Source organism: Nuphar pumila, chromosome 3 (genome assembly GCF_984573655.1).
Source record: "Nuphar pumila chromosome 3, dmNupPumi1.hap1.1, whole genome shotgun sequence".
Classification (NCBI taxonomy): domain Eukaryota; kingdom Viridiplantae; phylum Streptophyta; class Magnoliopsida; order Nymphaeales; family Nymphaeaceae; genus Nuphar; species Nuphar pumila.
In genome coordinates this window covers 13,718,202-13,790,290 of record NC_143251.1, presented here as the reverse complement: position 1 = coordinate 13,790,290, position 72,089 = coordinate 13,718,202, and the positions used below count along the sequence as shown (strand labels likewise).

General features: G+C 37.6%; 1 protein-coding gene across 1 annotated transcript; it reads left to right on the top strand.

Annotated features, from left to right (window-relative positions):
* The first annotated feature begins 43,042 nt into the window (after positions 1-43,042).
* On the top strand, positions 43,043-71,591 carry LOC149842045 (uncharacterized). The gene is made up of 16 exons (XM_089998858.1): positions 43,043-43,219; positions 44,830-45,296; positions 45,391-45,519; positions 45,631-45,838; positions 53,687-53,833; positions 55,975-56,049; positions 58,026-58,097; positions 62,388-62,459; positions 63,307-63,378; positions 64,488-64,559; positions 65,192-65,263; positions 65,342-65,413; positions 67,876-68,019; positions 69,132-69,203; positions 70,807-70,953; positions 71,132-71,591. Exons 2-16 carry the CDS (start codon positions 45,102-45,104, stop codon positions 71,314-71,316), a joined length of 1,734 nt encoding a protein of 577 aa, XP_089854984.1. The 5' UTR covers positions 43,043-43,219; positions 44,830-45,101; the 3' UTR covers positions 71,317-71,591.
* The last annotated feature ends 498 nt before the right edge of the window (positions 71,592-72,089 follow it).

Sequence of the window (72,089 nt, the reverse complement as noted above, 5' to 3'; positions counted from 1 at the left end):
TTTTTAGGGCTTAAGAGCCTCATGGTGGTCGACCATGGGTTGGTGGTTGTTGTTTTGAGAAAAGAAAAAAATCCAAAAATGGAGTGGAGAAGAAAGGTTTGAAGGTTGAAGATAGTCTCAGTATTTTGGTTATATCTCCCTAGATACTAGTCCAAATTGCATGATCTTTAGCTCGTTGAAAAGCTAAAATCATGTTCTAGAAGTTTGTTTTTTACTACTTAACCTGATTTGGCTTGGTTAAGTTGAAAAAGTCTATGACAAGTTGCCTATTGACGACATCAAGGATTTTTGTGAAGGACTTTGGAAAAGCTTTGATTCGGGGTTGAAACCCTTGTTGGTGTGAATTCGTCTAGTGGCTGGCTGTGGATGCAATCGTTCATGGATGATAGAGTTTAGGAAGGTTTGCAACACCCTGCTACTCAAGTGATTCAGCTGGAGTTTGCTGCTACACCGCAACATCCCAACGTGGCCTACACAAAGATAACAAGTTTTATTTGGTGTTTCATTAGCGTAACTTGTTAGATCGTAATATTTCTGATACTTTTCAAAGATACAACTTGTTCCTGAGTGATTGCATGAATATTTGAAGCATTTTTATGTTCTGAAATTGATTTTCAATCCTCTTGTAGTTCTGCACATTGGGATTTGTCCATTTTATTTTTCTGTGAAAAATCGGATTCTTGGTTCTGATGTTGTCAGAGACAACTCCAAAGAATCATCTGTATCTGCTAAAATACTAGTCGGATACTTGTGTTCTTAGACTTTCTGAAAGGCTAAGACATAGACCTACAACATTGTTGTTAAGGCTGCGGCCTAATTCACCAAGCAAAGTACCAAAAATTTCCTGTCAGTCAGACAAAATCTGCCAGACCCTATCTCGTCCAGAACACTGTGAATAATGTTCTGTATTTTGGGGGTTTCTCACGATTCCTTTCATGAAAATATGATCCGCTTGATTATGTAGAAAGCTAAGACAAAGATTTAAATTTTTCATGTTTTTTATTTTAATCGATTCAGCTGATAAGTAGTCCAAAAAAATCTATCTTTCTGTACTTTTCTTAAGTTTGAATATAATATTCACTGCTAGAACATTCTGTGTATGTCTTCATATTTTTTGAATATATGAATATGTATGGGGTAAAATTGAAATCCGAAAGTTAGTCTGGTTAGCTAACATCCATCCACACCATAATGAAGTTTGGGGTTTCTTCTGAAACCCTCATCTGAGTACTCGAATCTGAAGCGATTTGCATGACCAATCAGAACCTAATTAGCAGGTTAGGCTAGTTAGCAATTAGTTCATTAGAGATTTTAAAATTTAATAGAGGCGTGTGTGATCACTCAAAAATTATGAACCATAGCTTTTTGGAAAGGGCTGAATCAGACCTTCAGTTCATCTGTTGGGAGTTTTCACAAACTTTATCGTCTGAGGCATCAAAACCCTCTTCAAACAGGCTGTCCACCGAACCCAGAGAGCGTGTCTCAGATTTGACTATCAGTTTTGGTTTTGAGTCCGTGGAGCGAACATTCCTGATCCAAATCCAGTAATTTTGGATTTGTTGGAAAGGTGTGCAAGTCAAACACAACTTTCCTTTGGACCGCCTATATCGAAATAGAATGCACAGGTCCCGAAAACCCTATTTCTCAGAATCCTCTTCGAACTCATCTTAGTGAAAAAGCTTCTGCGCGTATTGAGATCCGTTTGGATCTTGGATAGTGGATCAATGCATACCGAGCCCACATCAGATTTGCTCATAGAGATCAGAATCCCTAAGCCACCATTCTTCAAAACAAAATCGTTTGCTCTTAAATTTGCCACCTCAATTGAGGATAATTGCATCATGATTCGAGATGGATTGAATGGTGATGTAGCAGGAAATGTCAAGAATACAATCCAATTGTGAGCATGTAACCAAGTTCTTGTCCAACTTTAGGTGACAGGGGTCCGCAAGTTTATTGGTCTAAGAGAACGACTCACCACCAAGTCAAAAAAAGACAGTTACGATTGATGAAGCGATGGAAGTGTTGGGCATCTCTGATGCAGATCAGCTTGTTCAAATCTGATTGATAGAGAATCCCAATGAAGTCTCTGCCAAAGATGTCTGAAAGCTGCTTAGCCCATCAAGTTTTGACCAAAACTTGGTCTTGAAAAATGAGGTAACAAGACCACACACCACTCCCGTCATGAAGGAACAACCCTCGTAAAGATGTTGGATCTCAAGGGCGACATGAATCAGGAAACAAGCTTCGACTTACTGATGGATTAAAGAAACAAGCACGAAAAAATAAAAGGAGAAAAATCAGTCACACGGAAATAAAGATTTTACATGGTTCAACAAGAACTGCTACCACACTAAGCCTTCTTCTTTGTTTGTTAAGATTCACAATGGAGAAGATGAAGCCTCTTTAAATAGGAGTCTACTAATTTTACATAGAGTCTATTGATATTGTTGGATATACCAAGGAGTTTAAGGTAAAATTACAGAACTACTATAAAAAAAATCATGCAAAAATTAAAAATTTATATTTAAGTACAAAGCAGGCTTCACACTCCAACAAAACCTTTTGACAGAAGCAACAGTGACAGCATATTGATTGCCATACATAATGAGAATGCCTCTTGACTATCTTTTCAAAGGCAAGAATTAATGGCCACTGCAGCCTCACTATTTAGCATAAAAGGTTGAGTTATACAAATTTGGGCCAAATTATTTTATTTCTATTTATTTTAATTTAATGTAAATAAGGGATTGGTTCCAATTCAAAGTGTTCTCAAGGGAAAGAATGTAGTTGTTTATGGCTTTGTTTTTTCATGTGTTTCATAAGGAAACCATCCTTGAGAGGAGAGATTTTATAGGGTAAGTTTGATTTTTTGGGCCACATGTGGCTTTGACTTGGAGTCATATGAATCAAAATAGCAAGAGGTTCCTTGTGAATTTGATTCTCACATAAATGAAAAAGTGATTCTCGTTTACCTGTGCAAATGGGAGTTGGTTTCCAATCAATCATTTTATGTTGTTTGGTTAGCCAATGCCAATGCCATTCATTCTCTCATTTCAAACTCGAGAAACTAGAAACTTCAACTTATGCACAGGAACATGCATACTGTTAAGAAACTCAAACCATACCAAAAAAGCAAATAATTTTCAGAAAGAAAGGAGGATTCTATCCAACCAAATAAGGCAAATGAAATAAAAAGAAACCTCAATATGCATGGTCTTCAACCACCTCAACACATCCAAATGAAACGGAAGGCATGTGATCAACCTTTGGCAATCACGTGTGGATAGTAGTTATCATGCATGTGTGGATAGTGGTTAGTAGTTATCGTGATCCCATATGAGTTGTATCGTTTGAGTCATCGTGATCTCATTTGAGTTGTAAAACTATTTTCTGGTGTGTATGTAAGATGACTACGCAAGTCCTGTAATTGATTTTTCATTATATATTATTCAGTCTCTCGTCTCACTATCAAAAATGAATTCTTAGAGTTATCAAACACTTCAGCCTTTATTTCATGATATCAGAGTTAAGAAGCTCTAACTAGTTCGTCAATGGCTTCCATCGTTCCAGCCACTTAATGGAATGCCATAACAAGCCTAGTCTCAGTCAAGCTGAATTGAGAAAACTATCTTCTCTTGAGATCGCAGCTGCAGTAGGTCATGCTCAACCAGGATCTCCTAAAATTCATTGATAGTTCTTTCCTGCAACCTGTCCGGTTCATCACCGCAGCTGAAGGTGGTAAGCAAGAAGTTAATCCTGAATTTCTAGTATGGCATCACTCTGATCAGCTTGCTCTGAACCCATCTTAGGCCAAATCATGAGAACCAAATTTGCCCAAGAAACATGAAATGCGATAAAAAAGGCCTACGGATCAGGATCTCTATTAACACTCATGATCCTAAAGAAAGATCTCACATTCATCAAAAAAAAGAACATGAACATGTTGGCATACTTGGATCAAACCAAGTTCCTAGTTGATTCTCTTTATAACTACCAATCACCTTGTCACCGATGGAAATCTCGTTCAAATAGCTCTTAACGGTCTTCCTCTCTTGAATATGAGAGTTTTGTTACATCCATTGGATACTCCTGTCACTTCTTTGTATATCTTTATGATCTTCTTAATCAAGAAAAATGGTCTTTATGCTACATCCCAAACCAATAGAAATTCTGAAATCCATGCACATTGCCTTTAATGCTTCAAGAGGTCAAGTCATGGCTGTGATCAAAGTAGAAATTTCTTACCAAATCAAAATCAGTCCAACACTAATCAAGGATCCCAAGAGTCTCAACACCAAAGAGACCCTGTATTGTGGCAAACGTGGGTGCATCACCAAGAACTGTTGGGACATACCCAAGGCTTTCTCTGCCATGTCTCTACAATAAATCACTAATGATTACTGGTATTCTGACACCGGTGCAACCAATCACCTGACTATGGGCGACTAGCAATTCTCCAACAGGTCTCAATATTAAGGAGGTGAGTCAATTATGATTGGCAATTATATGACTCTCGATATCTCATACAAGTGATTTAATATTATCTTCTAATGATTCCAAATTTGTCTTAAAAACTGTCATACATGTTCCTGATATTGCTCAAAATTTATTATTCGTGTGCCAGTTTACTAAAGATACCGATTGTATCTTTTAATTCACCCTATTTGAATTCCTTGTTAAGGATCGACAAACATGCAAGATACGCCTCAAACATTCAAAAACCAATGTGGGTCTCTACCAAATTAAAGCGGGCAACTCTCATATGATGGCAGCATAAGCATAAAGGAAAGCATCTTGCGATCTATGGCATCAATGGCTCATCCACACCAATAAGAAGATTGTCTCTTTTCTAAATTTCAAAAATGTTATTTCATTTAGTAGGAATAATTGAACAAAAGTTTGTGAAAGTTGCATGGTTGAAAAAGCACATAAACTTCCCTTTGTAAACTCTATATGTTGTTCAACTCATCCTCTTTAACTTTTACATGCAGATGTACGGGGCCTTGACCCAGCAGTCTCTCAATAAGGATTTTGATTTTATTTTTTAATAGTAGATAACTTTACTTAATTTTCATGGCTCTTTCCTTTGAAAGTCATTCTCTTGCCTACACATTACTGAGCAAAAGTGGGCTCGTTGAACACAAACGCAGGAACATCGTGGAGACTGGTTTGAGTATAATAATTGGGGCATCTCTACCATACGAGTTTTGAGTTGATATCATTTGAACAACTACCTATGTCATTAACCGATTGCGAACCCTAGTTTTTTGTAGTAAATCTCCCTATGAGCTCCTCTTTAACCAAATATCCTATTATCAGCATGTCCACATATTTGTCTCCACGTGTTACCTTCTTATCACCCCCTTACAACACATCCAAATTTCAACAAAAAAACCAAACCATGTGTATTCCTTGGTTATGCTTCAAGCCACAAAGGATATGTTTGCTTTGATTATCACACTAACCGAACCTACATATCCAGTCATGTCTACTTTGATGAGTCTTCATTTTCTAAAACCAACACCTCAGTCCCTCCCTCCCAAACCGACTTCTCATGGTGGGGTCTTACTTACTCGGCTGTGCTTCTCCCTCATCTTCCTTCCACAGACTCTGCCTCTGTCGAACCTGACCAACCAAGTGTCCTGCACAACCAATCGAGTCTGCACTCTGCCACATATTCGTCAGCAACTTCGTTCAATTTTGACACTGCCGAATCTGATCTTCAAGCTACCAAGTGCTCTCTTGTGCCTAGTCCACATCAGAATGCAAACTGCTCCCCTATGTTACCATTCACGTTTCCATGTTTATGGTTAATTTTCTGTTTCATTTGTTGTATACCAGGAAAGATACATTTCCTGAAGCCTCTTGCATGTTTTTAGGAGCTGTTGTATCTAGAATCAAGAATCTAGCTAATATCGTATATATTTTACTGTAATATTTTCCATTCCATGTTGAATACATCATCTTCTCCATCTGATCTACCTCTCTTTCAATTCATTTGGTGCTCTTATCATGTATCTCTAAGATTGGCTATTAGTGATAGGTTTATCATACAAGACGCTTTCAACATCTTGGTTGGAGTATGACGAGCAGATGTCTTCTTTGTAAGCATGCAACAGAATCTATACATCACCTTTTTATCTATTGTAAAGATGTACAAGCTCTATTATATGGAGGAAGGTAGTTTAGCTTTTTGATAGGAAAAAATTTGCAGACAAGCCTCTTGATGTCTCTTTGGTGGTGGGGTACTACTAGTGCTTTTCGACAGACGCCACTTCGGAGTGCTTGGTTAGTCGCTTTTCAAGTGGTGATTCGGAAAATTTAAGAATTTAGATGTGCATTGCTGTTTGAAAATTCCCACATTTCTGCGAGCCAGATTCACATTATGGTTTTAAACGAGGTGAGTGTTCATGTTCTTACAATTGGTCAAGGCACAAATCATATTGTATTTCGGAACTGGCAAATAAGCACCAAAAGAATGCTGAAGAACATGGTTTGTGAATACTATAACAAATTGAGGGACAAGGTTTAATGTTCTTATATATTAGGTCTCTCTCTCAGTTTATTTCCCCATTCTTCTTTTGTTTTTTAGTATTTTGAGTTGTCCAGGGTCCGTTGTATCTATTGATATTTTAGAGCTTGCATGATGGTACTTTGCCACGGTTCTTAAAATTCAGAGCATGAGCTACTATTGTATTTGAACTCTTTAGCATTGTACCATTCAAGAAAATTAAATGAGCCCATTGGACCCTAGATCTGTCTGACCATAACCCAACATTAAATAAGCTGGAAAACCTAAGTCCATATCTGGTTAAACCAACACTCCAATCCAGACCCACAAGTTCACTCTGATCGAATATCTGATCCGGAAACAACAATTTTGACTTGGGCTTTTCTTTGGTGCCTTGAGGTAGGGCTGCAAATGGATCCAATATTCTATCTGAGTCTGAAATTGTTATTTCTGGATTTAGAACCTTTAAGTAAAATCTGAATGTGAATTTGGGTCGGATTCAGATCTGTTCAATCATATTACTTTGGGATTCCCAATATTTTAATTTGGCCTGAAATTGATCCAATCCAAAATGTGACGTGTTTGCATTTTTTTACATGTACATAGCTTGTTTTTCTTCTCTCTTTATTTTCTAGATCTAGTATTATTGCTTATATTTCATATTCAAATTCAATCTAACCTCATCAGATCTAATTCTTTTATGGCGCAATAGTGTGACGATAAACATTTTTTACCAACGCAGTTTTGTGCTAGTAAAAGTTCTTTCCGTTATTTGAAATGTCTTTACTGGCGCAAAACTGCACCAGTATTATATTTTTGCTACCACAAATTTGCACCAGTGAAAACAACATTTACTGGCGACGTAAAGTTGTGCCAATAAATGCATTAACGGCATTGCTTTTTGCACCAGTAAAGGTTTTCACTGGCGCAATTAGTGCGTTGGGAAAAAAGGTTTTTCTTATTAGTGGTTTTTGAATTTTGGATTCAAATTCAGATTTAGCAGGATCCAGCCTGAATCTGGAGAGGGTGGTGTATGTTCGCCCCCGATGATTCACTGAATCCCACGTCTGTGTTCGGGGCTTTGAATGAGCACCACGTATACAAGCACATGGGGCTCGTATTCCCATGTATGTTGACATAACTTTGCATCGGACTCTGGTGTTGTTGCAAAGACTTAAGTACCCTTTCTTGCTATTCTTCCCATAAAATGATGGTTTGAGAAAATGACAAAAATGCCCTTCATTCAAAAAAGAAAAAACAAACAGTTCAAAAAAAGGACAAACATGTCCTTCATCCAGAAAGTCGAGGATGATGTTGACTCTTCAAAGTCTTCTTCTTTTTCTGTTCAAAAAAAGGACAAACATGTCTTCTTCTTCTTTCTCCGTAAAACACTATAAAACCCTCTCTCTCTCTAGAGAAGAAATCAAGGGAAACAAAGAGTTCTTCCTGAAGAAGGCCATGAACATCAACCCTCTCACTCTCTCTCTCTTCTCTCTCTACTTCTGTGCACATCCAACAGACGATCCTACATTGCTCCATCGTCATCTTCTTCTTCTTCCTTCTTCGTAAAACACTGTAAAACCCTCTTTCTCTCTAGAGAAGAAATCAAGGGAGGTAAAGGGTTCCTCCTGGAGAAGGCCATGAACACCAACCCTCTCACTCTCTCTCTCTTCTCTCTCTACTTATGTGCCTGATTTAGAGTTTTTGCCCTTACAGGAGGGGGGTCCGGGGGTTCATCCCAGCGTGGGTAGCATCATTCAACTAAATGAGTTGTAGATCCTGATTCAGAGTTTTTACCCTTATAGGAGAGGGGTCTGAGGGCTCCTCCCAACGTGGGTAGCATCATTCAACTTGAAGAGTTGTGGAGTCTGATTCAAAGTTTTTACCCTTACAGAAAAGGGGGGTCTGAGGGCTCCTCCCAGTGTGGGTAGCATCATTCAACTTGATGAGTTGTGGAGTCTGATTCAAAGTTTTTACCCATTCATATTTTAAGGTATTAGATCTCATGTTTGAACATCCACGCATGTGCAGTTTGCTTTCATCATGTTCAGTTGCTTTCTAGATTATACTTTGAATTCTGGTGCATTTTAGATCTATCGATTTGTATGTAATCAGAGCTCATTTTAATCTGAATTTTTTACTGCAACTTCATGCATATGTCTTCATGCTCTCCACAAAAAATCAGATCATTCTAAGTTTGTTTGACTCACTTTAAAAATCGAGATTCAAAACCTAATATTTTGCACCGTCAGGATTTTAGCAGAATCAAGACCAACTTGCGAGAGTGATTTCTCCCTAACCAGAGATGATCTTTCCAATCCGTAAAAAAGGTTGTTTTATAAATTGAATCTAGTTTGTTCATACCAAATTTCAGCGATTTCTATGGTGTTTTCATACCAGTTTTGGGTCAAAAACCATAACTCTGTCACCCTGTGTCATTTTAACGGCTCAGATTTTGATCCATTTTGTTTGACTTTTATTTTCCTAATGAGAGATCATTTTTCAATTTTGTAAACTGGGTTCTCTTCATTTATGTGTCTAGTTCATCCTTGTAAATTTTCAGAATTTTTCATGGTCAATTACTATTTTATTTTGATTAAATACCAGAACCTTGTATCCAGATTTTATAAATGTTCTGATTTTGGCCCCCATATCATGATTGTTGTAGCACTTCTTCAACAAATCGTTATTTGATTGGCAATATTCTTCAGCAAATTGTTGTTATGATTTTTTTGAGTCTCTAATGAGTTTCTACTATGATTTGTAGTATTTTTTGGTCTCCAACGAGCCTCACAATGATTTATAGTGTTGTCCGGTCTTTTAACTATGATTTATAGTGCTTTGGGGTCTCCAACGAGCCCCACAACGATTTGTAGTGTTTTTCGATCTTTTAACTATGATTTATAGTGTTTTCGGGTCTCTAATGAGACCCACAGCGATTTATAGTGTTGCTGGACCTCGCTATAGCGATTTTTAGTATTTCTCGCTAAACACTACACCGATTTGTGATACAAATCGCTATCCGAATCAGGACCAACTTGTCAGGGCCATATCTCCCTAACCAGATATCGGATTTCAAATCCGTAAAAAGTGGTATTTTTGTTATGAAATATAGTTTATTCTTGTAAATTTTCAGCAATTTCCATGGTCATTTGATATCCCATTTGGATCTAAAACCAGACCCCTATCAGTCTACCTTATTTGAGTGACATAGGTTTTTATTTCATTTTGTAAGAGTCATATCTCCCTAACGGAAGATCATTTTACAAATCCGTAAAAAGGGTTTTCTTCCTCTATGTGTCTAGTTTATATCTGAAAAGTTTTATAACTTTTTATGCTCATTTAATATTTCAAACCTGTTAAAAACCGAGACATGTTATAAAATGTTATAAAACTTAAAAAGTTTGAAACTTCCTCTATGTGTATTTTTAACAGGTTTGAAATATCAAATGAGCATAAAAAGTTATAAAACTTTCCAGATATAAACTAGACACATAGAGGAAGAAAATCCTTTTTACGGATTTGGAAAATTATCTTTCGTTGGGGAGATATGACTCTTACAAAATGAAATAAAAACCTATGTCACTCAAATAAGGCAGACTGATAGGGGTCTGGTTTTAGATCCAAATAGGGTATCAAATTACTATATAAATCACTGAAAATTTACAGTAATAAACTAGACTTCATAACAAAGACACCACTTTTTACGGATTTGAAATCCAATCTCTGGTTAGGGAGATATGGCCCTGACAAGTTGGTTCTTATTCGGATAGCAATTTGTATCACAAATCGCTGTAGTGTTTAGCGAGAAACACTACAAATCGCTATAGCGAGGTCGAGCAACACTATAAATCGCTGTGGGTCTCGTTAGAGACCCGAAAACACTATAAATCATAGTTAAAAGACTGAAAAATACTACAAATCGTTGTGGGGCTCGTTGGAGACCCCAAAGCACTATAAATCATAGTTAAAAGACCGGACAACACTATAAATCATTGTGAGGCTCGTTGGAGACCAAAAAATACTACAAATCATAGTAGAAACTCATTAGAGACTCCAAAAAATCATAACAACAATTTGCTGAATAATATTGTCAATCAAATAACGATTTGTTGAAAAAGTGCTACAACAGTCATGATATGGGGGCCAAAATCAGAACATTTATAAAATCTGGATACAAGGTTCTGGTTATTAATCAAAATAAAATAGTAATTGACCATGAAAAATTCTGAAAATTTACAGGAATGAACTAGACACATAAACTAAAAGAACCCATTTTACAGAATTGAAAAATGATCTTCCATTAAGAAAATAAAATTCAAACAAAATGGATCAAAATCTGAGCCATTAAAATGACACAGGGTGACAGGGTTATGGTTTTTGACCCAAAACTGGTATGAAAACACCATAGAAATTGCTGAAATTTGGTATGAACAAACTAGATTAAATTTAAAAAACAACTTTTTTTACGGATCGGAAAGATCATCTCTGGTTAGGGAGAATTCACTTCCGCAAGTTGGTCCTGATTCTGCTAAAATCCTGACGGTGCAAAATAACAGGTTTTGAATCTCAATTTTTAAAGTGGGTCAAACAAACTCAGAATGATTTGATTTTTGGTGGAGAGCATGAAGACATATGCATGAAGTTTCAGTAAAAAAATCAGATTAAAATGAGCTCTGGTTATATACAAATCGATAGATCTAAAATGCACCAGAATTCAAAGTATAATCTAGAAAGCAACTGAACATGATGAAAGCAAACTGCACATGCGTGGATGTTCAAAAATGAGATCTAATGCCTTAAAATATGAATGGGTAAAAACTTTGAATCAGACTCCACAACTCTTCAAGTTGAATGATGCTACCCACGCTGGGAGGAACCCCCAAACCCCCCTCCTGTAAGGGCAAAAACTCTAAATCAGGCTCCACAACTCATCAAGTTGAACGATGCTACAGTTATTGTGCAAGTCAGTCGGTGTTTGATGGAGAAATGTTGGATCGTTTGTTGGATGTGCACAGAAGTAGAGAGAGAAGGGAGAGAGAGTGAGATGAGGTTTTACCCCTCTCTTGTAAGGGTAAAAACTCTGAATCAGGATCTACAACTCATTTAGTTGAATGATGATACCCACGCTGGGAGGAGCCCCCAAACCCTCCTCCTGTAAGGGTAAAAACTCTGAATCAGGCTCTACAAGAGTCAATGTACAAATCAGTCGGTGCTTGATGGAGCAATGTATGATCTTCTAATTGATGTGCACAGAAGCAGAAATAGAAGGGAGAGAGAGAGTAAGAGGGTTGATGTTCATCGCCTCCTCCAGGGGAGATTTCTTTCTCGGATAATCTTGCAGTGCAGAGATTGGGTCTTAAATAATCATCTTCGGGGCACTTAAGTCTTTACAACCACTCTTTTTCAAGAACCGACATTTTTTTTTGCACCAATGGAGGAGAGGGTACTTAAGTCTTTGCAATCGCATCAAACTCCAACGCTAATTAATGCCGACAAACATGGGGATACGAGACGCACATGCTTACATACGTGGTGCTCTTTGGGACCCCCGATCATGAGATGTAGCTAACTGCCCTGTTCGGGGGGGGGGGGACATATAACCTGCTTTGCTGAATCTGACATATAATTTGTTTCCCTATCTATGGCCAGCAGCCGCCAAATCTTTAATTATTTTTAAATAACAAATATGTCCTTATTTAGTCTTTGGTTTAAACTAGTAATAGTAGGGCGAGTTTAGTTCCACTCATCCTCTATGTCATCCCCTATCTTCATACTCCTCTTAAATCTTATGATGCAAGTTGTTTTGATCAAATCTGACCCTATAAATGGATTCAACACAGTCAATTTAGTAAGAATCGACCCTTGAATCATTTTTTCAGTAAACAATATGATTTTCTAACTTACCGAAAATTTTTGCACGCAAGTCAGATTTTGGCATCGATATTTACTAAATGTAAGGCATAAATCACATCTATGGAGTCTATTTTTTTTTTTTTTGAAAGGCAACCTGGGGTTAGGCAGACCCCTACCAGTTACACAACTATACTATTGGGGTTTGAACCTGCAACATCCCAACACAAGTTGACATGCACTAGCTGCTCCTACCAAACAAGCCGAGCCCCCGTTGGTCTATGGAGTCTGATTTGATCAAAACAACTTGCATCAATGAAATCACAATGAGGGTACAAAGATAGGGATGACTTTGTGAATGAGTTGAACCGATTTGTTGGAGTTGGGTTCCACTCATCCCTTATGTCATCCCCCATCTTAGTACCAGTCTTAATTAACCTTATAAATGTAAGCTGTTTTGCTCAAATCTGACGCCATAGATGGATTCAACATTTCTGCCTACCAATGCATGATTAAACTTCTGATTTCTTTCTCTTTGGTAGCATTAAATAACTAGAGTACCATTAATATGACCATGAAGGGAGTCATTGACTAGTGAATGTCATCATTGGGACACTGCAAAATGTATGGCCAAGCAATGGCAATATCCTATACTTGAAAATGGGGGAAAGGAATAAAGTAGGCTTATAGTTTTCTTAAAAGGTAGGTAGGTAGGGTCAAGGGGTAGCGTCTTAATCATCCAAGCATCGTAGGCTCTAGGATAGAATTTCTACTCATAAAGCAATCCATTGGGGAATACAAACAGAAAGGGATAGATGCTAATGATATGTCCCAAAGGGGTTTGGCTTAGTGAGATAGGTCCTAGGCCACCCCTTGTGCATGCCAAAGCAGGGCAATTCTTTGGGAGTAAAGGGTAAGCCCACGAAATTTTATGCTGTCAGTACTGTAATAGTAAGTATGGCAGGCAGAGTGAGTGCAGTTAGGTCTCTGATTGTGGAGGTGGTTTTTTTTTTTTGTATAAATATTTAAAAAAAAGATGCTAATGAAACGGGGAGTCATGAACCTGTAGGGTATTGTCTTTAGAAATCAATGTCAATGGTCAAAAACAACTTTTGTTTTTTTCTTATTGGATAAAGGAGCTGAGGATTGCCCTCTGCAGGATTCGACCCAACTCCATCGATCAAGATATACCTTACTAGTCTAAACCATGTCCAGGACACAACCGGTGTTGCCCTATTTAGTATTTTTTAGTCAAAAAAATCACCTTAGAATCATAGACCTGGTTGTGCTGGCTCTGCCTGTCATACTTATGGTCACTGTCCTGGCAGCTGAAACTTCAAGAGCTTACCTCTAGCCTCCGGCCCTATGTAGTTGAAGAACTGCAAAACGTGAGCTCTTGGAGATTTCAGTTTTGCCTAAAATTAGGTGACAGAATTTTTTTTTTTTGCCTCTTTAGATGACCAACTACTACAAAAAAAACCTTCTTAGAAAAAAAAATAGTCAGACTTCTTTTGAGTAGGGATGGCAGTGGACCGAAAAAAATGGAGCCCCGTCCCTCCTCACCCCGTTTGGACCGGGGATGAAAGACATGAAACAGGGATGGAGGTTAAAACCAAAACCCATGCAAGGATGGAGGCAGAGCTGAACTTATGCTTTTCCCCACGTCGCCCCGTTCCCGCCTCGATCCTTGCCTTGCCCCACCTCGCCCCATCTTCAATCCTTCTTTAGGGATGACAATGAACAAAGGGAAAACAGGGTCATGCCCTTCTTCACCCCATTTAGACCGGGGATGGAGGATATAAAACAGGGATGAAGGTTAAAATCAAAACCGGTGAGGATGGAAGGCAGAATTTTGAGATGGGGCGGGGGTGGAGACCTTGTCCCCCGCCTCCACCAGGGTCCACTGCCATCCCTATTTTTGAGTCATCCACATCCACTTGATGAAAAATGTTGGATAGAATTATTAGGCTGGATGATACCATCTCAATCATTTTTTAGTTGATGGGTCTTAAGGAAACGACTGATCAAAATAAGTTGAAAAAATGGACATTATCAGGTCAGTTGGTGGTGCTTAGACCAAAGTAGTTGAAAAAAAAAACTGATTATTTTTCTTCCAGTGGGTGGCCAAAAAAATGATTAGGCAAAGTGAGAGGTCCTTGGGGAGGCAAGGAGGGTAGAGCGTGATGGGGGTGAGAGGCCAGCTGATAAGCCAACTTTTTTAAAGTGAAAAAATTGGGCGAGACATGGTTTTTGATCAATCATATTCTTACTAAAAAATGCTATTAAAAAATCAGGGCCTATGTCACGAGCTTAAGTATTTCTCCAATTAAATGCTTTTGGAAGGTTGCTCAGACTTTAGAGGCAGGAAAATTTTGTTGATGCGTTTAGAAGATCTATCTGAAGAAAAATGGAGATTATTTTATTATTTATTGACCTGATAAAAAATATCTTTTTAATTTGTATATGATATATAGAGTAGGGTGTAAAAGAGTTCAAGTTACATTGGACACGTGTGCGATGCTGATAGTGTGACTGCCGCTAAAGGTCTTTTTTTTTTTTGCCCAAACCTTTTCGTTGAAGTCCATTTTTAATACACTTGGTGCGTGCTTGCTTGTCCGACTTGCAATCAATTTTTTTGGGTCCGACAATATTGCCTCTTGTGTACTATGACTGCCTATTAGTTCGATATCACACATATGACTTGTGGCCAGAACTGTAGGCTCTTTGATGATAGGACCACACCTAGCTCACCAAGTCAGGGAGCACAACTTGATCTCGTTGGATTTTGGATTAGATCAGACACTCATATTGATATGGGCATATCAAGGGACATACATGAGAGATGCTCTTAGGTTTTAAGGGTTACAACCATTCATGATCATTATGGACCCGTTATAGACCTCCACCATATCTCTTTATAAATAGGAAACCCATAGTGGTGTGATAAGTTCTCTTTGGGTTCAAGGGTCTTGCTCACCTCTCGACATTCTGGCCTCGGCTCATTGAGGGCGTCGATTGGCTGAGGAGAACATTGACCACCTACATCCATCAAAGCACAGTTTGGATCGTCCATAGCCACATGTGGCAAGTGGCTCTTCCGCGGTCTATTTTATGCTAACATTGGGTTATGGGCCCACCATGCTTCCACCGGGTATGTTCAGGGTGTAGGTATTGGCGTCCAAGTGATGCTAATAAAAAATTCAATGTAGTTTTATTTTCTTCCTCACTAGAATCCTGTTCGGTTTTCGGGAGGTCGAACAACGACAAGGGAAGCTGCATTGATCAGCGACCGACCGCCTGAGGTTCAGCAGTAGTTGCTGCCCCCCGCAGAGGTTGATAGTGGTTTTCGAGTGAATCAGGTCTGATGCCGACCTGGTTGGACCTGATCTGGGACCCAGACCTGGATCCGTGTCAGAGTTTTGTTAAAATGTAAACTGCAATATATATATATATATATATATATATATATTATTTAATATTATTATATTTTCTTTTATTATTTTCTTTTTCTATTTTTTTATTTTCTTTTTTAGCATCTAGTTCAATAGAAACTAGATATTTTGATCCAGTCAAGTTCCTGTTGGAACTTGACTGTGCAAGTAGCTGTTGGACTGTAGTCCAACAGCTATAATAAATGTTGTTGGACTATAGTCCAACAGCTATAATAATAAATGTTGTTGGACTGTAGTCCAACAGCTATATTAAGAGACGTTGGAATCCAACGTCTCTTTTTGGAGAGCTCAAAATGAGCTCTCCTCTCTCTCCCATTGTTTTGTATATATAGGGGTGAACCCCTTCAATGTAAATAACCATGCTTCTTAAGCATTTTGTTCATGAATAAAGTATTATTTATTTTTCAAGTGTTCTTCCCTTTATACCCTTTCAAGGGTCATGCTTGTAGTGTCTCTAATAGACACTTGTTTGTGAGTTATTTGTGCATTTGTTGAAGACCACCATTTCATTTCATGGTATCAAAGCTACGAAATCCTTAGATCTTGAAGTGCTTCTGCCTCGATTTCCGTGTCACATTTACAAAAGGTGTTTCATCACCTTGTTCTTGGCTCAAGAAGATTTGTTTGAAGAAAGGCGAACTTGTGCTACAAAAAAAAATTGGTTTTGTATCCTCTCTTATTCCTTTGTCTACTCTTTTTCTTTTCTTTTTATTTTTCTCTCTCTCTCTTCCTATTTATTCCTCTCTTACCCTTGTAAAAGATGGATGACAATGATAAGATCACCATCATTCCTATGAAGCTAAATGATACTAACTATGTAATGTGGGCTTCGATTATGAAGCACCACATTTGGGGAAAAGGTTTATGGGGTATAGTGGATGGTTCCGATTTGGAACCTAAACTATCTCTTACCAAGAAAGAGGGTGATAAAGAGGTTCCTCTAACGGAAGAAGAGAAGAGTAAGGCGTTAGCCACTTATGAAAAGAAATGGAAAGAATGGAGGATAGGGCATGCAAAAATTATGTCATGGCTCATCAATAGCATAGACATTAAAAAATGCTCTAGTCTAGCTAAGTTTGAGCATGCCGATAAGGCTTGGGAATACCTCAAAAACATGTATTCCCTTAAAGATATTGCACATGTATGCAATTTACAAGATAAAGTTCGGACAATGACTCAAAAAGATAAAACTATTCGAGAATATTATAATGAGTTGTCCGAACTTTGGAAAGAGTTGGCTCTTCTTGAGCCCAAATGGCATTGTGCCGAAGACATCGAGCTTCGCCAAAAGCAACTCGATATGGAACATTTCTATCAATTTGTGAATGGTCTAAGGCCGGAGTTTGAATCCACCAAATCGGCCCTTTTACATCGTGGAAAAATTCCTTCTATTGTTGATACTATAGAAGAGCTCACTATAGAGGAAAATAGACTTAGAAAAAGTACTCCAAAAGTTGATGATGACTCCGTTTTAGCTGTATCTAGACCGGGGAATCATACTCGTACTTACAAGCCGCCTCATTTTGGAAGGCAAAACGGCGACTTTGATAAAAGAAAGGTTATTTGTCATCATTGTCATGAACCGGGGCACTATAGGCCTCAATGTCCAAAGTTAAAAAGAAGAGAAGAAAAAAGAGTTGCATCTGTTGAATCTGAGTCAAAAGATCAAGATGCACCTGTGTCTATGGCTCAACTGATGGAAATCCTTCAACCTCTTCTCAAAGGGGTATCCTCCTCAACCGAAGCCTCAACTGGAGCGACAGTTGCATCTTTCTCCGGTCCAGGTAACTTTCCTTGGCTTTTAGATTCTGGTGCTTCTTTTCATATGACCCCAAATGTTAATAGTCTATCCGAATGTCTTAAAAATGACTCAAGTGTGTCAGGTTTTTACAACCGATGGCACATCTCTCGAAGTAAAAGGAATAGGATGTTTTGAAAATCTTCAAAAATCTAAAAGATTTTTTATCCCAGAAGTTAGATATATCCCTAAACTTAATTTGAATCTCTTATCTGTCTCGCAAATATCTGATTATGGATGTAATATCTCCTTCTCTTCTCATGGTTGTTGGGTACAGGATCGCCAGTCAGGGAAGCTGATTGGGGAAGGCCATAGAGAAGGAGGACTTTATTACATGGACTTTTTGGAATTACCCAAGAATGCATTTTGTTATAATATTCAGAAATTAGAATTGGATTTATGGCACAAAAGGCTTGGCCATCCTCATATGTCTAAAATTCAATATTTTCCAAGTTTGGAAAAATTTTGTAATTTTGAAAATTTTTCTTGTAAAGACTGCATTCTTGGCAAAATGAAAAGGTTACCATTTCTTAGTAGAACTTTTGTTTCCTCACGACCACTTGAGTTAATACATTCGGATGTTTGGGGCCCCGCACCAGTTATTTCCAAAGGTGGTTATACATATTATGTCATTTTTGTTGATGACTTTTCTAGACATACTTGGATTTATTTTCTTAAACATAAATCTGATGTCTTTGCTAACTTCCAAATATTTCATAAAATGGTTAAAAATAAGTTTCAAAATGATATTTCTGTTTTTTGCACTGATTCAGGGGGAGAATTTATGTCCAACGAATTCAAAGACTATCTCAATTTACATAGTATTACACATTAAAGATCATGTTCACACACTCCACAACAGAATGGCCTAGCCGAACGCAAACATCGGCACATTATGGAAACTACTAGGACATTGCTAATTGCAAATCAAGTTCCAAAAAGTTTTTGGGCTGAAGCGGTCCTAACTGCCACCTACCTCATTAATAGGATGACATCTTCCTCATTAAAGAATACAACTCCAATAGAAAAGCTTGTTAATTTAACTCCAGATTATTCTAGATTAAGAGTCTTTGGATGCAAATGTTTTGTTTTCACCAACAGAAATGATAAACTCTCTTCTCGTGCAATCCCATGTGCCTTTTTAGGATATGCTGATAATAAAAAAGGCTACAGGTGTTTCGATTTTCAAAATGACAAATTATATGTGTCAAGAAATGTATCTTTTTTGGAAAAAGAAAGCTTCTTTGAATTTGAAAAATCCAAGGATGTCACTGAATACTCGTTTTTAATTGATCCAACTTCAAAATCCAATGAATGTGATGTTGGATGTGACCTTGACAATGATCAAAGTCCTATTGTTGTTGAAAATGATGATAATGAAGAGCAAATTCATAGTGATGTTAGTCTACAATATTCAAGACGTAGAGAGCAAAATCTTCCATGTGCATTACAAAAATACTCTGAAGTCCCACCTAGAAGAACGTCTAGAATCTCTAAACCTCCAGAAAAATTTGTGTCTTATGAATCTTTTTCACCCACGTATAGGGCCGCCATTACATTAATACAATTATATGTTGAACCATCATCCTATTCTCAAGCAAAAAATCATATAGAATGGATAGAAGCCATGAAAATAGAATTGGATGCACTAGAAAAGGCCAATACTTGGACGATACAAGATATTCCTCTGGGTAAGAAACCTATAGGTTGTAGGTGGGTATACAAAGTCAAAACCAAAAGTGATGGGACCCTGGAAAGATATAAGGCCCGTTTAGTAGCAAAAGGATATGCCCAAGAGTATGGCATCGATTATGAAGAAACATTTGCTCCTGTGGCCCGTATGACCACTGTTAGAACTTTAATAGCCTTGGCCTCCATTAGAACATGGCCTATCTTTCAATTAGATGTCAAAAATGCTTTCCTGAATGGGAATCTCGTTGAAGAAGTATACATGGAAGCCCCACCTGGTATTAGTATCCCTAAGGGTAAAGCTCTTCGTCTAGAAAAAGCTCTTTATGGTCTTAAACAGGCTCCAAAAGACTGGTATGACCGATTTAGTCATGTTATGCTTGATATTGGTTTTCAACCTTGTTTAACTGACACTGCTTTGTTTGTTAAGAAATCTTATGCAGGCATCATTATTCTTCTTCTCTATGTGGACGATATGATCATCACCGGAGGCGACAAACAGGGAGTTGCAAATATCAAATCTCTTCTTAAAACTCACTTTGAAATGACTGACTTAGGTTTATTAAGATATTTTTTAGGCATTGAAGTTGCTTATTCCCCTCGGGGGTATTTGATATCTCAATCTAAATTTGCTCTTGATATCGTTTCCAGGTCTGGAATTACAGATGATGAGAAAGTAGACACTCCAGAAGTTGTCAATGTTAAAATGAAAATTGATGATGGAGAACTTCTTGATGATCCTACTCCTTATAGACAACTTGTTGGAGCTCTTTCTTATCTTTCCATTACTAGGCCAGATATAACTCATGCGGTTCATACAGTCAGTCAGTTTCAGCATGCTCCCACCTCCGTGCACATGGGAGCGATTTTGCGTATTATTAGATACTTAAAATCCTCTCTTTCACGAGGACTCTTCTTGTCTGCTTCATCTTCATTAAATTTAATTGCATATACTGATGCTGACTGGGGAGGTGATCCCAATAATAGACACTCAACTACTGGTTTTTGTGTGTTCCTAGGTGAAACCTTAATTTCGTGGAGGTGCAAGAAGCAGCAGAAAGTCTCTCTTTCCTCCACTGAAGCTGAATACAGAGCCATGGCAACCACCACTATGGAGGTTGTTTGGCTCAGACGATTGCTAGCAGATATGGGAGCTAAAGCAACGCAAGCTTCAAAGATGTGCTGTGACAACAAAAGTGCGATCTATATTGCAAGCAACCGGACATTCCATGAGCGCACTAAACACATTGAGATGGACTGTCACTATGTCAGAGAGGAATACTTACATGGAACCATTGATCTGCCATATGTTACATCAGAATATCAATTAGCAGACTTTTTCACCAAGCCTCTCGCTGCTCTCAGATTTCACTTCCTCTTAGACAAACTTTCGCTCATTGTACCGTAAGTTTGAAGGGGAGTGTTAAAATGTAAACTGCAATATATATATATATATTATTTAATATTATTATATTTTCTTTTATTATTTTCTTTTTCTATTTTTTTATTTTCTTTTTTAGCATCTAGTTCAATAGAAACTAGATATTTTGATCCAGTCAAGTTCCTGTTGGAACTTGACTGTGTAAGTAGCTGTTGGACTGTAGTCCAACAGCTATAATAAATGCTGTTGGACTATAGTCCAACAGCTATAATAATAAATGTTGTTGGACTGTAGTCCAACAGCTATATTAAGAGACGTTGGAATCCAACGTCTCTTTTTGGAGAGCTCAAAATGAGCTCTCCTCTCTCTCCCATTGTTTTGTATATATAGGGGTGAACCCCTTCAATGTAAATAACCATGCTTCTTAAGCATTTTGTTCATGAATAAAGTATTATTTATTTTTCAAGTGTTCTTCCCTTTATACCCTTTCAAGGGTCATGCTTGTAGTGTCTCTAATAGACACTTGTTTGTGAGTTATTTGTGCATTTGTTGAAGACCACCATTTCATTTCAAGTTTTTGGGGGGAACGAGTTTGAGCCCACCCGGAGGAACCATATATGACTCATATTTGTTGAGGGTTCTAGGTGGACCATATATGGGACCTGATCTCGGGGGACCCAATCCAGACCTAGACCTATTAGGCGTTTCGGGTTTGTGTCTGAACCCGATCTGGAGGGATCTAATCTAGGGTCCAGACCCATCCTAGGGTTTCAGACGTACCAGATCTGTAACTGGTCCATTTGGCCTATTCTAGAACTTGGGACCCGATTGGACCAGGTCTAGATTTGGACCAGTTCTGGATCATGGGATCTTACCCAATATTTATTTTAGAACTAGGTCTCGATCCGAATTGGGTCAAGATTATTGGATCTGACCCATGTATAATTTTGGGTCAGATCAGGTCCAAAATAGGATCCAACACTGTATGACCCCTTTAAGGTGCATAACTGGTTCAGTGACCAATTCAGAGGATTTTGAGACCGATTTAGAGCCGTTTTTGACCAATTTTGAAAGGTTTTTCACTGGTTCCTGCAAGAAGAGACCCAATTTTCTTGTATCTAAGAAAGAATAGGGTTTTCTTATTCAAATTTAAGGGTTTAGAGGCTTTTGTGCATATTTCAGACCGATTTGATAGTTAAGAAACCAATTTAGTATTTCTTAATAGGTTCGAGGCTGTTTTAGATCGGTTGAGGATATTTTATAGCCAATTCTATTTTTCTTATGCTTTTATGTATAATTTTATCATGTGATGCATGCCTCTTGCATGACATTTTATGTTGCTTTGTATTATCCATGCTATTTAAGCATAAATTATAATTGAATTCATGGTATATGAGATATGTTTCATCAAAAGTTTATTTATACATATGAGATGTAGCATGAATTTGTGTTTTTGATGTTATAATACATAGTTTATCATGAATATGCATGCATGAGCTGTAAAATATCTTGATAAACTCACTTTGGCAATCACTAAAGTAATTCGAGTTGTGTTGATTAAGGGTTCCTTGGACCATGTTGAGATTAAAATTTAGTATTGTCATTGTGTGTAACTTTATAAAATAATGATTTTATTCAAAGGCAGGTCATTGTGTTCCAAATTCACACAGGGTGTAATAGTAGGTGTGTACATCATATTTGTATTCTTAGGTATGGTGTCAAATTGCCTCTGGTTACATGATTTATTGGTTTTACCAATTAAAGTCAATTCATTGAGAATTGAGAAGGTGAAATAACTTTGAGTATTATTGTTTTCACCAAAGTGAAATGATAATGACTCTATTATGCTTTTCTTAAAAAAGGTGAATAATAAAGGGTCTCATATTTACTTTTTTTATATAAATCTTATATAGAATGATTAACCTTTCACTCATAAAGAGAATAAAACAACCGATCAGAAGACTGTCTATGAGAACTGAAAGCACTCAGAAGGTTGTCTATGAGAAGTGAAAGGTTTTAAATAGTCTTAGCCTGTTGTTTTTGCAATCATGAGTGACTAAGAATATTATAGGTGACATCTCTCATTGCAAGGCAGTGAAAGCTATTTAGGCAAAAATTATTTATTTATATGAGATTTTATCTCAGTCTATATAGATAAAAAAACTTAATTTTGGGTCTTGGTATCATGGACTTTATTTAAAGGCTACTGAAGAACTTTTGTGATAACGAATTTGTTGTTATTTACTTTATTATTAAAAAAAGACTGAGAATCATTTAGTGTGTATTGATACAATCAATGCATAGAAAATGAGATTCTCTTACTAAAGGATTAGCACTGAGATTATATTCTCGACATGTAATGAGGATAGGTCTATTTGATTTCTTTTGGTGTATGACAATACATTACAGTTATAAGTGATCACATTTATGAAACTAAATTGATTCTCTATCATTTTGTGCATTGTTAATTCTGTATAAAGTATCTCTTATTTGTAAAGAATGAATAACAGAATAACAATATTAAAAAGACCATCAATTTATAAAGGTAATATTAACATGTTAAACACTAAAAATGAATAATACTGTAATACATGAAAATATGACATTGCATATAGAGGTATTTATATCTATAACTCGTATGATTCATTCTTGTGATACAGGATAGCATGTGAACCCACATAAAAATTGAATCAAAATAACGGTAAAGAACCTTGATTATGTGTATTTTCGTGTCAATGAGTCTAATGAAAGAATGTTAGATTTTCAATCAGATCAAATCCAACCTGAATGTGACCCATATTGACATGGACACATCAACAAACATACATAGGAAAGGCTCTTGGGTTTTGGGGGACACAAAACAATTATGAAGTATAATAATTATCCATTCATGCCCATTATGGACCTCCACCAGTGCCCATTATGAGCCCATTATGTACCTCCACCATGTCCCTTTATAAATTGGAGACCCATTGTGATGTGATTAGTACGTATGTAATTTCTCTCTCTAGGTACAAGAGTCTGCTCACCTCTCGATATTTTGGTTTGAGCTCATTTAGGGCATCAATTGGCCAGGAGAACGTTGACTACCTGTGTCCACAAAAGTGCAATTCTAATTGTCCATGGCTACTTGCAGTAAGTGACTTTTTTGCCGTCTATTTTAGGCTAAAAGATCCTACTTTATATAAGCGCGTCTAACCAAGAGCAAGACTTAACTCATTGGGTCCGCTTCTACATGTCTTTTGCTTTACTTTTATACTTTTTTTAAAGGCTTTACTTTTATAATTTTGTTCAAACTCTTTCTCTCTCTCAACCTATGTATATTCCTTGATTTCCTTCATATCTTTGAGGGAAGACTTGTAGATTTTTGTGAAGCTGCATCTTCACAAATTAAAGGTACAATATCTCAAGTTTGTCAGAAAATAGGTTATCTTATTTTTCATATGTTTTTTCCTTTACATATTTTTGTTTTAATTTTTTAGTTTAATCATGTCTGCCAATATACTGTTTGCATGTAACTATGCAGTTTTTCTTTAGTATATAATACTTAGCATTATCTTTAGAACTATGGGGGCTTGCCAATGTGTGTAGTGATGGAGGGGTTTTCTCTTGATCCAAAAAAAATTATGAGACCTTAATGAAACTAAATACCATTGATTTTTTTTAAGGATGACAATTTAAAAAGAATATGTTTTAGTGAAGGTAATAACAGCCAGTAAGAGCTTGAATATCTAGTGGTTGCCTTAAGGCATTCAAGTTTAAGGATATTACGAGTTCGATACACGAAGTGTGAACCTCTTGCCTTATGGCCAGATCTGTAGGCTCCTTGATGAGCAGGGGAACGATCAAGGGGTTTAAACACAGTAGTGAAGCTAAGAACATTATTGGTTGCTTGGCAAGAAAGGTAACGTCTGAAGTTCGATATTGTAGACCAAGCCTATTTTTTTTATTTTTGGATATACGTAGTTTCCTTGTTAGACGTTATCCATCAGTTTCAGAAGTTTTTACATTATGTTGAGGTTGGTGTATTGTGATGAACCCATGTTTAGGAATGGCAGTGGATAGGGGGAAAGCGGGGCCCTGCCCCGCCTCGCCCCGTTTGGACTGGGGATGAAGGGTATGAAACGGGGATGAAGGTTAAAATTCATTCCCGTGAGAAGATGGAGGCAGGGATGGACTTACGCTTTCTTCTGTACCTTCCCGTCCCGATCCCCACCCCGCCCCATCCCCACCCCACCCCACCCCGCCCCATCCCCAATCCTTCTAGAGGATGACAATAGACCGAGGGGAAACAGGCCCCACCACGCCTCACCCCCGTTTAATTTGGACCAGGGATGGAGGACATGAAATGGGAGGGGGGGTGGGAGGTGGAGGTTAAAATCCATCCCGATGCGGGGATGGAGCTTTGGATTTTGAGATGGGGCAGGGGTGGAGACCTTGTCCCCCGCCCCCCGTCCATTGTCATCCCTACCCATGTTGCCTGCAATACACTAAGTTCCTCATCTATCAGTTTGAAATGTTTTTACATTGCCTTGAGGTTGGTGTAAAACCACTAAATGTTTTTTTTATAATACTTTGTGACCCATGTAAGGATGGGGAAAAGGAAGCCCCACCTCACCCTTTTTGGACCGGAGATGGAGGACATAGAAACAGAGAATGAACTGGAGATGGATGCTAAAATCAAAACCCGTGTGGGGGAGGGACTTACTCCACTTCCATCCCTAGACCCATGATGTGTGCAATACATTAGGTTTGATGACAGTACACCTAGCTAGGACCATAGTGACTTTTCGCTAAATATTGACCGTCAAAATTTGATAAATTTTTAAACTTTTTTATATATCTCACAGTTTTTGGCTAAAAGGCAAAAACATTGAAGTAAATTTTAAAGTTTATATGGGAATTTCCAACAATTTTTTTGTAAATCCAATTATGTGGATGTGCTTGGCATGGTGAGTTTGCTAGAATTGGATCTAAAAAATGTGATTTTTTAATGCTTGAATATTTATGATGATTATGAGCTTGATTTATGCATCAAAATTGGATCATTCAAGACTGGGTTCTTATAAAATCAAGCATGTACGGTTAGATTCAAGAGTAAAGAACAAAAAAATCCATAAAATCACGGTTTACACATTAGTTCTCATATTCTAGTCTCTCTCTCTCTCTCTCTCTCTCTCTCTATATATATATATATATATATATATATATATATATATATACTTTCTTGTTAGTACCGGTCCTTTGGACAGGCCGTTTTACTAGTATTTTTAAAATTTTGTTCAACGAGTTTCCATTCTCTCTCCTACTTTCTTATATAAAAAGATGAGAAAACAGGCTACCATTCATCAAATGTTGTGGTTTTGTTATAACAGCTCACAATTGGAAGGGAATCTAGTTTTCCAGAATAGGTGAAGATGGCAAATGGAAAAATAATTTGTGAGTTATGTTCGATGATTAATATTTCCTTGAAAAAGCATGAGATGTTGCTTCAATGTTGTGGATATAATGGCAACGTTTATTGCTCATTATGTTATGTTGCATGTGGATTTGTTACTATGTTTTTTTGAGCTTCACGAGTAATTTTAAATTATATATACTGATATCTGGTGCCATCATCTCAGCACCCTCACCACCACTCTGCCAGCCACGTGGCCACCCATGGTGGTAAATTAAATTAAAATTATATCTGAATGAATAAAGTATGTAACGTTTGGGTTGTTGACAAGTAAGAATATATTCTGTGCATGCCAATATATATATATATATAAAGTATCTTGAACATTAGGTGTTTGACACGTCCTTAACATGCTGGCTGTCTATCATCCATCAAGCGTTTCCAGCGTAAAAAAAAAGTAATGTCAAAAATGAGTTTTTTTTGTCCAAATGAGACGTGAAAAATTGATGCTATTGACTTTTAGCGGCAATTTTTGTCGAAGCTATTGGCCTTTAGCAGTGACTTTTGCCGCCACTATTACTCGTTTGGCAAAGAAACTTATTTTATATAATAGTCATCTATCAAATGTGTGATAGACGGAACATGTTCAAGTACGTCTCAAAAGTACCTAATGTTCAAGCACCTACACACTACACACTCTCTCTCTCGTTTTATATATATATATATAGTTGGACAACCTTTAGGTAGGGATGGCAGAAGTCCGGGGCAGCCGTAGAGAACAAGGTCTCCACCCCTGCCCCCATCTCAAAATTTTGCCTTCCATCTCTAATCCATTCCTCGTTTCATGTCTTCCATCAATGGTCCAAACGAGGCAGGGCGAGGACCTGTATTCTTGATCCTTTTGTCGCTGCCACCTTTCATCGTTAGAAGAAGAAAAGAGAAATGAGAGCTCGTGCAGCTCGTTAGAGAAAGGCGAGATGAGAGATTCAAGAAAGGGTTTTATATTAGGGTTAAATATATATATATATAGGTATAGGTACAATAGTAATTTCCTAAATAAAAATGAGAGACTTAATGAGGCAGGGGCAAGAATAAATCTATTCCTACCTCCATTCTTGCACTGGTTTTGATTTTAACCTCCATCCCCGGTCTAAATGGGGCGAGGCGGGGCAGGGCTCCATTTCCCCGTCCATTGCCATCCTTAACCTTAGGTGCACAACTACCAGTGCAAACGGATGGGCCGTCCATCGCAGTCTCGATGGACGACCCATGCAAAAATGCATGTTTTTTGCCTTTTTAGCAATGGTTTTTTACCGTCGCCAAAGGTCCCAACAGAAACTGGGACCTTTAGTGACTGACTTTTGACCTCTGCTGAGACCTTTAGTGGCCACTAAAAATAAAAAAACAAAAAAATAAGCATTTTTTCATAGTTTTTTTTTGTAGCCTGTGATGGATGGTCCGCAGAGTTGCGCAGGTAGCTGCATACCTAAGCATTGCAAAGCTACCATGTTACATATACATATATATTAATAATGATAGGGTGCTACCCTCACCTAACAGAAGCTTTAGATTTTTAAATTTCATCAACTTTTCAATTCTCATAAATGAATTAAAACACTAAATATGTGGTGTCCATAAGACCAAGGTACCCAATTTTCAATACTGTCAGATGCATGCAGGATCCTGTGAACATGGATAAGCTAAAGATTTAAAGCACCAACCTTAAGAATTGCAAGCACATGCCATCAGAATCTAAATTTATATGAACCACAAAAGCACCATACATTTAGAATAACCAGACTTTTCAAAGAATTGAAGGTCCCCATCATGGGCTCATCCAAAATACATCAGTCCAATGTTCATGTGGCCTCATACCTTCATGGAAAAGAAATCAATTATTTCCCAAAAGACTGTGACCATCATCCATTATTTTGGAGCCCCCTACAATGGAGTCCGGTTTCGCTCATCCCCCATCTTCCTACCCCTCTTAAATCTTATGATTCAAGTTGTTTTGATCAAATCTGACCTTATAGATGGATTCAGATTTAATATGAATAGACCCTTGGATAATTTTTTTGATAAAAAAATATGATTTTTAAATCACAAAAATTTTATGTTTTCACAACCGTCCATTTTTGAATCACCAAAAAATCTTACACTCAAGTCAGATTTTGGCTATTTTCACTAAATGAACGATGTAGAACACATTTATGGAGTCCAATTTGATCAAAACAACTTGCATCAGTGAAATCCCAAGAAGGTGTATGAAGGTAGGGATGACATAAGGGATGAGTAGAACCAGTATGCCTGCAATGGCCCTCCCAACGCACCAATATTCAGCTTAGCCAGTTGCTTTTTTGTTTAACAGGTTGAGTATTGTGATTTATCACGCTAATATCAAGATAAAAAAATAACTTGAAGATGGGTGACATTTGGTAATTATCGCATTTCTTTCACGATTATATCCGCTTTTGAGAATATCACTAAAAAATTATGATATTTAAAGAAATATAGCCAATATTTGCTGCATATAAGACTTTTCAGTTCAAAATGGCATCAATATCTTGACAATCTGTTTGCTAAACAAAAAATAGAGGACACTAACTGATTTTTATGGGCCAATTTGTTTCTGGTGATATTTGTGGGAAAGTGTCACGGTGGCACCCCCAAAAGGGTTTGGCATAGTGGGATGAGGCTTGGGCCGCTAAGCTTGCGGTCTAGGTTCAAATCTCATGGGCGTTGCCCCTTGCACAAGCCGAAGCATGGTGACTCCCTAAAGACAAAAGTTAAGACCGTATAGTTTTACGCTGTTAGTATAGTGACTATAAATACGGCAGGCCTGGTTAGGTCTCTGTTCTTGGGGGCGGTTTCTCGGTGTAAATATATATAAAAAAAAATGTCTAAATGCTGGCACTCCCTTTTTACCATGGATAAACTATGATCTGAAGCATGATTCCTATCAAATAAACTATGTTTACATCCATAAACTCTGGTTGAGTTGCATTAATTTTGTGACAAATAGAAAGATAATTGGCTGGTTAAGAATTAAGGTTGTTGATATTTGAAAATGACCTACAAATGAGTTTGGGCTGGCAGGACTGACCCGCTAAACATTGGGCCATTAAGCCCGGTTGCCCTTCAAACCCGAGCTTATTAAGAACCGGGTCAAAACTCGGCCCATTAGTAAATGGGTCAGGCCATCTTTGGGCTGGACCACACTTAAAACCCGATGAGCTGAGCTCTAAATGAGCATGATTCGGGCTAAACTCTCAAAGTGTCTAATGCAAATCATATGTTTTTGCACCACTGATTATGCACATGATCAATCAACAATGCAAATTTTATTTTTTCCTTTTGATCTTGTAGTGTCTGTCAGTAACTGCAGCTAAAGCATCCAAGGTCAGACGTGCAGTGTGCAACCATGTGTTTGACATTGTGCAATGCCTTAAGCATCTAATGTCACCTCATATATATATATATATATATATATATATATATATATATATATATATATGAGAGAGAGAGAGTAATGCTACGGTGCTCTGGGAGCACCTACTCCCACGTAGTGGTCCGATAGTTTGCTTTGTTCAACAAACACCCTGTCGCTTTGGAGTAGTTAGTAAAAAAATCATGATACAATGATGGATAAAAAGAAATACCTTATTCTTTTTTAATATGAACTAATAGATATACAAGGCTGGAGAATACATCAACAGAAAATCTATATGGATGATGTACACATGGATGAAAAGAGAGATAAGGTCCACATCCAAAAGAAATTTGGGTCTACAACAAGTGCTATGAAAGTAGATGTAGAAAATATTTGTTTAAGGAAAGAAATGCCCATTTAAGAAAGATGCTCAAGTCTCAAGGTGCTCTTATCACTAATTTACAAAATTACATCAATGAGATACTAGAGTGATGGATTTTGTGGTGTACATTAATTGAACTTTATATATTATTGAAATTGTTTGAATTTTATAAGTTGTTGAATATGTGTTATTTTTTTAACAAGTAATTGATTTGTTTATGAGAATTATTTGTGTATAACGTGTAAAAAATATGGAATGAACATGTGTTTATAAATGGTGAATTTTTGCACCAAAAAGGAATTTTGCAAAGTATATGCAATTTTTCTTTTATTTTTTTTTAAATCAGATTTTTTTTGTAAGGTACATACAAATTTTCCTTCAAACTTGTTTAAATAAAAAAGAATGAACAAATAAAAATTCATACTTACCTTGCAAATTTTCTTTCTAATTTAAATAGGATGATAAAGTTTAATTATATCAAATTTGTGGATGACTTAGCTCCTTGTAAATTTATCATAGAGAAACATTAGTTAGTTTGGACAAACAAATGACTAAGTGGATTTGCCTAATCAGATCTACTATGAGTCAGTCACATGTGATACTAAATCATCTATGAAAATCTGCAACATAAATCAATTTTAAGGTAATTATGCAATTCAAATTTTATGTTATGTAAGTGTATACCTTGTCATATTCATATAACATATACGATAAACAGTCATGCTTTAAGCATGTGCATGCCTCGTCTTGATATAAGAGAGTTTTGAGTATTTGCTATAAATTTTAATGTTTACTGATTAATTTTTATTAGAATGAATAAAAGAAGAGAAACATTGTTTTACAGACTCACAAAAAAGTATGAGGTCATGTAAATCGTCTTCGACCAATTACGTCCTTCTACCATTTTTTTGTTGTAAAAACTACTAAGTCTAGGTATGAATCTTTCTAAGTGTTGCATCAAATAGGTAAATATACTTATATTATTTTTAAAAGAATCCATATACGATCAAAACAAACAAACACACCTAAAAAAGCTTGTAATATACTTACTTCACTGACCAAAAAAAATCCTTGAAAACTAGTAGCACTTCACTATATTTTAGCCGATCCTCTTCGGTCTCAACCACCATAATTGTGTTGGGTGACTGGTCATTGACTCATTTGCTTACATTGTGTCTAGACATCGTAAGCTACCTATGATTTAAAAATAAAATTCAATAAGTGCATTAAACAAATAAAAAGTTTAACATTTTCATGTAGATTTATAAATTGAAGACTTTCATGTTCTAATGGATAAATGACTTTCATATTCTTTAGAAATGATGTATTGGTTGAAAAAAAGATCATAGAGTCATGTAATATTTGGCACTAAGTGCTTTTAACTCATAATAACAACCTAAATTATGGACATGCATAATTTTTTTTAGAAACAACTGAGTTTGATGCATTCAAGAAATTATAAACTAGAAAGCAAAATGGAAAGATAGCAAAAATTGTTGACAAAACTCCATAATGACAACATGTTACTCAAAGGCAAACTCCATGATGCATATTGGTGCTTATTTTTGTAGGTAACTATATGTGAAATTGATCTTTCACAACTTTTAATAATTTCATAATATTGCATGTGATACTCGTTCAAAATTTAGCAATTATTAGACTTTCACAAATTTTATGATTCTAATAGGTTATTGTGCGAAGTTTAAAATTTTGTAATTTTTTTTAAATATTGCAATCTTAGATGTGATTTTGTTGACAAGTTCTATGGGCATATTATTTTAGCATATTATTTTAGCATCATGACATGCAAAACTCAAAAATTCATACCTACGAAGGGTAAAATCACAAAAAAAAAATTAAGAACCTGCGATATTGTTCATTCAATGGATTCGGCAAATTATGTGGCATGTTCAAAAATGCATCATTTTTTCCATACAATATGATCATTTTCTAAATTAATTAAGTAGCTTAGGCCCATCGGGTCGGCTCGATAGCCCATGAGCCAACCTATGCCTGGCCAATGTATATAATGGGTCAGGTTTAAGCCTGATAGCGAACAGGTCAGGGCCTAAAACCTTGACCCAAACCCAACCGATGGTGGGTCGGGTTGGCATGGCACATTGGGCTGCCCAGCCGTTTCCCACCCCTAGCGCCAAGCAATGTTAGTAGAATTTCAAGATTTATTGTATCCTTATTATTCTTTTTAAATATTTCAACATAATTCATAAAGGTGCATAACTTAAGGGCTCTTCACTAAATTGTCATTTAACTTTTTACATATTTAGCACAACAATTTTATTAGATGAACTTTCGTAAGACGCATCCTTCACTCTTCTCAATGTAAATCTTCTTCATTTTTTTCTCAAAACTTGTCAAATCTCTTTCCAAATTGTACTTAATGGCTCATACCAATGCATATAATATATAAAAGAACACATGCATTTCATTAATCAAAACTATTTGAAAAAATAATTGATGGTCAATTCCTTCTACCACTTTATTCTTAAATTTCAACCAAGGTAAAAAGGATCATTTTTAATCTTCTTTAACAATAATGACTATTTTTTCATAAAGAAGATAGAGAATGTAAAAACCCTCATAATTAATTTGTTGATTTAGTCATGGTTTTGGTTAAGATCTCTTGAAATTTTCTTGATTTTGTCGCAACATATGGGCCGATGAACTTGTGGATCTGATAAACTATACAAGATTGATGAATTTAATCCCAAAATATTAACGGATGCACTCATTTTCTTAATTTGTCCCATTTGATTGTTTGGCTGTATTCCTTTTCTTTGACTCTTTCTCTTTGGTTGGAGTATCTTTCACTAGCTTTTTCCTACTTGATCCATGGGTGGGATCATCAACTATTTAATGAGAATATATATCACCAACAATGATTAAATTTTCCAAGCATTATCGTTGTTCCCTTGCGACTTACAGTGTACAGTTGCGCTAGAGTCTGTTTTGCTTTTGTTGAGTCTGATGTAAGCTGCCCGGTTCAGGTGAATCAATACCCTGAAGGAGCAGCCCGTATACTTGAACTGTAATAGCCTGCGGGCAAAATTGTGAATGAATTAAATGCGTAGAGCTTTCTTTTGTTCACCCTCGTTGTGATTGCTTCTTGTGATTGCAATTTCTCGCCCTCTATTCTCTCTTGCTCTCTTGCACTCTGATTATAAGCTTCCGCGACCGGCAAGCGAGCTGATGAGTAGGCTTGCGGCGGTAGGGAAGGACCGTCGCGCCGCGCTGGCCCATTGAAGGAAATAGGCCCGTGACAAGTGGTACCAGAGCCCGTTCTCGTGCTGGGGAAGGGACTCCGGAGTTGGTGTCGACAAACACGCCAACATGCTGCGATTTGTGAGCAAGACATCGTGGCGCCTTATCAACACTTGCGCAACACCAGAGGCAAGGCAGTTGCCGAAGCTGAGGAGATGGGTTCACCTCGGGGCCAAGAAGAGTTGGCTGCAACTGTTAACAAGTTGGTGGAAGATGTGACTTCGCATGATGAAGCGATTTCACGCGCATGTGAATTATTCAATGGATTGAATGATGTGGTGGCGAGCCTGCAAGAGCAGGTGAACTTACTAATGGGGCAGGTCACTTCATTGACGACTACAGTGACCGACCTTGAGTTGAGAAACCGTACGTTGCAGCGGACGGTGACCCTGAATGGCGGAAATGGTGAGAGACCATCAAGGATTGATGTACCTAGACCCGCAAAATTCAATGGTTCTCGCGACAGCAAGGCCATTGAGAACTTCTTGTTCCAAGTAGAAGACTACTTGGATATCCAAAATGTGACCCTCGAAGATCTGAGGATCAAGGCTGCAGCGGCCTTACTTGATGGTGATGCTATCGCTTGGTGGAGGCGGAAGCGCAATGACATGGAGAGGGGTCAATGTGTGATAGACACCTTTGACGACTTCAAAGTAGAGTTGCGCAACTACTTCATGCCAAGAAATGCGCAGAGACAGGCTTACCGGATGGTTCATGAACTCAAACATACTGGTTTGTTGCAAGACTATGTCAGAACGTTCCAGAAGCTTATGCTGGAGATACCTAACATGCCAGAAGACGACATGCTCAACTGGTTCATTGTGGGACTTCAACCATGGGCACAGTTTGAAGTGGAAAGGAGCAACCCTCGTATTTTGGAAGATGCATATGTGGCGGTTGAGCGCTTAGTTGATACTCAGCGCAAACCTTTCACCCCATCAACCAAAGTTGGGAAGAAGCCTGACCACGGAGGCAAGAAGGATGAGCAGCGCAACGATAAAGGTGAGGCGTCGACACGCCATCAATCCGAAAAGAAACAGAACTACACAAAGCATAACAACAGCAACAAGGGTGCGGTTGTGACATGTTGGTTCTGTGGTGATAGACATATCGCCCGGCAATGCCCAAAGCGCCTTGTAAAGGACGACGGGCAAGCCAATGCTGCACAGGAATAATGCAGCGATACTGAATGCAGCGACACTGAGACCATGCAACCGAGGATGGGCGCCATGCGATCGATTAATGCAGCTAGAAGTTGTGCAACTAAAAACATGCAGGTCAGTAAGGAACTCATGTACGCTGAAGTTATTATGAATGGAAAGTCTACTTCAGCAATGATAGACTCCGGGGCCACACACAACTTTGTCTCGCGGGAAGAGGCAGAGCGGTTGGGCTTGAAGCATGGGCCAAAGCAGAGGACCATTAAAACGGTAAACTCTGAGGCCAAGCCCATCCTTGGTGAAGCAAGAGATGTGGCTATTCAAGTGGGAAGTTTGGTCGGTAAAGCCAACTTCTCTGTGGTGCCCCTGGACGATTTCAAGATGATTTTGGGTATGGAGTTTCTGCGAAGCCAGAATGTCATGATGTTGCCAAAATTCAACACGCTGACGATCATGGAGTCAGACCTGTCCCACACAGTGCAGTGCCTTACGCAGAAAGGCAAGTCTTCAGTGTTGTCGGCAATGCAACTAAAGAAGGGTGTCAAGCATGGGGAGCAGACATTCTTAGTGGCAGTGCACGCAGAGGAAGGGAAGGTCGAAGCAGCAGTGCCACCGACCCTAGCCCCACTGTTGGAGGAGTTTCGGGGGGTGATGCCCCCGGAATTGCCAAAGCTTCTTCCGCCAAGACGCGAGGTCGACCACAAGATTGAGTTGACCCCGGGAGCGAAGCCTCCTGCTATGGTTCCATACCGTATGGGGCCAGCTGAGCTGAAGGAACTGCGCAGACAGTTAGATGAGATGTTGGACGCAGGCATTGTTCGTCCATCAAAAGCCCCATTTGGTGCCCCGGTCCTTTTTCAGATGAAACATAATGGCTCTAAACGGTTATGTGTGGATTACCGGGCTTTGAACAAGGTCACGGTGAAGAACAAGTACCCATTGCCATTGATAGCAGACTTGTTCGATCAGCTAGGCAGTGCCCGTATCTTTTCCAAGCTAGATCTGCGATCGGGTTACTGGCAGGTGAGGATTGCCGAAGGTGATGAGCCGAAAACAACTTGCGTCACTCGCTATGGTGCTTACGAATTTCTAGTAATGTCATTCGGGTTGACAAATGCTCCAGCCACTTTCACGACTCTAATGAACCAAATCTTCTACCCTTACTTAGACAAGTTTGTGGTAGTCTACCTGGATGATATCGTGATCTACAGCAGCAACATGGAGGAACATGTCGGGCACTTGCGAACAGTGTTTCAGGTGCTGAAGGATAATGACCTCTGTGTCAAACGAGAGAAGTGTCTCTTCGGGCAGGAGGAGATCAACTTCCTTGGCCACGTTGTGGGGCGTGGTGTGCTGCGTATGGATAAGCAGAAGATAAGGGCCATCCAGGAATGGGTTCCGCCAAGCAAAGTGCCAGAATTGCGGTCATTCCCTGGTTTGGCAAACTATTATCGACGTTTCAGCGAAGGTTATTCCCTCATTGCTGCGCCCCTCACGGATTTGTTAAAGAAGAATCGGGTATGGCTGTGGACAGAAGCGTGCCAAGATGCCTTCGACGGCTTGAAGAAAGCCTTAGTAAGGGAGCCAGTGCTGCGACTGCCTGATCATTCAAGACCCTTCGAAGTCCACATTGATGCCTCAGACTTTGCCATTGGCAGAGTTATTATGCAAGACGGTCATCCGATCACATATGAGAGTCGTAAGCTGAAGGATGCAGAGAGGCGGTACACAGTGCACGAACGTGAGATGACCGCCATTGTGTATTGCCTCAGAACCTGGCGGCACTACCTTTTGGGTGCCGAGTTCGTCATCAAGACGGACAATGTGGCCACGAGCTATTTTCAGACGCAAAAGAAGTTGACGCCCAAGCAAGCTCGATGGCAGATGTTTTTGGCTAAGTTCGACTTTGCCTTAGAGTACAAGGTTGGAAAAACCAATGTTGTGGCGGATGCCCTGAGCCGTAAGGCTGAATTAGCTGTTGTGCGCGCAGAGCCTTCTGAAGTGCATTTAGAGGGTGCATTGCTGAGCCGCATCCGCGAGGGTACACAGCAGGATCCGACCGCACAACACCTTGTTTCTCTGGCGCAGGCAGGGAAGACTCGGCGATTTTGGCTACAGGATGGCCTCCTTGTAACAAAAGGGGGACGCATCTTTGTACCACGGTGGGGAAGCCTTCGCCGAGAGCTACTCAAGGAGTGCCATGATACACTATGGGCCGGCTATCCTGGTCAGGAGCGGACCTTAGCACTCCTTGAGCGCGGCTACTATTGGCCGCAGATGAGAGACGATGTTGAGGGGTATGTGCGGACATGCCTCATCTGCTAGCAAGATAAGGGGACAAACCAGAAGGCTGTCGGTCTCCTTGAGCCTCTACCAATTCCAGAACGTCCTTGGGAAAGCATCTCTATGGACTTTACTGTTAGTCTGCCAAAGGTAGAGGGCCTCAGTTCTATTTTAGTCGTGGTGGATCGTTTCTCAAAGTATGCCACCTTCATCTCAGCTTCCAAGGAGTGCCCTGCAGAGAAGACTGCAGAGTTGTTCGTAAAGCATGTGGTGAAGCACTGGGGCATACCAAAGAGCATTGTGAGCGATTGCGATGCTCGCTTCACGGGCAAGTTCTGGCGTGAAGTATTTCGGTTACTTGGCTCTGATTTGCTGTTTTCAACAAGCTTCCATCCGCAGACAGATGGGCAGACAGAGCGCATCAACGGGATACTGGAGCAGTACCTTAGGCACTTTGTTAGTGCCAATCAGAAAAATTGGGTGAAGCTCCTTGATGTGGCACAGTTTTGTTATAATCTGCAGAAGAGCGAATCTTCAGGCCACAGCCCGTTTGAGATAGCCACGGGGCAGCAGCCACTGACCCCGCACACTCTTGCCGCACAAGAAAAGGGAAGGCCATCCTTCGCCTATCAGTTTGTTCGCGACTGGCACGAGCAGAATGAGTTGGCGAAGGCATTCTTACACAAAGCGACGAAGAGAATGAAGAAGTGAGCGGACAAACACCGTCGGCCCGCAGGGTTCCAAGTTGGGGACCAAGTGTTGGTGAAGTTATATCCTGGTCGCACAGGCATTTTCCGTGGGCGGCACCGCGGACTACTCAGAAAGTATGAGGGACCCTTCATCATCACAAAGAAGGTGGGCAAGCTGGCATATAAGCTGGAGTTGCCCCCAGACTTCAAGGTGCACCCGGTGTTCCACGTGTGCAACCTCAAGCAGTTCCATCCAGATGATGGAGACCCGGAACGCAATGTGCCGCAATGCGCTCCCATCATGCAGAGGGCCCCGACAGCACAACGGGCCGAGAAGCACCTCAGTCAGATCCTTCGCCACAAGGTCAACTACTTGGGGCAAGCGAAGAAATACTTGGTGCAGTGGGAGGAAACAGCGGAACCAACGTGGGAGCCTGCATTTCGAATGAACAACCGCTACCCAGCTGAAGTCAGGGCTTACCACGAAATAGATGGCGCCGAGGACGGCGCATGATTTGAAGGGGGGAGCATGTTCCCTTGCGACTTACAGTGTACAGTTGCGCTAGAGTCTGTTTTACTTTTGTTGAGTCTGATGTAAGCTGCCCGGTTTAGGTGAATCAATACCCCGAAGGGGCAGCCCGTATACTTGAACTGTAATAGCCTGCGGGCAAAATTGTGAATGAATTAAATGCGTAGAGCTTTCTTTTGTTCACCCTCGTTGTGATTGCTTCTTGTGATTACAATTTCTCTCCCTCTATTCTCTCTTGCTCTCTTGCACTCTGATTACAAGCTTCCGCGACCGGCAAGCGAGCTGACGAGTAGGCTTGCGGCGGTAGGGAAGGACCGTCACGCCGCGCTGGCCCATTGAAGGAAATAGGCCAGTGACAATCGTGGTAAACTCTAGAAAAGGGAGAGAGAAAACTCATGTTTTTTTAAACCAACTCCTAACTCCTATTACTCATCCAGAAGTACACCAAAAGTTCCGTGCTGCTCGCCGCCCCCGAGACCAAGGACAGGGTAGAACCATCATTCTAGGATTTGCAGTGTGATCCATTTTCATTATGTTACCTAGCCAAACCCGTCACCTCATGTGCCAAAGTAAACCGGTTGTTCTTCCTTCCTTGCTCCCTCTTTTTCTACCTATGCGGTAGCAGGCTCCACGCTCTATATGACCCACTAAGGTTATCAGAGAGGGGACAATTTTTCCCCTTGCCTCTCCATCTTTCTTTTCTACAGAGGTCAGATAGAAGGTTGCTTTTTCTTTCACCAACGACGGAGGGGGAATGGTTGCAACCATGCTCCAATAACGAATAAAGAAGAAAGCTTACCAAAGCCCATGACTTTTCGTAAGGTAAGGTATGACAAACTCCTAACTCCTATTGCTTATCCGGAATTACAACCAGCTTGAGCCTTGCTGTGCGTGTTTTTTGACAATCAAGTTTCCTGCCGAAGCTGGGAGCCTCGGGGTGGGTTTACGGACACTCGAACCTTTATGAAGCCCACTATTGAAAAGCATCTGCACACCCGGTGAGAGTCGTACCTGTGCGGACTGTAGATTTTAAAATCATGAAGTCCCATGATAAAAGCTCCTCATTTACCATCTTCTCATGCTATATTTTGCACATGTCCCTTAGCGTATAGGGGTTTTAAGCAATGTTGTGAGAGGCGTATGCCTCAGTACCTGAGGCATACGGCTCGCTTCGCCTCATCGCATTTACAACCTTGCTTGAGAGTCTCACATTGTGAGAGGCGTACGCCTCAAAGGCGAAGCGCATGCTCAACGCCTCGCTTCGCCTCATCGCATTTAACAACCTTGGTTTTAAGCTTTCAAATAAAATTGTTTTTTAATGTTGATAGGGAACAAATTTGAACTTTCTCAAGAAAAAGAAGTTTCCCTTAAGTGTGGATCCACCTTTTTTTATGTTCTAAGTAAAGAGAAGATTGCTAAAAATACCTCTCATATTAAGCTAAAATCGAGTGAATGAGTATGAGAAAGATAATGCAATATTTTAAATAACATTATTCTCAAGGATAGTACGGTTATTTTTTGAAAAAAAAAAGTGAACCCCTCCTTCCCGAAAAAGTCAAAGAAGGATCATTGTCATCCATGACCATCTAATACAATTACGAATATGTCAAACTGCAACTGGTCCCATCGAGATATATTTTTGATAAGAAGGAAAAAGTTGCATGTAAATAACTAACTTTTAGTCAAAATTTATGAATAAGCTTTAAGTGTTTCAAATTATGTTAAAGTAGGAATGGGAGTGGATAGGGGAAAACAGGTCTGTCTTACTTCGCTCCATTTGGACCGGGGATGGAGGACATGAAAGGGAGAATGAACCAGGGATGGAGGTCAAAATCAAAACCCATGTGGGGATGGAAGCCGTGATGGACTTACTTTTGCCCCCTCCTTGATACCCGTTAAGAAAATTATTATTATACTCTTATATATATATATATATATATATTCTTAACCCTAACATAAAATCCTTTTTGGAATCTTTCTTCTCTCCTTCTAACGAACTACGATAGCTTCTATTTCTCTCAACTCTTTTCTCTAACGATGGCAGCAGTGGAAGAATGACCAGGGAAATGGGGTTTCGTCCTGCTTTGCCCTATTTCGACCAGAGATGGAAGACATGAAACGGGAAACAGAGGTTAAAATCAAAACCCGTGTGAAGATGAAGGCGGGGATGGAGGGCAAGATTTTGAGACGGTGGTAGGAGGGAGAGGTGAAGACGTTGTCACCTGCCCCTCACCCTGGTCCACTGCCATCCCTAGTTACAAGCCATCACAAGGGTTGTGTAGTTTCTTTAACTTCTACTTGTCTTGTGGAGCGACCTATGAACTCTACCAAGATGAACGGACATGTCAAGAGGTGCATGTTCCTTGTCATGACGTGGAAGCTGAGAGTAGAGCTGAATGGGGGTGAGCTTGAAGAGTTCAAGCTTTGGCTCATTCTTGTGGCAATCCAAGCAAGTTTAAAGAGCTTAAGTTAATCGAGCTGACTTGTTTATAGAAAAAATATATTGATTGAGCTGAAAGAAATAAGATTACAAAAATACATGTAAGATATATTGAAAATATGTTTCTTACAAGCTTACACGAATTGAGTTGAGCTGAGTATCTATTGTTCATATTAAGCTTGCTGAGCTTATTTTATGAGTTTGAACGACCTTTTTCACACCCAAACATGAGAACGGCTTAGCTTGTTTCCCAGCCCTAACTAAGAGCAATGTTATCAAAATTAGTCCGATTCAGATTTAATCGGCTCCAAAATGATTCAAGGTTGATTCAATTATTTTTTTAATATTTTCAAATGGGTTAGAAAATATTTATAAATATTTTTTTTGTTTTTTATTTTTTAATGACACATGTCATCTAGTTGTAAAATGGGGTTGATTCACAAGCCAATTAGATTTAGGTTTTTCCTTAAGAAATTGATTTTAACAACATTGGCTGAGAGTAGTCCCTGATGAACAAAGGGCGACATGGGGTTTTTTTTATAGACAAGCTGGGGTTAGGTAGACCCCTACCAAATATACAATGATGCCATTGGGATTCGAACTTGCAAGCCCACGTAGATAAGCGATGTAAGGCTTTCACACAAATGAACTCATGAATTTTTTTGTTACAAAAAATAATAAAAAAGTTTTAAAATTTTAAAATAAAAACTTTCTTTTTAATTTTATAACATAAAAAGTTGTGCCCGTAATATTGAGAGTTTTCAAGTTCAACACGGCTAGAGTCCAATACACATGGATGAAGATTTTCCCAGACTAGTAGAGTTGAGCAATGTTATCGGTATCTGATTCGGTTAATTTTTAATAAATGTAAAAATATCAAAAAATTCTTTTTATATTTTTAAAAAATTATTTTAATAATTTTAACATGCGTCACGTTATGATTGACACATAATAAATCTTAAATTTTTTTGGGTCAATGCCATGTATCGTATTAAACGATACAGATGAATCAGCAGCCCAATGATTTAGGGCTGATATCAATATAGACAACATTGAAGTTGAGAGAGGTGTTGAAGGAGTAAGGATCTTGTCTTTTGAGATAGGACGTGTTCCATCCTAACAAATCAATTGATAGCTATGATTGGTCTATACTTTCACTTGCATGTGGACTGATCTTAGCCGTTCAAATGCTTTAGACGACTAAGATTGACATAGGATGAAACATGTTATGGGCTTATTTTTTTTAATAAGCCAATGCAATGCGACAGTCCTTCTTTACCACCGCAAGTCTTTCTATCACTCTGTCACGGGCATAGAATGCTTCGCAAACCCGCAACATGCTAAATCGCTCAAGCTGGTCAGCTTAACGGTCAAAGGCCACATGCCAATACGTTTCTATGTGCTGAACCATTTTCATTGGCCCTGCGCACCACCCCGTGTGTAGCTGCCTAACGAAAGTTGATCAAGCGCATTTCCAAATGCATATTCCATGTAATCCATGTCACTTAGTGCATAGTGGTTCCATACCAGCTATCACTCTTGAAAGAGGCAAAAACTTTGTCTTAGCCTTGCGTGCCATGAAACATATTGTAGCTCTATGCGCACAACATAGCAAAACCTCGTCACTGAAGGGAACAAGACCGTGTGCCTCCCAGTCCGAAGACCAGTTAATGATTGAACACCATAGCGAAGAGCACCAACCAAACTCATTCGTCAGTGCCTAGGCATTCACTTGCCTAGCCCCGAGTCACCATACTCGGTTGGAATCACCTAAGGTAATTTCTGAAAAAAATAGCCCTAACCCACATGCACCTCCGTGCGTCCAACCACTATGCGTGAGACTTTTTTGCAAGTCAAGAGGTCTTTAACCAAATCTCCAAAGGCAATATCTTCTGATCCGCTGACACTGCTTAACCGAACAACGCTCCACGTCTATGCCGCCACACAACGATGCACTAACAATGACACCGATGTCTATCACATGTTGTGTTACCACCGCACTTCACCGATCAAGTGAACACATACTGCACATTTCTATACTCACTGCATTTTTCACTCAGTAGAGTTCCACACTACACATGTCCTATTCTGAAAGATCGGCCTCGAACAGAACACGTCCCATGTCAAAAAAGAGGATTTTTTCGGTGTTATAGTATAGATGCACGAGATGACTATTATTTTAATATATTTAATATTGCAAATATATATATTTCAATGAAAACATGTACTAATATATTGAAGATATTTTTATTAATTAGAATTTATAAAAAAACTTATTAATTGTGTCTTATTTTCCAAAAAATATATCAGCTTGTTGTGGTCACGCATCACACGCATCTTGAGGTAAAGTGGGTTCGCTTTTGTCAAATTCACTCAAAAGTGATAGCTGTTTCTGGGATTGTGAGAAAATTTGTCTGAGATACAAATTTTAGGAGTAAAAGATAGGACTGGTGATGGAAATTTAGGACGCCTCGTCATCAAAAACCTTGTGTGCCACGTTTGCGTGCGAAAAAATCCAAGCTCAGCAGCTGACGTCACCAAGGAAGGCGAAACCGCTTTCTCTCCGTGGCCCCACCCAAGTTACCAACACCGTCACCCTCATCGCTTCTTATCCCTTAACCGGTAGGCCCACCACCGAACCTAGCACCGAACCCGAACCTAATACGATCAATCAGCTCCAGACTCGGCTTCGAACCTCGAACCGCTCGCTTGGTCACGGCCTACCCCCGCCCTTTTCTCCTACTTTGCTTCAACCATACACCCCCGTTCATTGTCGTCAGCATCATCGTCTATCGTTCTTTCTTTACTCTTCTTCTTCTTCGGTAGTTGCCATGGTGAGTGGTGGCCGCCGGGTAGTCGACTTCGCCGGAATTTTGCGATCGATCGCGATGATCGCTTGCTTCTTCTCCGATTGGCGGGGTCTAGTGATTGTTTCTTAGCGGGTGGGTCACTTGGTCGGCGTTTGATATGGATTTTTTTTTTCGGGTTTCAGTTTTCTTGATCGAGTTCGGAAAATCGTTTGCTTCATTGATCTTTTAGAGTTCTTCTTCTTCTTCGTTTCTTTCGCTTTCAATTGTTTTGTTGGTGGGTTTTGTTCGTGGATTTTACTGCTGCGGGCTTCTGTAGCCCTTCATCATCATCGTAATCATCATCATCAGCAGCATCTTCGTGTTCTTAAATTAGTTGATTTGGAGGGATAATATGGAGTCGTGGTTCTGATCGTTGCTTTGGTTTAGATGATTAATTTGAATAACGTTTATCAGTTTATTAAAGCAATATCTATGCATTTTTTCTTTTGGTTGGTTAGGTCTGTTGGTAAGGATTTAACTGAAGGTTCCCGGACGTGTTTGGAATGGAATTAATTGATTGATTAATTAATTATGGGATTAAAATGGCCAATGTTTAGATATCTGTGTGGTAAGTGAAGAATTCATATTCTTGTCTATAAAACTTGTTCTCTCTCTCTCTCTCTCTCTCTCTCTCTCTTTTCTGTTGTTACTTTTGGGGAGGTGCTAAGCTCATCGGGATGGTAACAAATTGAACATTGGGCTTGGTGCTTACCGATGAATCTTTATTCAATAGAGAAACGGGTCCTTCTTCTTGTTTGAGTGGGGGCGACGGAGATGGGCCATCGCGGTTTGTAGCGTGTCCCATGTTTGATGTGTGAAGAATGATTGCTAAAACTTTCTGATTCAGTGCTAACCGTTTAGTTTTGATTGATTTACTGGGTGATTAATGCGATTGATTGGGCTACTACTGGATTGGAAAGTCTTCTGCTCGATGATTGTGTTTCCCTTTCCATTTCTTTTCCTTTCTTTTCGTTTTTACCCTTCTTACTTCGTAAATATGGATTCCTGAGGTGGTTTGTTGGCAAATTTAGACAATTCTGTATATGTAAATATTTTGTGTTTATTGTTATTGTCCATTTATTCGTTTTTATCACCGTCTCTGTCCCCTTTTTTTCTCGTGTTCTCTTTTACTCATCCCGTTTCTTTATTAAACATAAGGAGAAACAACCATTTAGGGAGAACTGATTGCACTGGAATTCTATTCCAATTGAGAATGTTAGAGTTTAATGACAGAAATTCCAATATCCACAAAATGGAAACTTTGGGTGTGGATGCGCGTGTTTGTGTGTTATATTAGTTTAAAACTTGACTTAGAATGTCGACCAAGGTCCTAAAATTCTTCTAGTAAACTTCATTCTTGTGCAAATAAGTGTTTGAAATAAATATGGGCACTTGCACATACTCCATCATCTTCTGAATTTCTCTTATTTGGGCTGAGTTCTTTCTAACTTTGAATTGAGCCAAGATTTTTGATCACTGGTTCTCACTTAAAAGGAGATGAATGCTCACGAACTTAAAAATTCTGAGATTTGTCGAAAGAACCCAATTAAGATGGTGACAAATAAATAAAATTGTTGATCCGATCTCGAACATATTAAGGTTGAGGAGTATGATGATCGTCTTGTGCTTATGTTATTGCTGACGTGCAGTTGAAATTAATATACGACATGGAAGCTTATTGATTATAATTTGTTGTTTTGTAGGCTTTTTGGGCTTTTCCAGAGAGCCTTGCTAGATGGTTTGCTTTCTCCAGTTCCATATGATGGTCACGTGAAGTCTGCGTGACAAAGATTCTAGGTGTTCAGAGTTATGATGAACGTGGTGGCTGCATAAGTTATGGTGTTTTCTGTTTCGGTGTTGAGGGCTGGAGCATGTGGTTGTTTCTCACATTGGATTCATGATGGGTCATAGTTGTGATATTTTATTGGTGTTTCACTAACTTATTTGAGAAGTTATTAGGAGACAGTTAAATCCCATGGGGGGTGCTTGTTCCAGGAAAAGATATCAACAGGTACGTGAAGATGATGTTAGAAGAGCTATCCCGGGAAATTGCTGCAAAAGTCATAGTTCAAAATGGATTGCAAATTCATTTCCTCGATCAGGTGTGGATGTCTCACAGGGAAGCAAATGTCCTACCCTCATGGAATTGACCATTCATAAAATATGTGAGGTACTTGGGCTTGCTGAATTATATGTAACAAAGAAAAGATGAGCTCCATTTTCATCTTTAAAATGTCTTTTTTATTTTATTTTTTGTGGTGCAGCATATAAATGATTACAATAGTTTTACCACGATTCCAAGAGATATAAGTCAGCAGATATTCAATGAATTAGTTGATTCTCACCTTCTGACTGATGTGTCTCTTGGAGCCTTTCGTGATTGTGCTCTTCAAGTAAGTATCCTACTAACACAGTTCTTTCATTATTGGAAATCTGGAACTTTGGGTTGTCACAGTCAACGTTTACTCTCGTGCATGATTTCTCTATTATCTCCTCTTTTGCAGGACATTTACCTGGGCGAATACCCTGGAGTGAGAGACAGTTGGATGAGTATCATTGCATCTCAGGGTCCATCTCTGTTGTCTGTGGACATTTCTGCCTCAGATGTGACTGATTCTGGGCTTGATCTTCTTAAAGATTGTCCAAATCTACAGAGCCTGACTTTTAATCACTGCTACAGGATATCAGATTCTGGGCTGGGGTTTCTTTCAGGTATTCTGTTTAGCCCTCTGTATCTGATCTAAATTGACTTTGTTTGAGAAGGTCATTTTTTTGGGGCTAGCTACTTTATAGTGCATTGCATTTTAGGCTCTGTTTGGGAGTCGCTTTTGGGTGCAAATCCAATGGAGTAAATGCCTATCTTGTCAGATTCATTCTCCCAAACAACTTTTATGCTATTGCTCTCTCCAATGTGTTTCTAAGTTTCTAACTTTCTATGCAAAAGGCCTATTTGAGTCATTTCTAACCGTTGATTGCCCTAAATGTCTGAAAGTAAATCTGGAATTCTTTGATCTGACCTCTTGGACAGTAGACATGCTTAGAATAATTGATTGCCAGGAAAAAACTGTGGAAAGCAAGATTACTGCATTTTGTCAAATATCTCCATGAGTTTCATCTCGTAGTACAAGGTTTTGACTCTGCTTCATCAGCTGTATAACTCCTACTTGTCCTGCATCTGTATATCTTTGAGTCTTGTGATGGATAGAAAGGAATGGAGAAATAGAATGCCTGCAACCAATCTCATGTAATTTTTTGTGATCACCTTGTAACCATCAAACTTGAGTCAAATATGGTGGTTAACATTGTAATTCTCTTAGTTAATCAATTGAGATCCTGAAAAAAGTAGATAGATGTTCTAGCTGCTATCTGGTTGACTTCCTTGACGGTTTAAGTTTATGATGTTTTTGTTAGAAAATGACTTGAAATACATTGGGTTCAATAATGAACCCATACCTATGCACGTGAAGTGCAAATATACCCATTAAAGGGAAACAACACAAGCACATAATGTGCTAACACATAAAACCCATAAAAAGGGAAAAATATGACATAAAGTCATAAGTTGCATATCATTGAAGAAATAATGGAGAAGGGGTAAAAACCCCATTACAATGGAGCAAGAGCTCCCACAAGGATATCGAAATACAAAGGGGAGAGCCCCTATTTATAAGCATAAGAAGGAACCACAAAGGGGGCTCCCAAGAGAGTCGTTGGGAGCCCCCAACGGTCACATATGTGACCGTTGGAGGCTCCCCAACGACTCTTTGGGGAGCCTCCCTATGTGGCACAAAAGCCAAAAATAAAAGGGGAAAAAAGAAGAAAAAGAAAGAAATAAAAATAAAAATAAAAATTACAAGCAATATTCCAAAGTGGAATATGCGCAAAACAGGAATTTACATAAATACCCTTTTGGGTGAATAAAGTATATATATATTTATATTCATATATATAAATAGATATACATATACATATATATCTATTTATATATATGAATATAAATATATACGAGATTACAAATGTCGATGATACACATATTTTAACATCCCCCCTCAAACTTTGCGGGGAAAAACCCGAAAGTTTGGAAAATCAAAGGAAAGTCTTGAAACGAAGTCCAATTCTTCAAAAGTTTTTAAGGGAAAAGCTCCATCTTCATGACAGTTGAGCTAGGTCTTCAAATCCAGTTCACCATCGATCGAATCCAGGATGTATCTAATGTTCCACATCTTAGCAATCCTGTAGAAAAACAACAAAGAAACAAGTAAAACATATCTTTGCACTTTTACTCAAACGGAACATTTCTAACTAGCATAATTATGGATGACACATGTTAGAAGTTATGCAAATTATGCAGAAACGACCCCAAAGTTTCAAAATCATACATCATGTTAAAACAAAATGAGCGGAAGCAAATTATGCAGAAATAAATTGCAAGAATGCATAATGCATTCATAAGGTCCATCATTGGACAATTATAACCCCATAATGGGAAATAACAAAAAGATCCCCTAAGGGATACCACAAGAAGCCTACGAAGATGCATAAAATACATACGCTTTATTGAATGAGAGCCCAAAAAGGCCATAAAGAGCATATGCATATACATATCATTAAATGACTTAATACTCAAAGAAAACATGCTTCAAACATGTAATGAAGTGCCAAACAAGAGAAACGAAGTTTCCAAGCATACTTTAGGCAAAATAAACCCAAGAGTTCACAAGGTTTTAAAATTGATTATGAAAGTCCCACTTAATTGACAAAAAACACATTCTACATATAAGGGTGGCAAAAACCACAAGCACTTAATATATCGATTAAATGCTAAGAAATCAACTTGATATGCATATCAAAAATATGATTCATTTGAAAAACATAAGTCATGAATGAAATTTTGCAAATTTCAACAATAGTTCATCCATTACAAACAACTACCTCATTAGTCCTCCAAGACCCATAAATCAAGTGTATAAGCTACTAGATCAAGAATATAAAAGCCATTAAAGGCCAAAGACACACACAAAGGTGTGTAAAAGAACCTCTTGTCTACATATGATAATACTTGAAATAAGTGCATCTACGACAAGAACAAGAGAATACATGCCAACATGGACTAAAAAGTATCTCTTGTCTACGTAAAAAATACACTTAAAACCAAGTATGTTCAACTACTAGAACAAGAGTAATAAGCCAATCATGGGCTAAAACACAATGCATATCTTGTGTACATAAGATGTCACTTGAAATGAGTGAAATAAGCCAACCATGGGCATACATCTAAGCGACTAGAACAAGAACACAAACGCCAACATAGGCTAAAAATCACACACCATGGTGTGAATCAACGTGCCTTGTCTACATATAAAAACACTCAAGACAAGTGTGTTCAGCTACTAGACCAAGAGAGCAAAAGCCAACAAAGGGCTAAAAACAGACGAATGTGTAATAAAATTCTTGTCTACATATGATGACACTTAGATAATGGGCATAAAAGGAAAAGACTTTTGAGGCAATAAACTTGTAATGAAAATAAACCTCGAATGAAAAAATATTCCTTTTAAAAAGGAATACTCATAATAACATTTTGGAATAAATGCAAGTAAAACGTATCTTCAACAAGATACTACAACCGATAAAATAATATTCTTTAGAACAAATGTGTGATCATACACACCAAGAACACTTGTGAAAAAAACAAGAACACATGTGCACAACGAGCACAACATACAGAATCACAAATGTGCAAATGCACTCATAAGATTCATAAACAAATAAAAGGTTGGGCTATAATCCCAAAACATCTTGATTTTAAATATACCTTAAAACATTTAAGGTTTCAAATACCATATGTCCATCACATTTACATAGAAGCATCCATAATATCAATGGCACAAGATCAAACTAGTGACACACTCATATACCAAATCATTCTAGAGTCCCAAGGTGCCCATAACTCACCTCAACCCCCATCTATAATATGGTAAGTGGACAATCTAAAAAGACATAACAACGAGTGTCACACTTATAATTAGAGATCATATATCAAATCATTCTAGAGTCTCAAGGTGCCCATAACTCACCTCAACCACCATCTCTAATAAAACAATAATAAGGCCAAAACAATGATGCATTAAATAACATGTGATGGACAAATATAAATGCCACAAAAAGGCAATAAACACTTTAGGAATCATTTTTCAAAGAAAAGAGGACCGATTCAAAAAGGTCCAATAATCAATAATGTGCTTTATAACAACAATTTTGCATAAACATAAATTATGCTTAATCTTCAAACAAGTCATTTATACCAAAAAAGACTTATTAAGCAATAAACACAACAACATAAAGAATTCATCAAGACAATCAAGCTTTTAATCAAAAAAATCATAAGAACCGTAATGGTTCACAAAGAAGGATTTAACACAATACTCAAGGAAAGAATATTTAAAACACTTGAAAATTTATAGATTTAGGGATTAAGTCCCATACAACAATTTTTAAAAAATCCTTTGATTGTGATGAGATATGCGGAAACATACAAAGTGCTAAAAGCACTTACAATGATTTAAAAAGGACTCAATATCTAAATTCATTATATTTTTCACAAAAAGAAATGTGCATAAAGGCTCCATAATGCAAAAAATGTCTACGAAGAGACAATACACATGTAAGCACAAAAGGCTTTATAAAAGATGTGCACGAAGGCACTCATACAATACTTGAACAAATACACACCAAGGTGTAAACAAACATGCACTAAGGCATGTATTTCATAAAAAAGAGGGAATGCATACAAGCGCAAGTATTTGAGAAACAAATGTGCACAAAATACAAAAATACACAAAAGTGAGCAAGTATGCACTTTATAAAAAGAGCAATGCTTGAAATTCTCAAACTTTAACAATTGCAATTGAGGACAAAGAAAACCATATTATGGCCAATGTAGGCATTTTTAAAAGATATTATTAAGAGGTTTCGAAACCTTATGAAAAATACAAACCAACAAGTTTATAAAGATGAAAAATGAAATCATTTATACCAAAAGGATGCAATAGATGAACTATGCACTCTATGTAGTGTGAGAAATTCCTTTTAAAAAATCTTTCCTAATGGTTTATCATAAACAATTTTTCAAAAAAAAGAAACATTGAAAAACTTTTAGGAGTTCTTATAAGATATCATTAACAAAAACTACTTTAGGATTCAACAAAGATTTTAGAGGTGAGAGATTTTCATATAAGGATTATATCAAATTTTTCAAAAAAATGCACTAAAATTCATAATAAAAAAGAGGAACTCAAATCAAATTAGGGTTCATATGAGAGTTAAGAAATTTTAAGCAAAGATCATTACTTTAGCAAGAAATCATATATATAATTTTAAAAAATTAACTTATAGGTCAATCATGAGATACTTATGTAAGAATTATAAATCTCACATAATTGAAGGTAATTTAAAAAAACATAAATTGCTATTATATACGATGAGTAGTTTGATAGACGCAAATTATATATTTGAACAACAAACGAATTCACCAAATTTGAGGGAGATATTTTTAAAATATACGAGCATACGAAATGTGAAAAGACATAATTCAACTATCATAACCAGTGTTATTAAAAACGCGCCTCAAGGCGCAAAAAGCGCGCCTCGCCTCAAGGCGAGGGGCTTTGTGCCTTGAGGCGCAGGCATAAGGCGCAAAAGCCCTGAGGCGCACGCCTCATACGCCTTGAGGCGTACGCCTCAGAGCGAGGCGCGCCTCAAGGTGAGGCGTACGCGCCTCAAGGTGAGGCTTTTAATAACACTGGTTTTGTCCTATTGAATTTTCTCTCCAACTTTTTCTAACTTTTATGCAGTGGGAGTCCAACTCAAATACCAATCTTTTGCAAGTTGTATGAAAACAGTAAACCCCCTTATGAAATTAAGAACTAAGTGGGTAATTAACTTTATCCTATGTCATTAGCAAATTATACTCTCCAACAGCTAGCATATGCCATCTGAATCTCTCTATATATAATCCATAGATACATGCCTATCGAAGAAGGAAATTATATAATTGATTTTCATGCCCACTTTTCCCCTTCAATAAAGTGATCACTTATATGTTCATCATATCCACATTCACCTTTTTACACAGAATTAATACCAGGATTCTCTTATCGATCTATTATTATCTCCACTCCAAAGTGCTCCCTGTGGTGTGTCTGTTCATATGTGCTTTGTGAGAATCTTTGTATAGGTTTAATCGTTCAACTTTAATTAGTTTGTCCTGGAATTTACTATTCAAGTCATAAGCAATAAGTTAGATTCACTTTTAGTAAGATTAGAAGTGTAGTAGACTATTATACAAGAATTTAAAGATGGGCCAACAATAGGCCAATTTTCTGCTCAGACTTAAATCTTATTCTACAAAAATAATGGATATATAGGTATATATATAGAAACATCATCCCTAGGATTAGTTAAATAACTAGATCTTAGAAAAGGGTGTCACGTTAATGAAAGTGTCACGGTTGTTTCACTGCAGTTTATACAACTGTAACAGTTGAACTGTTCTTGCTTTCTCAATAGCATCCACACTGGGAGTGTTGTATTTTGCACGCTGTCTCATAAAAAGATGCAAATCACAGTTGGATCAGTAAAGAGAACCATAGTTTCACTGGTTACTTAGCTTATAGAAACGTAGTTTTCAACACATAATTTGACAAGTATAACTAATTCAGGAATCAAATCCAATAGTCTAACTTCAAGCACATGGTATAGGTTTGGGAATATATAGGATTCTGGCTAATTGTATTGGTTCGCTTCTTATGTCATAAAAAAATATCAGATCTCTTTTCATGTTGGGGATCCCTCTCATGTCTTCTTTACCCTTTTACTTTACTTTATTTAGAGTTTCCATTCATTGGCCAAAACACTGTGTGCACATGCAAACAAACTTATTTTATGGCATAATAATGTAAATGCTCTTGATACTAAGTATTTAATCAATTTTATCAATCTTTAATTATTCCACAATACAATAACTAAGTTGTTTGTGGCTAAATTTACTTCTACTGCCATGGTTTGATGTTAGGTGTATGATATACTGTCATGGTTTGATGTTAGGTTTTATACGTTAATCTCATATTTTTTAGAATAATCTCATATATTTTAATTTCTTTTAGTTAATCTCATATATTTTCCAGTTATGTAATCAATTTTTTAGTTACTTTTATATGTTAATCTCATATTTTTTAGAATAATCTCATATATTTTAACTTTTATAGGTTAATCCCATATATTTTAACTTTTGTAGGCTAATCTCATATATTTTTTAGTTATGTAATCAGGTTTTAGTTACTTTTATATGTTAATCTTATATTTTTTAGTACTTATTTGACATTTTCTATTTCTTATTGGTTGTCAATTTCATCAATAACACATTTCTTTCTTTATTTGTATTTTTAGATATTTTTTTATAATTTTTTAAAAGTTTTCAAAAAAAAATTTTGAGGCTTACGCTTTACGCCTCAAGGCTTATGCCTCGCCTCGGTTTTTGGTTGAGCGCCTCGCTACGCCTCAACGCTTTTCACAACACTGATCATAACCATTAAACGAACAAACTATATGCAAGAAACATATTTTCAAATGCATAATACTTTTAAGAAAAGGGATACATACCGAATAACTTCAAAACAAAAAGGAAGAGCAATGAATACTTTACCATTTCTTAAGCGACACGCTTTCCGTTACACCCAAGGACAACCCCATCGTGACCTTGCTCTGATACCATGTTAGAAAATGACTTGAAATACATTGGGTTCAATAATGAACCCATACCTATGCACGTGAAGTACAAATATACCCATTAAAGGGAAACAACACAAGCACATAATGTGCTAACACATAAAACCCATAAAAAGGGAAAAATATGACATAAAGTCATAAGTTGCATATCATTGAAGAAATAATGGAGAAGGGGTAAAAACCCCATTACAATGGAGCAAGAGCTCCCACAAGGATACCGAAATACAAAGGGGAGAGCCCCTATTTATAAGCATAAGAAGGAACCACAAAGGGGGCTCCCAAGAGAGTCGTTGGGAGCCCCCAACGGTCAGAGGCTCCCCAACGACTCTTTGGGGAGCCTCCCTATGTGGCACAAAAGCCAAAAATAAAAGGGGAAAAAATAAGAAAAAGAAAGAAATAAAAATAAAAATAAAAATAAAAATTACAAGCAATATTCCAAAGTGGAATATGCGCAAAACAGGAATTTACAGAAATACCCTTTTGGGTGAATAAAGTATATATATTTATATTCATATATATAAATAGATATACATATACATATATATATGTATATATATATATATCTATTTATATATATGAATATAAATATATACGAGATTACAAATGTCGATGATACACATATTTTAACAGTTTTCAAGGCTATGTTATTAGTTATCACTGTTGATTGATAATATTCCGCATAGATTATTTCCTATTTGTTTGCCCTTTACTTTTACTGTGGATTTTGAATGAAGCATGTAATGTGCTTGCTAATGACCATGGGTGGGGTTTCAGGGCTTTCAAACTTGACAACTTTGAGTTTCAAAAAGAGCAGTTCCATAACAGCTCAAGGAATGTCTGCCTTCGCTGGATTGATTAACTTGATAAATCTGGACCTGGAACGGTGTCCAGGTATTCATGGTGGACTTGTGCACCTGAAGGGTATGCTATTTGTTTGCTGCAGCTTCTGTACAAATAATCTGTTGTAAGATGTTTGACAGAACTTGGAATGACTTGTTTTTCAAGTACCTTGCAGTTTTTACTAGATAGTTTTGTTAATTTTAGCTTGTAATGCAAATGATATGTATGAAGTGATTTCAATTTTCAAAGAGAGAATATTTCTTGTGGATGTAATTGTATTATGATAAGATGTGCTTATATGAAAGAGTTGAATTCTTATTAAAAACTGTTCACAGAAGTACAAGCACGAAGCAACAGTAACACAGTAGTGATCAAAACACAGGCTTACTCAAACATGCATCACATCACTGAACTCGCATACATCAGATCACTGAACTCTATTTCAGTCAATATGTGATGCATGTGCTCGCTACTGGGAAGGGGGAAGATGATGAGGACTGTTAGGACCTTTGGGTTTTGATCAAGATTGATCCTGGTCAGAAGATCAAACCTCTGTTTCTTCTGATGACATGTGGAGCAATCATAATAGGATATCCTAGTGTTTGACATGAATTCTGATGACTTCCTGATAAGTAATGCAAACTCACAAAGTTTTAAAAATATGGCGTTGAGGCATGTTTGCCTGTTTACTTAGGTGCATACGTGGATACCTGCATATGTATGGCTACCTCTGTGTGTGCATTCTTGCATGTGTTTCTTATATACATGTACAGGTATGTCAAGACTCCAGGTTCCAATTGCACAATGAAAATTTACCATGTCAATATTCAAACAAATTATGAAAAGAAGCATCAAGTGATAACAATATATGGCTTTAGATTATAGAAGAAACATGGATTAAGTCGTGGGCATGATGTTGACCATGTTGAACATAGGTTTGATAGGGTCCATGACGGGTTATCTGACATCTATATTTGTGTCATGAAGTACCATTATTGGCTAGGCAGTCTAAGTGAAGTGTTTCTGTGACAGGCTAAGTGTCTCTGCAACATAGCCGAGATACAGTTTTCCTAGACATGCACTTTGGTTCCCAGAGGCAACAGAAGCGAACTTGCTTTTTCACATGCTGTGAGCACCTTTTCAATAATTGTGTTGCGATACCAGAAACTAATGATGGATGAAAATTATTATTATTACAATTATGATTATTATTATCTATGATAATGCTACATGCTCCTACTCTTCCTTCACAAATTCAAGTCACTATGAGGAGTGATTTACTAATCTAAATGTGTGACAACCTTCCTTTTGGATGGATGTATTAAACTTTCGCTTCTCTTGTAACATACATAGATTTCTTTCAAGACGCATATGGAGATTGGAGAGTTAGGACCTAAGAATTCCTTATCTGAATATCACAGATTACTTTACATACAACTTCATATAAAAGCTCTGCCTCTATAACTAACATTGCTCCATCACCACCCTTTCGTGGACCACTAGAGGTCCAAGGAAACTTCTAGTTTTCCACTTTATGTTCTTGTAAATGATAGTTTATCTTATACAGTGATACTTTTCCCCAGTTTGTAGCATTTGGTCCAGCTTCTGGCCATTTACCACCATCATCTGTCTATGTTTCTGCCCTTTGTCTAATTGGAATCTCTTTTATTTAAGAGCTGGGCATCATGAATCTAAGGCCTGCAGCAATTTCACTTTTCCAAATCTCTAATCTTAGGCATTAGAAATTTTATTGTCTTCTTTCGAGCTGCTAATAGCTGTTTGAATTCTTTCAAGGTGATGCATGGTGCAGAAAATCTGTCCAACTCCATTCTGTATTCTTTGTTTGTCCAAAATAATGAATCTCTTAACTCGGACCTGCCATTCTCTGTATATTGCATGATCCAAGTGACTGCAATCCATAATCACACAGGATACCAGTGCCATCTTCATGCAAATACTAAAATATGAAATAAGGTAGGGTAAAAAACCTTTTGTTGATGGCACCTCCACAGACTATCCTCATTCCCATTATGTTGTGTTAAAAGTAATGTTTTTTATTCCTGTCAGTGGTGGAACAAAATGATAATAGAATTGATTTAGTAGTAACACAATGAAATGATGATGAAGTGATTGAGGTTGATTTGATAAAGTTATTCAGGGGTCTTTTCTTTTTTACATTGTTATTCTGGTTTTGATGTTTATTTTGTATTCTGCATTGTAAGGTCTGACAAAGCTCGAGTCACTTAATATTGGATGGTGTAACTGCATTACAAATTCCGATGTCAAGCCCCTTTCAGGTAGATTTTATATTTTGTAGTTCTTTTTTTCATTCAGAAGGTGGTGGACCTGTTATGTAACTGATACGTTCTGACTATAAATCCTTCAAGTGGATGTCTGACTGTCTTTTATGGGCATTGATCTCTTTTCCTTCGAATTTTGCCTACAATTTATTTCGAATTGACACATATAATGTTGATTACACATAACAGCGTTACTTTTGACCTTTTCTTTAATGATATTCCTCTTTTTACAAATTCCGGTGTCAAGCCCCTTTCAGGTAGCTTTTATGTTTTGTATTTCTTTTTTTCATTCAGAAGGTGGTGTACCTGTTATGTAACTGAAACGTTCTGACTATAAATCCTTCAAGTGGATGGCTGACTGTCTTTTATGGGCAGTGATCTCTTTTCCTGATTACACATAACAGCATTACTTTTGACCTATGTCACAGGGATTCGGCTAGCAGGGTGCCGCACCCGCGTCGATGCGACGCGGATGTGGTCAACCCGACCCTGGGTGCGGTCAACGCAACCAGGGTCATTTTTTGTCCAATTTTTCGGACTTAAAAAAAATTGCCAAGAATTTTTTTTTGTCCTATATGTCACAGGGATTCTCCAACTAGGTGCCGCACCCGCACCCGATGCGGTCAACCTGACCCTGGATGCAGTCAATGCACCCAGGGTCATTTATGTCCAACTTTTGGACTTAATATATATATATATATATATATATATATATATATATATATATATATATATATATATATATATATATATATAATTTTTTACATTTTTGCCGCATCCCCGCACCCGGGTTTTTTGGAAGTGCCGCATCCCCGCACCCATGTGACATAGCTTTTGACCTTTTCTTTAATGATATTCCTCTTTTTAGGGTTGGCCTTTGTGGCATGGCTGTGTTTTTACATGCAAGGAAATTGCTAATATGGCTGGTTATCCATTTTTTTTATTTAAATCTAGTTTTTGTAGTGTATCATATTCCTGATAAATTGGATATGAATGACCATGCCAGGTGACAACTTCTAAACTATTCAACCTGAATGTTTAGCTTCACTGTTTTGTACGCTTGTGCACTTTCTTCCTTAGAGTGCTTGTTTTTTTTTTCCAGTTTTCATTTTTTGCTGATGTAGTCAGCCTTCATCTTTTACTTGTCGGTCATTATTTAGTAAGTTGTGTTGTGTTTTTTTTCTTCAAATGTATATATTGGTGGGACATCATTGCATTATTGAGTGGATTAATTGTTTGCCATTGTTCATGCATTTGTAGCATTTCTGCATAGATTTAGCTGTTCTTTTAGAGTCCAAACTATATAGTCTCATCTTTGTTTCCTTTCTTCACTTTACATACTAGGATTGGGTTTCTCTTTCTAGACATGCTTCCTCATTGGTTTTGGGCAGGAGGATTAGATGTATGTAAACTATAATAAAAAAATGGACTCAGCTAGTCAGAAAAGAATTTGAAGGCTTCCTCTTGTCAGTGCAAGAAACTTGGATGCCTATGGTAGAATACATACATAAATATATCTACATCTGTCTATCTATCTGTGTGTGTGCATGCATGCATGTGCATGTGTGGGCACGTGTGTGCATGCGTGTTTGTGTCTGTGACGTGTATGCATGTGTCTGTACATGTCTGTGTGTGAACATGCACGTGTGCATGTGTGTGTGTGTGTGGACTTCCATATTTATTTGAACCACCTTGAACATGTTTTTAGCACATCATGCAATGTTTTGAGGCTTTGCTTGTTAATAATGTAGATGTAGAAATGTCCTTAATCCTTATTATCCTCTGCACTGATTTGTTTATCTCAATCCACATGGAGGCCTTTGTAGTTAATTTCAACCAGATAAAGACATAAAGTACATCGATCTGTTAGTTCTTTATTAGTATTCATGGGGAGTGTGATTCCTTATCTGCTAACACATGCTTTTACCTTATTGACTTTGTTTCATGATATATCTTTATTTGATGTGGGACAGGATTAACAAACTTGAGAGAGTTGCAACTAGCCCGCAGTAAAGTTTCTGATGATGGTGTCTGCTTTTTGAAAGGTTCTTTCACATTTCATTCTCTCTTGCTGCTATATTCATCAGCTTCTGTTTATATAGCTCTTGCTTTTTCTGTCTTGATTCTTGTTAAAAGTCTTTTAACTAGGCTTTGTGTGAGAAGGGATTTATTTGTTTTTATATTATAAACATTTAACCCAATAAATGCTTACTAGAGTAAGATCAGCGACAAAGAATTTGATAATCTCACAAAAAGGGGGAAGGACGGTTTAGCAGCCATTTTCGTGTCCTGCATTCTGTTCTACTTTGATGGTACTGGAGTTCTTTATAAGTGTAAGGATCTGAAACAATTATCCTTGGTTCTTTGCTAAAAAGTTACAGGTTCCTCGTCTTTTCAGAGACCTAGTTGGACTATGTCTCGTAGATACTTCAATTTTCTACTTCTTTTAGTCTTTACCACATTCTCATATATTATATTCACAATGAGAACTCAACTTGAACTTCTGTATCTTGCGTCCCATAGATGCATTCATGTGAGATAACACTGATGGTCTAGAAGTATGTGGTAACATGTGTTAAAATGTGTCACTCTTATATATATATATATATATATATATTGTAAGCCCTAGGGGCATTTTGGTCATTTCAGCATTCTCCCTTTTTACGCAACTTCACAATTGTGAACATGCATGTAATTTTTATTATTTTTCTTTTTCTATTTCTTTCTTTTTCATTTTTTATTGCTTTGACTAAGTCAAAGTGGGAGGGGGTAGACCTTGGACCCCCTCCAACGGCTAGTAAGAGCCCCTCCCACTTGGTCTTCTTTTGTATTATAAATAGGGGGCTTCCCCCCCTTTAAGATGTATTCTTGTGAGAGCCTTTAGTGCTCACCCTCTCTTATTGGATTCAACTTATGCATTTGTGGGTGTTCCCTTTGTACCTTTTTGGTACTTTTGTTCAAGTGTTCTTGGTGTGTGTTTGAACACATATTCTTTTACGGTGTTGGTGCTTATAGTGCACATCTTCGAAGGTATTTTTACATGGTATCAGAGCAAGGTTCAAAAGAAAAGAAGATCGTGCATCTTTTCTCTTTGTTGGAGCACCTCGAAAAGCGTGCCATCAAGGTGTGGTGGTTGGAGTGAAGACTCTGTCCTTCAATTAATATTTTAGAAGCATCCTACATCAAGTAGGAATTCATTTTGTATTGTGGTACGCATTTACCTCTCTTTCTATTCTCTCTAATGGGTGAAAAGGATTCACACTTCTCCCTTGGCTTCAAATTAAATGGAGAGATGCTATGAAATCTGAGCTTAGTGCACTTAACCGAGCCAAAACTTGGGAATTTCAATGTCTTCTTAAAGGAAAGAAGGCAATTGGATGTAGATAGGTTTTCAAAGTTAAAACCAAGAGCGATGGGACTCTTGAAAGATACAAAGCTAGACTTGTTGCAAAAGGGTACAGTCAGGAGTATGGTATTGATTACGATGAAACATTTGCTCTTGTGGCTAGAATGGTCACTGTGAGATGTTTAATTACTATTGCATCTATTAGAAAATGGAACACATATCAAATGGATGTTAAAAATGCATTTTTGAATGGAGACCTAAATGAAGAAGTCTACATGGAAGCTCCTCCTGGCATGAATGTTCCTAAGGGAAAAGTCCTCCGCCTTAGAAAAGCCTTATATGGCTTAAAGCAAGCTCCAAAAGTTTGGTACGATCAATTCAACGAAATAATGATTGAAACAGGATTCATTTCTTGTTATACTGACACAACCCTTTTTATCAAAAGATCGAATGATGGAATTGTGATTTTGTTGTTATATGTTGATGACATGCTTATTACAGGTAGTGATGTTAAAGCCATCAGAAATATCAAATCCACTCTGAAGGAAAAGTTTGAGATGTCAGATCTGGGATATCTGACATATTTTTTGGGTATTGAAGTTGCCTTTTCTCATAGAGGTTATTTTTTGTCTCAATCTAAGTTGGCTTGTGAGATTCTTGACAGATCCGACATTTTAGATGAGAAAATTTGCGAGACTCTTGAAGTTGTGGGCTCTAAAATGAAGATTGATGATGGGGTTCCTCTGGATAACCCTACTCCTTATCGGCAACTTGTGGGGTTTCTTATGTATCTTAGTATTACAAGGCCCGACATATCTCACGCCGTTCATACTGTAAGTCAATTCCAGCATGCTCCCACCTCGGTTCATATGAGTGTTGTCCTTCGTATTATCATATACATAAAAGGCACAGTAAACAAGAGAGTATTTCTTTCCTCGTCTTCTAATTTAGAATTGATTGCATATACTGTCTCTAATTGGGGAGGTGACCCAAATAACCGTCACTTTACTATTGGGTTTTGTATCTTTTTAGGTGAATCTCTAATCTCGTGGAGGTGCAAAAAAACAACAGAAAGTGTCTCTTTCCTCAACAGAAGCAGAATATCGGGCCATGATTTCTACAACTATGGAGATTGTGTGGATTCATCAACTATTAAAGGACATGGGGGTGCAAATTTAGGGACCTACAAGATTGTGTTGTGACAATAAAAGTGCAATTTATATTGCTAAAAATTACACGTTTCATGAACGTACCAAGCATATTGAGATGAACTGTCATTATGTCAGAGAAGCCTACTTGCAAAAAGTCATAGAGCTTCCTTACGTGAATTCAGAATACCAGTTAGCAGACTTCTTCACAAAGGCATTATGTTCCCCCAGATTTCATTTTCTTCTTGGCAAACTTTCGGTCATCGCGCCTTAAGTTTGAGGAGGGATGTTAAAATGTGTCACTCTTTTATATAGGTATATATATATATATATATATATATATATTCTATTTTGTAAGCCCTAGGGGCATTTCAGTCATTTCCGCATTCTCCTTTTTATGCATCTTCACAATTGTGAACATGCATGTAATTTTTATTATTTTTCTTTTTCTATTTCTTTCTTTTTCATTTCTTATTTTTTTATTGCTTTGACTAAGTCAAAGTGGGAGGGGGTAGACCTTGGACCCCCTCCAACGGCTAGAATTCTAGTCGTTGGAGGGGCTCCAACGTCTAGTAAGAGCCCCTCCCACTTGGTCTCCTTTTGTATTATAAATAGGGGGCTCCCCCCCCTTTAAGATGTATTCTTGTGAGAGCCTTTAGTGCTCACCCTCTCTTATTGGATTCAACTTATGCATTTGTGGGTGTCTCCTTTGTACCTTTTTGGTACTTTTGTTCAAGTGTTCTTGGTGTGTGTTTGAACACATTCTTTTACGGTGTTGGTGCTTATAGTGCACATCTTAGAAGGTATTTTTACAACGTGTTTATCTGTTGTATATCAAATATGAAAGCAAAGAAGTAATGTAGTTACATTTCGGTCTTTTTCCCTTCCCTTCAAATGTAAGGTTGATTATGTTTTTTGAAGGATCTTGATCTGTTCTAATCATAGTCACAGATATTGGCGATATTTTGAAAATATCGCGATATGATGGAAAAGATATTAAAGGTAAAATATTGTGATAATTTCAAAATATCATAAATTTATATATATTGTGATATTTTCGTGATATTATCAATTAGTTTTACTTATTTATTTTTTACATTTTAAATATGTTTTTCTTCTTTCTTTTACATATTTTACTTATTTCTTTTATTATTTATGTGCTTTTTTGTCTAAACATGAAATATTCTTACTTATTTTTGTTATTTTTTATTTTTTAAGTCCCGAGATTTTCCCGATATTTTCCTGAGATTTATTTCTAAACCGATAATATCATGAGAAATAGCCTCGCCGAGATATAGCCGATACCGATATTTGTGACTATGGTTTTAATGCCTTAACTTTGCTCTTGCATTTTGCTTTTATCTTTTCCATTTCTGTGAAAAATCTTTTGGTAAAATTCATTAATTCTACATGGATTCTGTCTTAAGTTGTTGTTTGTCTTTTTTAAAATTTTATATGGTTTTCTTTTTAGTTTTTCTTTGAGTCTAGTGCCAAGTTGATATAACTTCAATATGCAATCAGGGTGAAGCTGCTAACTATCAGTTTGCTTTGGCAGAAGAATAATACTGAACAATTTACTCATTCCAAGTCAATAAAATCCACTAAGCTGGCTAAAGTATTTTGTTAAAAACATGAGCTTGGACCCCTGTAGGCCGGGTCAATTGGAATGTTTATACTCTCATATCGTGGAATTCTGATTAACTTGTCTTTCATTCGAGTAAATTAATTGTAACTGTTATTATTTATGGTTCAAATTTTCAACTGGGACTTCTACTTGTATTTTATGTGCACGTTTTCTTTTGCTATGTTATTAAATTGGTAACAGTGTATCCTAATGACAGGTATGCATAAGCTTTCATTGTTAAACATGGAAGGATGTCCAATAACTGCAGCATGCTTGGAGGCAATTTCAGGTTTTACTCTTCTCTTTTCATATATTCTGGATAACACAATGCAAAATAGTGTTTCTTTTTTAATTTTTGAATGGAAGAATCAAGGATTCTATTAAACTTTCTTTGAGGAAACATGCTTTTGGTGTTGTTAAGCTTCTTCTGTTGTAAAGGAAAATGTTGAAAAATGGGAGCCTAATGCTGGTTCCTTATAGGGGTTTTATTGAACTTGCTTTCATAAATCATGTTCTAGGTGTTCTTACGCTGCTTCTGTTGTAAAGGTAAATGTTGAGAGGAAAGAGAGCCTAATGCTGGTTCCTCTCTTATATATCTGTACAAGACTTGCTGGAATACGATCACCTGCTTTGTTAGAGTTTGGCTAAAAATCTTCTTCTAGAAAATTAATTGTGTGCCCCTGTTCAACTGTTCATTGGATGAATCCTTTAGGTGCTATATTGTTTGTGTAGGATTGTGATCATGAGTATTTAAAGACTTTCGTGTTGCAAGAAACAACCAAAAAAATATTGTAATCAGCTTCTTTTGTTGTAAATATTTCCTGTGTGATCATGGCATCTGGTTGGCAGTGATGCAAAAAAATTCATTTGGGAAGGACCAAAAAATAATTTGACCAATTCTATTTTTCTTTGTGGATATCTGAACAATGTTTTTGGTTTATACAATTCCTGTTTTATATACACTATTTTCCTGGTATTATTGCTATTGCCGCTGAAAAGTTGATAGCATTAACTTTTGTTTTGTTCTTTTTCTTGTTAGGATTGACTTCTTTTTAGTCACTAACAATCTTGTGTTCTTGTGAATATTTGTGACAAAAAGTAATACGGTATTGCTTTTGGTGTTTGCTGATGTATAGGACTTGCCAAGCTATCAAATTTGAATGTTCAAAGATGCAATGTATCTGATGCTGGTTGTGATAAGTTTGCAGGTGAGGCACACTGAATAAGATATCTATTTTCATTGCCTTTTGTATGTTGTCAGTTCTTGTGGATTATGAAGCTTCTAATTTCTCAGGAAGAGAAGTTTTTGGTTGGAAGGAGTTGTTAACAGTTGCCTAAATATGGATACCTATAGATTGAAACATTTTGAATAGATGCTGCAGATGCCTAGGTATGGTCTTATACACGTAGCATTTGCCTGGATGCTGCCACTTGTATGCATGAGTGCATATTGTACAGATGGTGCTTGAGTGCATAAAGTTGATTGAAATGGTAATGGAAACTTAGAAAACGAGAACTCAGTCACAAATGAAAAACCTAACTACATCTACCAATGCTCTGCCATTGATGCATGGTCCACAATCATGAATATTAGTTCCTAAATAGGAAGCTGCACACTTGGCAGAACTGCTATTTTAAAACTACCATGCTATATCAGTTCAATGCAGCTTTTAAATGTTTCTTGTTTTTGTTGCATAGTATGAATTATGTGCTTTTTTCTGTTTTCCCAAAGTGCCCAATTTTTGCTTCCTGCATGTCAATTACTGTCTTTTGATCTTACCTATTTGTAGGGATGTAAACGGTTCGGATTCAGATCGGGTGTCAATACCACATTCGACTAATCGGATGTTGGCTAAACGGATTTGATTTTGGATGGTGTAAAGCTCATAGCCTCGTACCAGATCCGCTTTTTTCTCATGTAAATGGATTCAGATTCGGTAGCAAAAAATCAAAACCATATCCGCCTCTGATTATAATCGGATATGGTTTTGGCTTACCAAATGCAACTAAACGGATTCAAATTGGGTTGGATATTGGATAAAATTCAATTCATTGACAGCCCTACCTATTTGATACCTTAATGAATAAAGTTTGCGCTATTGTGTAGGCAATATGTGATGATTCATGACAAAGTTGCTAAGATAACTTTGTTCCTTTTCCCTATGCTATTTAGTTAGATACTCTGTGCTCCCAATTAATGGACTGTATGATGCAATAAGATCTGTCATTTCCTTAAGTAAATATTTGGTTTTAAAAAAACAAACAAAATCAGTATATTATGTTTTATCGTTGGAGGTGACATTCTTCTGTGGTGCAGGACTTGTGAATCTGAAAGTGTTGAATATAGGCTTTAATAATATCACGGATGCAGGTTTCAAAAATCTAAAAGGTAAACTTTGTTCTAATTAATCTTTTTGTTTGCTCTTTAATCTGTTATGTAACTAGTTCCAATCAATTTTTTATTTGGTCTTTAATCTGCTGACTATTGATGTTGTATAACTTTTTCTACCATTGCGATTATGTCTATCATTGGAGGATGTGTTTGGTTGGAGCTGGCATGTTTGAACCTTGCATTTAATTTGCTAATTACTTGTGGTTTCTTGAAAGTTTTTCCAAAATTCATATGCAAGCTTTAGTTATATCAATGTTTTTTGTAAAGCAGCATTTTCGATGGTCTTTTTATTTTGCTACTTCATTTTCCGTGGAATTTGATACTTTTGAGAACTTGCTCATTTTTTAATTTTTGATAGACACGCTGGGTATAAGTGTTGGTAGGTTTTGACTTTTGAACCTATGACCTCCTGGTTCAGATAATGAAACTGTACTGGTCTGGCTATCACATTTGATCTGAGAAACTTTGTGTTGTACTTATGCTGCATTGTTTATATATGTGTGCATGTTGTTCAGCTGATTGAAGATGTTTTTAATTTGTTCCATTTGATGCTCAATTGTTTATTGCATTTGAATGATTGCGTTCATTATTTGGCTAACCTGTTTCATTTTGAATAATTGCTGGTACAGGTTTAACAAATTTGGAGAGCTTGAACCTAGATTCATGTAAAATTGGAGATGAGGGGATGGCTTATTTGGAAGGTTTTTATTGTAAAACCGTGTGTCTGTGTGCGCTTGTGTGTGTGTGTGTGGCTATCTGATTTTGTTTTGGCAAAGCAGGAATGTCAAAATTGCATTGCTTGGAGCTGTCTGACACTGATGTTGGAAGCAATGGGCTTCGTCATCTCTCTGGTTTTCCTTCTCTCTTCAACTTTGCTTTGCATTAGTTTGGTATCTTGGTGTTTCCTGGTCACTATGTTTATATTTCAGAATGAAAGATATTGCAAAATTGCGTGTAGGGTTTTTTGTTGGTACTTCTGGTTGATGGATATGGAGTGCAGATTCCGTGATCATACATGTTTCTTTTTTGACAGTTGTTGAGATTTTAGTTTGTCAGGGAATATGCTGTTCATGGCTAAATAGTGTTCTTTTAAGATGGAACACGATAGTTGAATTGATTAATTATGCTATGTTAATCAAGAATGGTGGTGCATATCATGAGATAGTGATGAATTGTTAGCGAGGATTCTTAAGATAAAATACGGCTGTTTGGATCTCCTTCGCCGTGGAGAGCATCTCCATCAATGGGAAACTTGAAAGGTGGGCAGCAATTTTCTCTCTTCTTTGAGAGCATGAAGGTTTATGTGTTGGAGCAAAAGCAAACCTCCAGGCAATCCACCGAATTTCAACAAGGCACAATCTTATCAGATGTTAAGACTTATTTTGGAAGGGGACTAGGTGGAGCCCCTTATTCACTCTAGTCTTGTTAGTTTTGGGGAGACGTTCGCACCTCATTTATCCAAGAAGGCCATTCATAGGAAGGAACCGACACCTGGAGTTTTTATTTCCTTTCTTATACGCATGCTCTTGTCAACCTGCAACAAGGATGCTATCTTGTGGGTTGTTGCTTTGTTTGCTTCCACAGTTGAATTCACTCATTGTCCCTTCTTTAGCTCTTTACTATGGCATGGCCAAAGGAGAAGAAGATTCGTTCAAGAATGTTAAAATGTAGTGAACTTTACCGTGAATAGATGAATAGGGGATATATATTTAGGGAGTTATGTATGATATCTGTATGGCTATGTCACATGGGTGCGGGTGCGGGTGCGACACGGGTGTGGCGCGATTTTAAAATTTTTGGACACGGGGACTCGGCTATATATATATTTAAAAAAAAAAGTGCAAAGACACAGTCACAGTTTGTGACTGTGCACATCACAATCACTGTGCACTGTGACATAGCTTTTTTTTATATAAAAAATTCATTTTTTTTAGTTTTTTCACCCTATAAATGAATATTTTTGGACTCGGTCAACGTTGACCGAGTTCAAAACAAGGATGGACTTGGCCTCGACTCATTGACTGAGTCCGACTCGGCGTTGACCGAGTCCGAGCCATGTCTGAAGCCGCACCCGTGTCGGGGCGTGTCGACTCGGGTGCGGCACCTCCCTAGCCGAGTCCGTGTGACATAGCTGTATGGTGTTATTGGCTTGTTATTGAAATGAATCAAGGATGCACAAATAGAATGCCAAAAAAGGCTTATACAAACGCACGAATCGTGGTCTCTAATGGACCGATTACAATCTCATAAGAGATGAAATACAAAATAGCAAAAAGACATAAAAGCCTATTGGAATAAGGAGAGCTTTATAAATATCACTAAAATGCTTCTCAAAAGCATTCCATACAAGAGTGGAGTGAGGCTCTATTTATAGAGCTTCACACAAGGAATAGGAGGCAGTCCAACAGCCGTTGGACTGCCATCCAACGGTCATACCGTTGGGGGGATGTCCAACAACTAGTTGGACTGTCTCCCAACAGTCATAATATGACAGCAAAAAAAGGATAAAAAACAGAAAAAAAAATTACATTTCAGTCCCTAGTGGACTGTTCTAAATACACAAAGACAAAAATACCCTTGTCTGGTATTCGTATACATATTATTTTAACAGTTATTGGTTGGAGACATAATAGAAATGAACCACTATTTCTCTGAAGGAGAGGCATGGTTACTCCTTAATACATGTAAACATATAAGGAGACATGTTACTCCATAAACTTGCATGGATTGAAGTCTCGTAATTCAGTTTTTGCAATCTTGGGATAAGGCTTCCTTCCACCAATAATCGTTTCCTGCCTTTCTTTTGTATTTGGATACAGAGACATCTTATCTCCTTGATATGCTCTAAAACATTCTTAAATTTGTTATTGGACTAATAAAGTTTTAGATGCATGGTAGCTAAATTCCCCTAGAACTTTTGGTTAGGTCTTCTCTAGTTAGTTTTTTGTTTTTGTCTTGCTATTGTAAAAAAAAATTAGAAAATTTGCGATGATCAATATAAGAAATCAAGCACAGGTAGTTGTGGTATGTCAAATGGGTTGGTCCTTTTATGAAAAGTGTCATTACAATGTTCTCACCTGGAGTTTTTGTTTAGGCACACTCCTTGTTTTTTCTTTTCTGCTGTTGTTATTGGCTCCATGAAATTAGATATGATCAAATATATGAAAGCATGGTAAGTTGGTGTGGTATGTGATGTGTCAAAGCATTTTTCAAAAATTGCCATTAGAATGTCTTTACCTATTAATTGTGAACAGCTTATTTGAAGTACATTAGTGCAATTGATTAGTGTTTTCCTTGGCCTTCTGAGTTGCAGGTTTGTGTAAACTAGAGAGTGTAAATCTTTCATTTACTCTAATCACTGATAGTGGTATGAGAAGGCTCTCTGGATTGACATCACTTAAATCACTCAATCTGGATACTCGACAGATAACCGATACAGGGCTTGCATCACTTACAAGTAAGACATGTATCTGGATTCCTTTGTTCATGCTTCTTGTTACATGTGTAAAGTTCCACAAATTGCATGTATGTTCTAAAGTTGCATCCTCTCTCTCTCTCTCTCTCACACATATGTTTGACATGCACTTTTTTGCCTCCATCATGTATGTGTGATAGTCACAGATATCAGCGATATTTTCAAAATATCGTGATATTATTGCTGTATTTTCAGCAAATGATATTATAGGTAAAATATCATGATATTTTGAAAATATTGCCAATTTGATAATATCACGAGAATATCATGATATTCTCTTGATAATATTGCGATATTATTAATTATTGTTACTGTTTTTATTTATTTTCTACATCTTAAATGTGTTTTTCTTCTTTATTTTGCATTTTTCATTTATTTATTTTATTATATATGTATTCTATTATATAAACATAATATTTTATTACTTATTTTCGTTATTTTTATATATTTTTATATATTTTTATTTTTTTAATCCCCGAGTTTTTTTTTTGAGATTTGTCATCAAACCTATAGTATCAAGAGAAATAGCCTCGCCGAGATATAACCGATACCGCTATTTGTGACTATGATTACAATATGGTCATTAGGTTTGGAAAAAGTCATTGTATGCTGAAGAAGCATGTTATGATTCTGTAATGATCCTCTTTCTATCAGAGACCTGCAGTTCATTATATTATATTTGTTTTTTTTCTTTTCCTCATGCATCAGCTCTCTTCTCTTGTTCTATTTACAAAAATTTTATGTCCTATAATATCTCCATGATATGCTTTTGAAGGATCTTTGTTTTGTAAACCCATATGAATACAATCTTTATGGAAAAGTTTCACAGTTAAGCTTCTATAATGTCAACTTTTTCTATAAACTTGCGTGCTTTGCCTTATAAATGTCAACTTATGAACCCTTTTGTGTTCTGGTTTCGGCTGACTATATGGGCTAGCGGGTATCTGCCACTTGTCAATAACTTGCATTGCATGCTATTTCCTTTTCAAAGTGGAAAACATACATAAATGCAGTAAAAACTTCTGGTTTCATGATGGATGTTGCACAAACATGCAAAATTATGGAAACTATTTTCACTGTATTTTCTGATGCAGGTCTTACAGGGTTGACACATCTGGATCTTTTTGGTGCTCGCATCACAGACTTTGGAACAAACTTGCTTCGATGTTGGTGAAAATTCTTTGTTTTAGAAATATTTTTGTTTCTATTTTGATCATGTGCCCTATCATGAGAAGCTAGCTGCTATACAAATGCATGAATTGTGTGCTTGAATGAAAAATACCTGCGTCTGTCAATAGACTTTGCATGCTTATATCCATTGGAAGTAACATTTTTTCATCACATGCACGCACGTGTGCTCATACATGTATGTCTATAGAGGTATATAATCTTTGTTTTACATTCGTACATGGGTTTGGCCATATTTGTTAGTTATGGTTGGAAGTCTTTCATTCCATCCATGTAAAATATGTTATTACATCTTTTTGCTTGTTAAGGGTGTTGAACTTGAGTTTGAAACCCGTATAACGAAAGGTAGCATATTCAAACTGTAAACATGAAATATGTCATGATTTGAAATGTGAAAATTGGTAATTGTTGGACCTGTTTGAGAGACCAAATGCAGAAGAGATCTACATGGCACTGGTTCCCGAGGCCTGGTTGGTATCAGCTTACGGCAAGGGAAGAAACATCAAGGCTGTGCATTATTATGGATCCACATGGAGGCTTTGGCGTTTGAAATTCATGGACCTTTGAAGTGTTCACTTCCATCTCTTTCCTTTAGTTTTTTACTTATTGAAGTGGAATTCTTCTTCCTTTCTACTAAATGGGATACAGCATAAAATATCATGCAGCCCGGGTTACTTAAAGCAAGCACTAACGTTGTTTGGGAAGTGCACTTCAGATGCACTTCCATCATTTTTATTTTGCACTTCTCAGATCTTCCCATTTTGAATTGTAGTTTGAGAAGTGCACTTCCAAGTACTTCATATCTTGTTTGCCTCTTTGCTTACTGCATCTGCATCATTGTTTTCTGATTTTTCTTACCTTCTTGGCAATCTTATTTTTTCAAAGCCTGATGGCAAGGGTATTTGCCAACATTCTTTAAAGTAAGACTTCTGATGTTGGGTCCATATAATTAATTTCGATATGGTGGAAATGTAAGTGTCATGTCTTTTGTCCAGAGTGGATGATGATTCAGATACGAGTGGATTGTAGCTATCCAAGTATGATAGTGTAAAACTGCACTTGTTTGTCAATGGATTTTGCAGTAAATACAAGCATGGAACTTTTTGGTGCACATTTGATTCAGATAGGGTGTCTGAGACGTGCTTCAGAAACTATTGAAGTTTCTTGAATCTGCTGGGGGAAATTGTGGGCGATTATTTCTTTTGATAGTCAAGTTGGCCCCACGGATTCGAACCCAAGAACCTTTGGTTATGTTAGTGCAACCTAACCATTCAGCTATCTCATTCATCCCCGAAATTTTGGTGAGGTTGATACACAAAAGCAATACCATGTACGTTCCCTTTGCCTTTCAGTGGGTATCTCTATTGCTACCTCTAGGGATTGTCTTTGTTATTTAGCTCACATCTCTGCTGCTTTGAATTGCCTGTAAGAAACATGGCTGTGAGACGGTAACTGCCCATTGGGTGTAAAACTTAAGCTAATATTTGGTTTGTACTTCGTTAGTACAGTTTCTAGCCTTTTAGAAATGTCTTGAATGTCAATAAATGCCGTCATATTTTATGCAATGTCTTCTCTACGCAGACTTCAAAAACCTCCAATCCCTTGAATTGTGTGGAGGAGGTATAACCGATGCTGGGGCAAAGAATATCAAAGAGCTTACTTGTTTGACATTGCTGAACCTATCCCAGAATTTTAACCTGACGGACAAGACGCTCGAATCCATCTCAGGTATCTTAGTACCTGCATGGCTCGTTCTACCAGTGTGTAAATTATTAATTGTGTTAATGCAAATTTGTGCAGTTGTGCCAAGAGTTTCATTTTCTCAACTCATTCAACTATATGAATATAAACTTTGCCAACTATGGAATTACGTGTAGTCTTACTAGCTATTTTCTGCTTGATACAGGATTGACAGCTTTGGTTTCACTAAATGTTTCAAGCTCGCGGGTCACCAATGCTGGACTGCAGCATCTGAAGCGGATGACGAACTTGCAATCTCTGTCCCTGGAATCATGCAAAGTAAGCGCGAACGAGATCAAGAAACTGCAGCTGAGTGCACTTCCCAACCTGGTCAATGTTCGTCCCAAGTAGTCTGGCTCCGTAGTGCCTGCCTGATCATAAGGTGCTAGTGCATGGAACTTCTCTGTACATAAAGACAATCCTGCTTGATATGGTCTGTACATAGTTTGTAAATAATGGAACTGAAACGGCCAAGTGGTACATAGGGTAGACTCTGAATATGTGATTGGTTTGCAAGCAAATGTACATATATGCTTGGCCTGGTACTCTATATATGGTTGCACCAAATAAATGTCTATAGTGTACATTCGTATAAATATGGGATTACATCTTAATTGGATGTGCCATAATCGTCTCATGATGTATATTGAACTACTCCGTTGGATGCCTTAAAATTGGATCTCCAAGCCTTAGCTGCAAAGGCAGTTAGTCTACAGAAACTCTTGTATTTCAACAGAAAATTTACAATTTGGTCTGTTTTAGACATTCATGTGAGATGTTGGCTATCCAAATCATTTTTTACAATGCTTCTTTTTTTTCATTCCCATCTAGGGTTTAAAGTTTAAACTACTTTTGTGAGTTGTCACCAGAATAGGATGAAAACGGTTAAATAAGACTTCTGATAATGCATACTCGAGAACTTAAAAGCACAAACCGGCAAAGGCCTGGTTCCACTCATCTGGTAGGGGCAATGGCGACTTGTGAATGTCACTAAGTTGACGGGATGTCACAAAACACAAGGGTGGTGTCCCTTGCTGTAAGGTGGAAGTTGAGTGTACTTTCCTGTGGCCAAGGGGGACCTCAAGGGTTTTACCAACCAGAGGCCAGCCAATGTGCGGTCAGTG

Coding starts and splice junctions, on each gene's coding strand:
- LOC149842045 (XM_089998858.1), top strand. CDS start 45,102: ATGGGGGGTGCTTGTTCCAGGAAAAGATATCAACAGGTACGTGAAGAT. Junction 45,520..45,630: donor TTCGTGATTGTGCTCTTCAA/GTAAGTATCCTA, acceptor CCTCTTTTGCAG/GACATTTACCTGGGCGAATA. Junction 45,839..53,686: donor TGGGCTGGGGTTTCTTTCAG/GTATTCTGTTTA, acceptor GTGGGGTTTCAG/GGCTTTCAAACTTGACAACT.